Source organism: Salvelinus fontinalis, chromosome 37, assembly GCF_029448725.1.
Source record: "Salvelinus fontinalis isolate EN_2023a chromosome 37, ASM2944872v1, whole genome shotgun sequence".
Classification (NCBI taxonomy): Eukaryota; Metazoa; Chordata; class Actinopteri; order Salmoniformes; family Salmonidae; genus Salvelinus; species Salvelinus fontinalis.
The window spans coordinates 8,075,047-8,147,135 of record NC_074701.1 but is presented as its reverse complement, the minus strand read 5'-3'; the positions used below and the strand labels follow the sequence as shown (position 1 = coordinate 8,147,135).

At 42.2% G+C, this 72,089-nt stretch overlaps 1 protein-coding gene and 1 long non-coding RNA gene across 3 annotated transcripts; both read right to left on the bottom strand.

The window, feature by feature from the left end:
* Positions 1–24,180: 24,180 nt before the first annotated feature.
* cxcl12a (chemokine (C-X-C motif) ligand 12a (stromal cell-derived factor 1)) lies at positions 24,181–63,520 on the bottom strand. The gene is made up of 4 exons (XM_055901808.1): positions 63,369–63,520; positions 52,716–52,833; positions 46,680–46,763; positions 24,181–27,417 (listed from the first exon to the last, which is right to left on the bottom strand). Exons 1-4 carry the CDS (start codon positions 63,433–63,435, stop codon positions 27,390–27,392), a joined length of 297 nt encoding a protein of 98 aa, XP_055757783.1. The 5' UTR covers positions 63,436–63,520; the 3' UTR covers positions 24,181–27,389.
* LOC129836057 (uncharacterized) lies at positions 27,424–46,672 on the bottom strand. 2 transcript variants are annotated; one of them, XR_008756603.1, is made up of 6 exons: positions 34,385–46,672; positions 33,705–33,804; positions 33,486–33,547; positions 32,579–32,642; positions 32,313–32,441; positions 27,424–32,092 (listed from the first exon to the last, which is right to left on the bottom strand). It is a non-coding gene; the product is annotated as an uncharacterized LOC129836057 (long non-coding RNA). The 2 variants fall into 2 exon arrangements; XR_008756604.1 differs by having other exon boundaries at positions 33,714–33,804.
* Positions 63,521–72,089: the final 8,569 nt, after the last annotated feature.

Genomic DNA, 72,089 nt, shown 5'->3' with positions numbered 1-72,089 from the left:
AGCATTCTGCAGTGATACGTCATCCCATCTGGTTTGGGCTTAGTGGGACCATCATTTGTTTTTAACAGGACAATAACCCAACACACCTCCAGGCTGTGTATGGGCTATTTTACCAAGAAGGAGAGTGATGGAGTACTGCATCAGATGACCTGTCCTCCACAATCCCCCGACCAAATTGAGATATTTTGTGATGAGTTGGACCACAGAAAGCAGCCAACAAGTGCTCAGCATATGTAGGAACTCCTTCAAGATTCTTGGAAAAGCATTCCAGGTGAAGCTGGTTGAGAGAATGCCAAGAGTGTGCCAAGCTGTCATCAAGGCAAAGGGTGGCTATTTGAAGAATTTCAAATATAAAATATATTTTGATTTCTTTAACACTTTTTTGGTTACTACATGATTCCATATGTGTTATTTCATAGTTAATGTCTTCACTATTATTATACAATGTAGAAAGTAGTAAAAAATAAAGAAAAACCCTTGAATGAGTAGACGTTCTAAAACTTTTGACCGGTAGTGTAAATACTTTTTTAGTGGAGGTGGGAGAGGTGGGTGGGTAGAATCGAGTGGATTCTGGCCCTAAAATGACAGCTTTGGCTCAGTTCAGGCTGACAGATCTGGCCCAATTGACTTGGGCCTGGACTGTTAAGTCATTCATTTTGGACTCGGGCCGGATCCGGTTGCCAGATCTGCGGCAGCAGTTTTAGATCTGGCATTCCGCCAGACGTGTGTGCTACCTGGGTAGAGACTAACCCAGAAAGACTCACAGCTGTAAACGGTGCCAAAGCTGATTCTATCATGTATTGACTCAGGGGTGTGAATACTTATGTAAATGAGATATCTGTATTTCCTTTTCAATAACTTTGCAAACATTTCTAAAAACATGCTTTCACTTTGTCATTGTGGGATATTGTGTGTAGATAGGTGAGAGAAAAAAAATCATATTTAATCAATTTTAGAATTCAGATTGGAATGCAACAAAATGTGGAAGAAGTCAGGGGGGATAAATACTTTCTGAAGGCACTGTATATGCTTGTTTTACTCCTTTGTTTGTAAACAATGTACTTGTAAACAAACACTGTGTTGCGTCGAAACATGGTTAAAACAATAATTTGGAAATCTCATGGATGGTCAGTCATTGCATCCGTAGCCCTGTCTATGAATTTGGGAGTGGTTACATTTCTCCAGTCCCATCTCTAAGCTGTTTACCCACCCCTTACCTGTTTGACAGCTTTGTTATTGTTTGAAGTGCAGATTGCTCCTTTATATATGACATATCCACTTTACAGCAAACCTGATTTGCGGCGCAGAGAAACCTTTTAAAAACTTTTTTTTTTTTAAATGCACCCAACTGTGTATTAATGTATTACCTACTTCCATCTACTGACAAATCGCAGTGTTAGGGCTGAGCAAGTGTGCCTGACTCTAATCTGTAGATAATACCACATATAATAACAGCAAATATGACATCTAACAGTCTCCCTGTCTCTGAGTCGGAAGCAGGATACAGTAAATGCTGGATCATTATCGCGGGGTCACTCTGGTCTAGTGAGCAGGAATGTAACATTTCCAGCCCCCTCTCTGATATACTGGAATACTTCACTTTGGTACTACACTATAATCTGTGTTTACATTGGCTCATAGTCCTATAGTTATAGAGCTGTGAGAAGTGTGGCGAAATGTTTTGAAACTAATTCTAAGAAATCACACGATAGATGTGAGACAGCTGCAATAATAGTAGCTGTTTTTCTTTCATGAAACCTGTGAAATACAAATGACAGGAAAATGTGATACATCATGAAAATATAGATGTTTTTCAACAACACACATCTAGTATATGTATCAAGAAATATATTGATTGGCTCCACTGCTTTTTCTTGCAGATGCTGATAGATGTTTTGAATCTGTATCTAGAGTTGTTATTGCTTCTACGAAGTAAATAATGACATCCCTATAACTGTGATCTCTGTATGTGTGTGCATGCATGCGTGTGTGTATAGGCAAAACATGCATGTGCTTTGTATAACTGTGGTGAGGGAGTGAGATGGTCTTCGTCTTCTCTCGAAAACCCAACACTGAAGAGGAAAAATTCAGCTATATATAATCAGCGGATAAATACATTTTACAGTTGAAGTCGGAAGTTTACATACACTTATGTTGGAGTCATTAAAACTCGTTTTTCAACCACTCCACAAATTTCTTGTTAACAAACTATAATTTTGGCAAGGCGGTTAGGAAATCTACTTCGTGCATGACACAAGTAATTTTCCCAACAATTGTTTACAGACAGATTATTTCACTTATAATTCACTGTATCACAATTCCAGTGGGTCAGAAGTTTACATACACGAAGTTGGTTGTGGCTTTAAACAGCTTGAAAAATTCGAGAAAATGATGTCATCGTTTTAGCAGATTCTGATAATTGACATCATTTGAGTCAATTGGAGGTGTACCTCTGGATGTATTTCAAGGCCTACCTTCAAACTCAGTGCCTCGTTGCTTGACATCATGGGAAAATCAAAAGAAATCAACCAAGACTCAAGAAAAAAATTGTAGACCTCCACAAGTCTGGTTCATCATTGGGAGCAATTTACAAATGCCTGAAGGTACCGCATTCATCTCTCCAAACAATAGTACGCAAGTATAAACACCATGGGACCACGCAGCCATCATACCGCTCAGGAAGGAGTGTCAGGTTTTGGCCAGGACTGTTCTGGTTTTGGTCAGTAGATGTCCCCATTGCACCTTTTTTGAACCTTTTGTTTTTTCCTTGCTCTAATTATTGTTTGCACCTGTATGTTGTTCCCTTGTTAGTATTTAAACCCTGTGTGTTCCTCAGTTCTTTGCTCAGTGTTTGTATGTTAGCACCCAGCCCCAGCCTTGTTGTGAACATATATTTTCTCTTGTTGGATTTTCCAGAGGTTCTCTGGTTTTGTTCTTGTGTTTTTTGGATTAGTCTTTTGAGGTTTGTTTTTTCCCTTGCTGTTCTTACCACTTTGTGGATTTTCTTTGTATTTTGGAAGATATCAATTTTTTGCCTTTTGGCTTTATTTTGGACATTGTGGATTTATATTCTTTGCCTGAAGATCTTGTTCTTTTATTAAACCACCATCTTTAGTACTGCTGTGTCTGCCTCATCTTCTGGGTTCTGCTGATTATTAGTGACTGTTTCTCGCACCGGGTCTTGACAAGGAGATGCATTCTGTCTCCTAGAAATGAAGGTACTTTGGTGCGAAAAGTGAAAATCTTTCCCAGAACAACAGCAAAGGACCTTGTGAAGATGCTGGAGGAAACAGGTACAAAAGTATCTATATCCACAGTAAAACGAGTCCTATATCGACATAACCTTAAAGGCCGCTCAGCAAGGAAGAAGCCACTGCTCCAAAACCGCCATAAATAAGCCCGACTACGGTTTGCAACTGCACATGGGGACAAAGATCGTACTTTTTGGAGAAATGTCCTCTGGTCTGATGAAACAAAAATAGAACAGTTTGGCCATAATGACCATCGTTATATTTGGAGGAAAAAGGGGGATGCTTGCAAGCTGAAGAACACCATCCCAACCGTGAATCACGGGGGTGGCAGATTCATGTTGTGGGGGTGCTTTGCGGCAGGAGGGGCGCAAGTATAAACACCATGGGACCACGCATCCATCAAGTTTGTACTTCACAAAATAGATGGCATCATGAGGAAGTACAATTATGTGGATATATTGAAGCAACATCTCAAGACATCAGTCAGGAAGTTAAAGCTTGGTCGCAAATGGGACTTCCAAATGGACAATGACCCCAAGCATACTTCCAAAGTTGTGGCAAAATGGCTTAAGGACAACAAAGTCAAGGTATTGGCGTGGCCATCACAAAGCCCTGACCTAAATCCTGTAGAAAATGTGTGGGCAGAACTGAAAAAGTGTGTGCAAGCAAGGAGGCCTACAAACCTGACTCAGTTACACCAGCTCTGTCAGGAGGAATGGGCCAAATTTCACCCAACTTATTGTGGGAAGCTTGTGGAAGGCTACCCAAAACGTTTGACCCAAGTTAAACAATTTAAAGGCAATGCTACCAAATACTAATTGAGTGTATGTAAACCTCTGACCCACTGGGAATGTGATGAAATAAATAAAAGCAGAAATAAATCATTCTCTCTACTATTATTCTGACATTTCACATTCTTAAAATAAAGTGGTGATCTTAACCGACCTAAGACGGGGAATTATTACTTGGATTAAATGTCAGGAATTGTGAAAACTGAGTTTAACAGTATTTGGCTAAGGTGTATGTAAACTTCCGACTTCAACTGTATGTAAATAAGGTATTTCTGTCTTTTGTTTTGAATACATTTACACCAAATATTTTTGCTTTGTCATTATAGGGTATTGTCTGTAGATTGATGAGGAAAAACATGTATTTAATCAATTTTTGAAAAGGCTGCAATGTAACATGTGGAAAAATTCAAGGGGAGAACAAAAGTATTGGAACAAATTCCCTAACTAAAGTAGTCAAAAGTTAAGTATTTGGTCCCATATTCATCAAGCTTGTAACTCTACAAATTTGTTGGATGCATTTGCTGTTTGTTTTGGTTGTGTTTCTGATTATTTTGTGCCCAATAGTCACTATTATTGTAAATAACAAAAGAATATGTTTCTAACCACTTCTACATTAATGTGGATGCTAGCCTGATTGCGGATAATCCTGAATGTATCGTGAATAATGATGAGTGATAAAAGTTACAGACGCACAAATGTCATACACCCCCAAAAATGCTAACCTCCCCTGTTATTATAATGGTGAGAGGTTAGAATGTCTTGTGGGTATGATATTTGTGTTTCTATTTACATTTAAAGTGACTCCAAAATGACACAATACATTCTTTACCATTTATTTAAAATCCAAAGTGCAGGAGTAGAGAGACAAAACCACAAAAAATGTGTCACTGTTCCAATAATGTTGGAGCCTCAGAAACAAATTTCATGACATGAGTCTCATTTGCTAATCTTATAATATTAATCTACACTCCTCTGACCCGCTGTAACTCACACTGTACCGAACTACTGTATGCCTCTCTCTCTCTTTCTCTCTCACACTCTCTCTCTCTCTCTCACACACACACACACACACACACACACTCTCTCAATTCTCAACAGTTTCATTTTAAGAACATATCTAGACTATAGCATCTTTCCTTTCTATAGGCTATTGGCATTCTCTCTATTGGATCTGGTCAGGTGTCTGCTAGCTGTTGCTTCTATGTTGCCCTCAATGATAATTGTAGACTAGAGTAGACCCTCTGGGATAAGGACTGAGTGGGGAGTCTCTCCAATGGGAAACACATGGACCTACCGTAGTGTCATTCTAACGGGTTACAGTGGCTTACAGTGTGTTATCCTTTGATGTTGGACAGGTCATTAACAGAGTGGTGATGTATAGACCTGTGTGTGTGTGTGTGTGTGTGTGTGTGTGTGTGTGTGTGTGTGTGTGTGTGTGTGTGTGTGTGTGTGTGTGTGTGTGTGTGTGTGTGTGTGTGTGTGTGCAGGCATGCCTGTGTGTCCAGGCAAGTATGTATCATACCCCATCTGATCTCTGTGGTCCTAATGCAGCTCCCTCGCAAAGAACACAAATGAACACAAGCTGCCAGTGATCACTTCCCCATTTCCCAGAACAGAAATATAAATAGCTTTTCATCCCTCCGATCCTTCTTTCCCTCCTGTTACAATTCATTCACCTCTTCTGTTTTATTATTTTTTACAAATCACGTCTGTTGATGAATGTGTCCGTTTCTTTTATTTGATTCCGACGAGAAACCCTAAACCCAAAGTTAATATACATGGTATCACTGTTAGTGGGGTTCGAGTGTTGTTGAGTAGTCAGCGAATCTTGGTCAAAGTGAAAGCTTTTGAAAGGGAAAAAAAGCTGGCAGCCATTGAGCTATCCACACACTCAGCAGACTCTGTGTTGGAGTAACATTCCTTATGGTCCTAAAAGAACACAATCTCTTTCTGCGCTTCGACTCTCTTCAACCTCATGGTCTCAGTAGGAGTGTGTGGGTAGAAGATACACTTCCTGAGGTGGAAGATCTCTTTAGAATGGTTCCTGAAAGACTAGTTCGTTTGACAGAGTAACGGATAGGATTTATAGGTACAAAATTATGTTGGACCTGTGAACCATCATCAAGTCTTTTCTCATCATGTGAGTGTAGCTCTGCTTTTGTTTGATAGTCGTCACTCATCCCTTTTTTTGAAGGTTCTCCACCTATCAAAGTAGCCTCTGAACATTCGTGGTTTTCACAATGTTTGATGTGAATCGACTGCAGCAGAAAACAAATCTATGGATTGCTGAAATTAATGGAATTGTGTGTGTGTGTGTGTGTGTGTGTGTGTGTGTGCGTGCGTGCGTGCGTGCGTGCGTGCGTTCTAATAGAACTGTATGTCATACAAATGTTTATAATGTTTCTGTATGGTTCATTCATGGCTGTCAACTAAGGCAGATCCTCTTTCTCTCTATTTGGGTCTGTTTCAGAGACTCTCCGTTTGTTTATCTGATATCAGACAGTTTACAGAAACATAATCCACATCAGATGCAAATATTTGCACAATTATGTTTAGTCATTGAATAGGATCTGAGTTTTTGTATAGTAGACTACATTTTTGAAGTTTAATATGATCTGAATGTTTATGGAGTAGATTCAAATATCTGTGTTATTCACATCTTAGCTGGTGATATATGCTGATGATAAGCAGTTCTTCTCTTACACCGACATAATGTAGAATTACTAGTTAACTCTCAACGCAAACAGCTTTCGCAACAATTTCTGTAAATAATACCATACTTATCCCCTCTTGAAAAACACAGTGAAGCCTAACATTTTACAGTAATACATCTGCAATACTTTACTTTTGGCTTCCCTTTTACTACTACTGTGTTGCTGCCTTGGTAAGTGTACTATAACTATTCAACTGTAGGCCAACAAGGTCACTGTAGAAAAGAAATTGTAAACTAGAAAATAACATTCCCTGTGGAAAATGTGTGTGCTTGCTTGTCTTGAAGTATTTATGGTAGTGAAGGAAGTTGCAGTGGGGGTAAAAACGAGCATTTTAGTTTCGTTGATTATGTTTCCCATTAGCTTCTGCACATGCGGCGGTCCAAATAAAACGTACAATACATGACAAAGTAAAGAACAACATAAAATACTACATTGAATAAAAATAAACCATTTACACACTATACATTTTCTTATATACAGTACAGTTAAATCTTTAGAAAGAGGAGAACCAGAGTAACCTCTGGTGGCAGAGCATTCCACGATGACATGGCTCTATACATAACTGAGCGACACATTAAATCTATTTTTGGTTTGAGTACTGTGAAGAAACCCATAGATTCATGTCTGGTGGGGCATGTATGTCTGTTTTGAAGTGTATGCAAATGTTTTATACAAGTTGTTAGGCAATTTTCAACACACAAATGTTCCATAACAAGACTGGAAGAGAAGCAGTCAATTCTCCTCAACCCTCAACCGTGAAAGACTATCATGCATGTTGTTGATGTTAGTTCTGTGTGTGCAAATAAGGGCAACGCATGATGCTTTGTTTTGAGCCAGCTGCAGCTTTGCTAGGTCTTTCTTTGCTTCACTTGAACATATTACCGGACAGTAATCAAGAAGCCTGAACAACTGGTACAGTTGATCTTTGTGTCAAAAATGCAGATTTAAAAACAAATAACAGACATACCTTTCCTGATCTTCACACCAACTTTGTCAATATAACTTGACCATGATAACTGACCATCTAATTTTACTCCTAGGAATTTAGCTTCTTCAACTTGGTCACACCCTTTATGCACAACTGCAGTTGAGGTTTAGGTCTAAGAGAATGCTTCGAACCAAATACGATGCTTTTGGTTTTAGATGTATTCATGACCAGTTTATTGTTAATGACCTATTCTGACTGACTGTAACTCCTTGCTAAGAGTCTCAGTGAGCTCACTGCTATAGGTGTTAAGTGTGCAATCATCAGCGTACATAGTCATAGTCATAAAAATAAAGAAGAGTAACGGCCCAAGGCAACCACCCTGAGGGATACCGCACTGTACATACACTACATGGCCAAAAGTATGTGGATACCCTACTCGTCAAACATCTGATTCCAAAATCATTGGCATTAATATGGAGTTGGTCCTCCTTTTAGTGCTATAACAGCCTCCACTCTTCTGGGAAGGCTTTCCACTAGATGTTGTAACATTTCTGCAAGGACTTGCTTACATTCAGCCACAAGAGCAATAGTGAGGTCGGGCACTGACATTGGGTGATTAGGCCTGGCTCGCAGTCGGCGTTCCAAAGGTGTTTTGATGGGGTTGAGGTCAGGGCTCTGTGCAGGCCAGGCAAGTTCTTTACCCCAATCTCGACAAACCATTTCTGTATAGACCTCTCTATGTGCATGGGGATATTGTCATGATGAAACAGGAAAGGGCCCAAACTGGTGCCACAGAGTTGGAAGCACAGAATTGTCTAGAATGTCATTGTATACTGTAGCGTTAAGATTCACCTTCACTGGAACTAAGGGGCCTAGTACTAACCATGAATAACAGCCCCAGACCATTATTCATCATCCACCAAACTTTACAGTTGGCACTAAGCACTGGGGTATGTAGAGTTCTCCTAGCATCGCTCCATAGAATGCGTTTACACTGCTCCAGTCCAATGGTGGTGAGCTTTACACCACTCCAGCCGACACTTGCATTGCGCATGGTGATCTTAGGCTTGTGTGCGGCTGCTCAGCCATGGAAACCCATTTCATGAAGCTCCCGACTAACTGTTATTGTGCTGACATTGCTTCCAGAGGCAGTTTGGAACTTGGTAGTAAGTGTTGCAACCGAGGACAGACGATTTTTACATGCTACGCGCTTCAGCCCTCGGCAGTCACATTCTGTGAGCTTGTCCGACCTACCATTTCGCAACTGAGCGAGTTTCAGACTGATCCATTGAAGAATTACATTACAACACAATAGCTTGTATCAAGTCTGCCAGGTGTCCTTCACGAGTTTGCCCAAATGTGCCGAATTGGTCAGTTGATACATTTTCATGCACATAACTATAGAGAACATACAAAATACAATGATAATAAAAATGTAAGTTTACACACTCCCAGGAATGTCATACATGATGGATCATTAGCTTCTCTTAACTTTTTAAGGTTAAGGGGAAGAAGCTAGGATATGCATATGCATGGTAGTATTGGATAGAAAACACTCTAAAATTTCTAAAACTGCTAAAATAATGTCTGTGAGTCTAACAGAACTGATTTGGCAGGCGAAACCCCGAGGACAATCCATCCAGGAATTTTGTTTTTTGAGGTCATTAGACTTGTCAATGCTTTTCTATGGGAAAGTCTAATAATTAGGTCCCATAGGATTGCAGTTCCTATGGTTTCCACTAGATGTGAACAGTCTTTATAAATTGTTTCATGCTTGTTTTTTGAAAAATTAAGAAATATCCATATTCTTTTGAAGTATCCCTCAGAAGGACTCTAGTCTTTTGGCGCGCGCGTGAATGAGTGCGCGCTCCTCATTCTTTTTCTCCAGTATTGAACAGTTTATTCCATCTTAAATTGTATCATTTATTTACATATTAGGGTACCTGAGGATTGATTTGGAACGTAGTTTGACTTGTTTGGACAAAGTATATTGGTAACGTTTGGGATTCAATTTGTATGCATTTTGAACGAGGGCAAACCGGTGGATTATTGAATGAAGCGCACCAACTAAACTGGCTTTATCGAACAAAACTACCATTCATTGTGTAACTGGGATCCTTTGGATTGCAAAAAGATGACGATCTTCAAAGGTAAGGGATTTATTTTATCGCTGTTTTTGAGTTTTGTGACACTTGTGCAGGTTATGAATTCATGTTAATGCAGGAAGTGGGTGAGGTGCTGTCCTCAAACGATCAAATGCTATGCTTTCGCCGTAACGCCTGTCGAGGTGGGCGTCCCACTGATCCAAAATAAGTTCATCATCCTTGGAGAGAGAGGGAGAGTTAAGAATATTATTAATCTCTAGGCCATGGAGAAGGAGGATTTTTTTCAATTTTCGCCTAAAATCACATACCCAAATCTAACTACCTGTAGCTCAGGCCCTGAAGCAAGGATATGCATTTTCTTGGTACCATTTGAAAGGAAACACCTTGAAGTTTGTGGAAACGTGAAAGGAATGTGGGAGAATATAACACATTAGATCTGGAAAAAGATAATACAAAGAAAAAAACAACTGTTTTTTTTGTATTGTTTTTGGACCATCATCTTTGAAACGCAAGAGAAAGGCCACAATGTATTATTCCAGCACAGGTGCAATTTAGATATTGGCCACTAGATGGCAGCAGTGTATGTGCAAAGTTTTAGTCTGATCCAATGAACCATTGCATTTCTGTTCAAAATATTGTATCAAGACTGCCCAAATGTGCCTAATTTGTTTATTAATAACTTTTCACGTTCAAAACTGTGCACTCTCCTCAAACAATAGCATGGTATTCTTTCACTGTAATAACTACTGTAATTTGGAAGGTGCAGTTAGATTAACAAGAATTTAAGCTTTCTGACAATATCAGAAGTGTCTATGTCCTGGTTAATGTTCTTGTTACTTACAACCTCATGCCGATCGCATTAGCCTACATTAGCTCAACCATCCCACAGAGGACCCGCCAATCCTTTATTTTAAGTGATTACCAAAACAGACTTACCTGTTTGACTGTGAACATCAAAGTGATAGATGATTGTTATCTTAAAGCTGGTTACAGATTTTAATGTAAGACTAGGAAAGGCCTTGCAGATGAAACAACGATAAAAAGTCTGTAGCCCCAGAAGAAAAGCTCTACAGTGCTAAGTTATTTCAGTACAACTATTTACCTCTGTATCACTCGCTTACCTCCTTAAACAAGGGCAATAATTAAGTCAGAATTGTCAAAGTAGTCTCTAATACCATCACTGCTGTTAAAGCAACACTGAATACCTCTCCTGTCTGACTATTATCCATGGAAGTTAGGCATCGCATGACTAATAATTGCACAGTGTATTAAAATAACACAGAGCAGAAGCAATTAAAGGTTATCAGTAACCACACAGACACACACACACACACCTCTGGGCTGATCCCGAATGAATGGAAACAGGGAGGATGTATTGACGTCGACACCAACACTCCTAAATACTACCTTTCCCTGGACTGTCATATGGAAATTATGGCAAAAAGCCAGATGTGCTGGTCCGTCTTTCGTCCATGTGAACCTGTCTAAATTGGGTGTTTTGCGCTAAATTGATAGAGAATGTCTTTTCTGTGTCGGAGCCTAGATTAAAAACAATTATCCGGGCCAATTTCTGGTCTCAGTCTGTCCCGATTTATGGTTCCAGTCTATCACACAGCGACTCTACAGGTTGAATCAAGTCAATTGGGGAAAGGGAAAGGGGAATACCTAGTCAGTTGTACAAGTGAATGCCTTCAATTGAAATGTGTGCGGGGGGCTGCCTTAATCGACATCCACGTCTTGGCTTTTATTTGAAAGTAAAAACCTTACATAGTAGAACTGCAACATAGTAGAACTGCAACCCCTCTAAACCCTTTCTTCTGCCACAATGAGTGCTCTAAGTATCCAGACATGTCCTTTCAATGTATTATGGCCTACAGTAGAGACAGTGAGAGGCGATGGTGGAAACAATATATTTCTGTCTCTCTAAAGAGTAAATCTCCTTCAGGAGTGAAATGTGTTGCTATAAATAATACTTTTCTGATATATTTTTCTCTAATATGTTACTATATTTCTCTCAGAAAATGATGTGTCCACTTTATCTGTAGTGCTGGGAGTAGTAGCGGACCGTGTGAATTGCTTATCAGACGGAGGGGACGGGTTCAGTGTGGGTTTTTTAAGTGGTTTTAATATTCAAGTGGTTCACACATGCACTCACACACGCACACATACATGCAAACAGACACACTCACACAGAATGTACAGTTATGAATATAACTACTGTTCCCTGAAGGAGGGAACGAGGTATAACATACTATGGGGAGTCAACGACCGATCCTATTGACCTGAAGCAAACTGAAATCACACCCAACAGGCCAATGGATGCCGAGCCCGCCCTCGAAAGCCCAGCCTTTCTGGCTATAATACCCGTGCTGTCACAGCATTCATCGGAAGAAGAAGAGGAATCGTCAGATTCCAAAATGCAGCGGGGTGCGTGTTCATCTTTATTCGCTTAACTGACTGAACACTGAATACAAAATAACAAAAAGAATTGCCGAAACAGTTCTGCAAGGTGCAACCAACACTAAACAGAAAATAACCACCCACAACTAACAGTGGGAAAACAGGCTGCCTAAGTATGGTTCTCAATCAAAGACAACGAAAGACAACTGTCCCTGATTTAAGAACCATACCCGGCCAAAACATAGAAATACAAAACCTAGACATACAAACATAGAATGCCCACCCACATCACACCCTGACCTAACAAAAAATAGAAACATACAAAGCAATCTACGGTCAGGGCGTGACACAGGCTCGCATACATTTCCTCAATTCAGTACCGCTCTCTAGCGAGCCCAAACTCCCCGACAGAGCGGGGCCAAAATGTGTTATGCCTCGTTCCCTCCTTCAGGGAACAGTAGTTATATTCATAAATGTACGTTCCCTTTCAGTCGGTCACTCGGTGTAACATACTATGGGGATATACAATAATGCACCAAGCCGGCTCAGAGGGTACCAAACTAGGAGGCCCACGGCGGCCCAGGCCCACACAGGTTTCACCGGCTCCAAAAAGGGGTTACAGAAGCCACCTTTTTCCCGAGAAGCCTGAACTGTCAGAGCCCAATATAGGGAACCAGAACCTGCTGCAATTTGGAAATGTGTACTGACCCACTGCAGCCCAAGTCCATAGACCCCACGGTTCCAGGAACAATACTTATTTTGTGACATGTCAGAACTCATACAAGGAACCGCAAGTTCGATACAACAGAACACCTGTCGTAACTTGGTAAAGCGCACACTCGCACTGCGTAGCATTGTGCAGCCACAGCAGCCCAAGACTCAAAGTCACAGTGAACTGTGGTAACAATGATAAATGCGCACTCTGTGCGGTGCCGCCCATCAAGGCAGCCCAAGGCTCAAACCCACAGCGAAACTGTGGTAACACGGACAGAACGCTGCCTAACATCGCCCACAGCGGCCGAAGTCCATAGACCCTACTGGCTCCAAAAAGGCTCACACAGAGACCCAATGAGTCTGCAATGCCAGAATTCACCAGAACAGCAAGTCCAAAACAACAGGGCACAGGGAAACTGTGGTAACCCGGGATAAATGCGCTGGTACAGCCAAGCGATAAAACCTCTCAAAGGCCTGTGGGAAATCCCAACTCGCTGCAGCACAGATATCAAAGAATGCACACCGCTAGACAACCCTTCTCCTTTGCTGTCATACTCCAGGGAGATAGCCTCCACAATCCAACGAGAAAGACGCTGCTTAACAAAGTGCCCTACCCCGAGCTGGATTAGCGAAACAAGACAAATACATGGTCACAAACACAGATATGCTGGGTCCTATCCATTTACATGCGTAAAGGGCGCAGCAGATACAGGCCATGCGACCTCCATTGTTCACTGGAAGCATACAGAGGAGGAGAGAAAGGGAACAGCTCGGAAGCCAGGGACCTGTGAGACATTGGCATAACCTCGGGAGCAGAAGTATGAATTAGGACATAACATCACTTTGGAGTCGCCAGGCGCAAACTCCACACAGGAAGGATGTACTGATAGCGCGTGGAGATCCCCAACACGCTTGGCCCAACGCCAAGGCCACGAGCTGGGCAGTCTTGTAGGAAAGGACCTTCAGGTCCAAAGATTCCAAGCATCCAGGACCAAAACCAGGTCCCAGGTCAGTGCCATAGGCTTAGACACTGGTCTGAGCCTGCAGACTCCTATCAGGAATCGCACCACCAGAGAATAAGACCCCGGAGTAGAGCCATCGATCCCTACATGACACGCCGGGATGGCTGCCGTATAAACCTTCGATATGGAACAAGAAAGGCCCTGCTCAAAAGGCTCTTGCAAGAACCTCAACATATCCACCAAAGAGCTCTCAAACGCACCCCACTTATATGTATACAACCCTCTCGCATAGACTGTGTGGTCGTAATCACGTTCAAGGGTTTAGTTTATTAGGATACCCATTGGCTACTGCACATGCAGCAGCTACCCTGCCTGTGGTCCAAATAAAACGTGCAAATACATGACAAAGTACACGACAGTAATAGACAAGAACAACATGAGATAACACTGTAACGGTTCTCCTCTTCCTCTGCATCCGAAGAGGAGGAGCATGGATTGAACCAAGACGCAGCGTGATACTTTGACATGATGTTTAATAGACAAAACAGAAAACACGAACGAACACTTGAAGTTACAAAACAAATAAACGATGTAGACAAACCTGAACGACTAACTCACATGAAACAAGAAGAACGCATGAACACAAAAACTGCCTACATAAAACGAACAAACAAAACCGAAACAGTCCCATGTGGCGCAATGACATACACAGACACAGGAGACAACCACCCACAACAAACACTGTGAAAACACCTACCTTAATATGACTCTCAATTAGAGGAAACGCCAAACACCTCTCTAATTGAGAGCCATACCAGGCAACCCTTAAACAAACATAGAAACAGAAAACATAGACTGCCCACCCAAACTCACGTCCTGACCAACTAACACATACAAAACTAACAGAAACAGGTCAGGAACGTGACAAACACGTTAAATTCAAAATGAAAATTAAATAAGAGTTATGTATAGGAAAGACACCAAGAAACAAAACAAAAAACTATTTACACACTATTCATAAATACATATTAATATTCTTATATATAGTACAGTTCCATTTTATCTTTAGAAAGAGAGACGCTGTGAAGCTAAACTTACTTTTTGTTTGAGTAAACATAACTCTGACGTAACTCTGACATAAACATAACTTGTTTGAGCTCTGAACATAACTGACAACGCGCTACATCTGTTTTTGGTTTGGGTACCAGGAAGACGAAGCACGTGTGTGTTTTCCGCATCAGACTAGATGAATGGACACGTACTATAGCATTACAGCTTCCGTTCAGAAAGACAAGATTGGAGAGGGAGAGAGACAGAAAGAGAGAGAGACAGAAAGAGAGAGAGAGACAGAAAGAGAGAGAGAGACAGAAAGAGAGAGAGAGACAGAAAGAGAGAGAGAGACAGAAAGAGAGAGAGAGAGACAGAAAGAGAGAGAGACAGAAAGAGAGAGAGAGAGACAGAAAGAGAGAGAGACAGAAAGAGAGAGAGACAGAAAGAGAGAGAGAGAGACAGAAAGAGAGAGAGAGAGACAGAAAGAGAGAGAGAGAGACAGAAAGAGAGAGAGAGAGACAGAAAGAGAGAGAGAGAGACAGAAAGAGAGAGAGACAGAAAGAGAGAGAGACAGAAAGAGAGAGAGAGAGAAAGAGAGAGAGACAGAGACAGAGAGACAGAAAGAGAGAGACAGAGACAGAGAGACAGAAAGAGAGAGACAGATAGAGAGAGACAGAAAGACACAGAAAGAGAGACAGAAAGAGAGACAGAAAGAGAAACAGAAAGAGAGACAGAAATAGAGACAGAAAGACACAGAGAGAGACAGAAAGAGAGACAGAGAGAGAGTTATTGTTAGTTATTGTTGTTACTGTTGTCCCGTTGACCATTTTGATTCTCATTTTTATATTGTAAATAAGCTTTGGCAATATGTACATTGTTACGTCATGCCAATAAAGCAAATTGAATTGAATTGAATTGAGAGAGACAGAAAGAGAGACAGAAAGAGAAAAAGAGAGACAGAAAGAGAGACAGAAATAGAGACAGAAAGAGAGACAGAAAGAGAGAGACAGAAAGAGAGAGACAGAAAGAGAGAGACAGAAAGAGACAGAAAGAGAGAGACAGAAAGAGAGACAGAAAGAGAGAGACAGAAAGAGAGAGACAGAAAGAGAGAGACAGAAAGAGAGAGACAGAAAGAGAGAGACAGAAAGAGAAACAGAAAGACACAGAGAGAGACACAGAGAGAGACAGAAAGAGAGAGACAGAAAGAGAGAGACACAGAGAGAGACAGAAAGAGAGAGACAGAAAGAGAGAGACAGAAAGAGAGACACAGAAAGACACAGAGAGAAACGGAAAGAGAGACAGAAAGAGAGACAGAAAGAGAGTAAGAGCTGTCCTGGAGGGTAGCCAGGGGAGATGGAAAGTGGGAAGAAGGGAAGGACAGAAGCAGAGCAGCAGTAAGTTCGGACACATTTTTTATTTTATTGCACAACAGTTCACTGTCGTTTCATCTAAAGTGTTAAGAAACATTCTAATTGCAAAGAAAACAATCTCACACAACTGAAAATACTATGGAAGGACATTATGCACAATGTTCTTAGAGTTATGTCAGCAAAATTAGCACTTTAAACGCTCACAAACTCACCAGCAAATAACAGACGAGCAGAAAGAGAGGACAATATTAGAATGACAAAGGAGAAACTTAAATACTGAACACATCTGTGTCGTCTCTCGACACACCAGAGAATTGTCGGTGTAATATTTACACTCAGAAAATATTCTGCCTCCCAACAACAGATGCTCCCTGGTAAACCCGGTATTACTGCTGCTGTTGACCCGGCGTCCAACAGACATCTTCCCACCTGGAACCAAAGTGTTACCTCACACCGAGAAGAACAATTGAACTCGTCTAAGGGGGACATTGCTCTCTTAAAAACGGAGCGATGATCATTAGCAAAGGGATGGAATTCATTCAAACCCAGACTGTAGAAACCGTAACGACCCGGTTTAACATTGAACATTTCAAAAACAGTCAAAGCAACCTGTTTCTCACCTGTTCAAGTTATAACGAACATTAGCCTATTGGAAAAACTGCGAAGGTTAATGGAGATGAGTCTGTACGGGGTGGCTTTAGGACGTTTAGGAATCAACTGCTCTCCTTTTATTTCTAAAGGACTATTCGGAACTCTGGCCTCTGGCTCAGAATCATCTCGCAGCAGCCGTCTCACCTCCACAAAACCAGATGTGGGTTACAAGGGTGGTGGTAACAGTTGTGAAGACACCTGCTGGACTGTAGCAGGACAACAGTTACACTCTGTAAAGGATCTTATACGTTCCGCACAGCACATATCACCATGAGTTTAGATCCTGGATACTGTTCTACCCTGTAAAAAAAATAATAATAATTAAGTCCAATGTATTTCTTATACTTTTGCCTCTCACAGTGTGTAGGGTTTAAAAAAAACTCCCCTCGTCTCCAGGAAGCTACACACATAGGAACAGAATGAGAACAGCACCTCTATTGATGCACATATTTCACCAACTGGGGAAATCAAATTTTATATTACCTCAGAAATATGTCCTGCTGGACTGAGGAATAGCGTGTAGGATGACTTTCACTACACACCAGTATCTAACAAATGATGTGAGGTAATTATACAAACAGTGCTCTATGAAACATCAGATTCCCCCCCCCCCGTCCTGGTTGTTGCAATACGTACGTCAGTTTTTCACACAACCCCTCTCTGTGTCTGTGTGCTGGCTTGGAGCTGAATATACTTAGGGCAGTGGTTCCCAAACAAAAATGTCCCTATTCATTTATTTAGTGCTAATCAAATTGTATTTGTCACTTGCGCCGAATACAACAGGTGTAGTAGACCTTAGCGTTAAATGCTTACTTACAAGCCCGTAACCAACAATGCAGTTCAAAAAATAGGGTTATAAAAATATTTACTAAATAAACTGAAGTAAAAAAAATTAAATAAAAGTAACACAATAAAATTATAATAATGAAGCTATATACAGGGGCTATATCAATGTGCAGGGGTACAGGTTAGTAAAGGTCATTTTTAAAATGTAGGTAGGGGTAAAGTGACAATGCATAGATAATAAACATTGATAAGCAGTAGTGTAAATAGGGGGGGGGGGGGGGGGGGTTAATAAACCGGGCGGCCATTTGATTAATTGTTCAGCAGTCCTATTAAAATGGCACAAGGCGAGACCCATATGCAGATACAGGAGGCTGATGGTTAAAGTCCAAGATGTTTATTAGCAATACAAAAGGGGTAGGCAAGAGAACGGTCGAGGACAGGCAAAAGATCAAAACCAGTTCAGAGTCCCAGAGGTACAAAATGGCAGGCAGGCTCGAGGTCAGAGCAGGCAGAATAGTCAGGCAGGCGGGAACGGAGTCCAGAAAAACAAAGAAGGACAGAGGACTAGTAAAAGAGAATAGAAAAGCAGGAGCACGGGGAAAACACGCTGGTTGACTTGTACATACAAGACGAACTGGCGCAGAGAGACAGGAAACAACCGTGATAAATACACTGGGGAAAATAAGCGAAAATAACATTTTCTATAGGATTGAGGTCAGGGCTTAGTGATGGCCACTCCAATACCTTGACTTTGTTGTCCTTAAGCCACAACTTTGGAAGTATGCTTGGGGTCATTGTCTATTTGGAAGACCCATTTACGACCAAGATTTAACTTCCTGTCTGATGTCTTGAGATGTTGCTTCAGTATTCCACATAATTTTTCTTTCTCATGATGCAATCTATTTTGTGAAGTGCACCAGTCCCTCATGCAGCAAATCACCCCCACAACATGATGCTGCCACCCCCATGCTTCACTGTTGGGATGGTGATCCTCGGCTTGCAAGCCTCCCCCTTTTTCCTCCAAACATTACGATGGTCATTATGGCCAAACAGTTACATTTTTGTTTCATCAGACCAGAGGACATTTCTCCAAAAAGTACGATCTTTGTCCCCATGTGCAGTTGCAAACCGTAGTCTGGCTTTTTTATATGCGGTTTTGGAGCAGTGGCATCTTCCTTGCTGAGCGGCCTTTCAGGTTATGTTGATGTAGGACTCGTTTTACTGTGGATATAGATACTTTTGTACCTGTTTTCTCCAGCATCTTCACAAGGTCCTTTGTGTTGTTCTGGGATTGATTTGCAATTTTCGCACCAAAGTACGTTCATCTCTAGGAGACTGAACGTGTCTACTTCCTGAGCGGTATGATGGCTGTGTGGTCCCATGGTGTTTATACTTGCGTACTATTGTTTGTACAGATGAACATGGTACCTTCAGGCATTTGGAAATTGCTCCCAAGGATGAACCAGACTTGTGGAGGTCTACAAATGCTTTTTCTGAGGTCTTGGCTGATTTCTTTTGATTTTCCCATGATGTCAAGCAAAGAGGCAATGAGTTTGAAGGTAGGCCTTGAAATACATCCACAGGTACACCTCCAATTTACTCAAATGATGTCAATTAGCCTATCAGAAGCTGCTAAAGCCATCACATCATTTTCTGGAATTTTCCAAGCTGTTTAAAGGCACATCCAACTTAGTGTATGTAAACTTCTGACCCACTGGAATTGTGAAACAGTGAATTATAAGTGAAATAATCTGTAAACAATTGTTGGAAAAATGACTTGTGTCATGCACAAAGTAGATGTGCTAACAGACTTGCCAAAACTATAGTTTGTTAAAATCTCTCTAGGATATGTGGGACGTCCCAACTGGCCAACATACAGTGAAAATGCAGAGCGCCAAATTCAAATAAATTACTATAAAAATTAAACTTTGATGAAATCACACATTCAATATACCAAATTAAAGCTACACTTGTTGTGAATCCAGCCAACGTGTCAGATTTAAAAAATGGTTTACGGCGATAGCAAACGATGCTATTATCTGAGCATAGCACCCAAGCAAACAAACACAGACCATCATATTTCAACCTTCCAGGCGTGACACAAAACGCAGAAATAAAGATATAATTCATGCCTTACTTTTGACGAGCTTCTTCTGTTGGCACTCCAATATGTTCCATAAACATCACAAATGGTCCTTTTATTCGATTAATTCCGTCGATATATATCCAAAATGTCCATTTATTTGGCGCGTTTGATCCAGAAAAACACTGGTTCCAACTTGCGCAACATGACTACAAAATATCTCAAAAGTTACCTGTAAGCTTTGTCCAAACATTTCAAACTACTTTTGTAATACAACTTTAGGTATTTTTTTACGTAAATAATCGATAAAATTGAAGACGGGATGATCTGTGTTCAATACCGGAGGAAAACAACGTGTAGCGAGCCTCTGTTTAACGCGTCTCTAACAAAGAGTAAACTTCCCTCGAGCCTCATTCTGAACAGTGTTACTTCTTCCTTTCTCAAAGGAAAAACCTCAACCAATTTCTAAAGACTGTTGACATCCAGTGGAAGCGATAGGAACTGCAAGAAGGTCCCTTAGAAATCTGGATTCCCAATTAAATCCCATTGAAAAGAGAGTGACCTCAAAAAACAAAATCTGAATGGTTTGTCCTCTGCGTTTCACCTGCCAAATAAGTTATGTTATAGTCACAGACATGATTCAAACAGTTTTAGAAGCTTCAGAGTGTTTTCTAGCCAAATCTACTAATAATATGCATATCTTAGTTTCTGGGCATGAGTAGCAGGCAGTTTAATTTGGGCACGCTTTTCATCCAAAATTACGTATGCTGCCCCCTATCCTAGAGAAGTTTTAACAAGAAATTTGTGGAGTGGTTGAAAAACTAAATATGAAGTGAATAGAAGAAAAAGCCTGGAAGGAGGAGAGATGACTGGTAACGATTCGGTTGACCGTTTTATGTGTGGATTAATTGGTGGAGCAGAGGACCTTGTGCATTTCAGGTACAATAACAACTCAATGTTTATATCCCAGTACAAATTAGCTAGCATCAACAAGCTAGCTAAATAGGACAAATTAGCTAGCAAGTGCTAGCTAGCTAGCTAAATTGCCATAAATGTTTAATGCTTTTCGACCTGTCCCCAAATTAATATAATTGGTTCAGAGTTTGTTTTGATATTTTAACCTGCGTGTCGTGATCACGTTTGGTGTGGGGGGACAAAATACATTTATGCGCGATGGCGCACGATGGTGCACTATGGCGCACGCACGTAGCCGGTTTGGGTTCCGTGTTACGGTCGGATGCAGAGCAATTGCCATTCCAGGCGGTGATGCAATCGGTCAGGATGCTCTTGATAGTGCAGCTGTTGAACTTATTGAGAATCTGGGGACCCATGTCCAATGTTTTCAGTGTCCTGAGGGGGAAAAGGTGTTGTTGTACCCTCTTTACGACTGTCTTGGTGTGTTTCGGCCATGATAGTTTGTTGGTGGTGTGGACACCAAGGAACTTGACACACTCTACCAACTCCACTACAGCACCGCCGATGTGAAAGGGGGCGTGTCCGGCTCTCTTTTTCCTGTAGTCCACGATCAGCTCCTTTGTCTTGCTCACATTGAGGGAGAGGTTGTTGTCCTGGAACCACACGGCCAGGTTCCTGACCTCCTCCCTATAGGCTGTCTCATCGTTGTCGGTGATCAGGCCTACCACTGTTGTGTCGTCAGCAAACTTAATGATGGTGTTGGAGTCGTGCTCGGCCACGCAGTCGTGGGTGAACAAGGAGTACAGGAAGGGACTAAGCACGCACCCTTGAGAGGCCCCCTTGTTGAGGATCAGCGTGGCAGATTTGTTGCTGCCTACCGTTAACCCCTGGGGCGGCCCGTCAGGAAGTCCAGGATCCAGTTGCAGAGGGAGGTGTTTAGTCCCAGGGTCTTTAGCTTGGTGATGGGCTTTGTGGGCACTATGGTGTAGAATGCTGAGCTGTAGTCAATGAACAGCATTCTCACGTAAGTGTTCCTTTTGACCTTATAGACAGGTGTGTTTCTTTCTAAACCATGTCCAAACAATTGAATTGGCCACAGGTGGACTCCAATCAAGTTGTAGTGACATCTCAAGGATGATCAAAGGAAATTGGATGCACCTGAGCTCAATTTGGAATGTCATAGCAAATGGGTGTCAATATTTATGTAAGTGAGATATTTATGTACTTCATTTTCAATAAATTTGCAAACATTTCTAAAAACATGTTTCTTACTTTGTCCTTATGGGGTATTGTGTGTAGGTGACAATTTAATCAATGTTGAATTCAGGCTGTAACACAACAAAATGTGGAATAAATCAAGGGGTATGAATACTTTATGAAGGCACTGCAAGACCCTTTGACTGAGTAATGATTAAAAACACACCATTATTTAATGTTACTTCACCGGTTAACACTTCCAGCACTAAGCAGGGAGTTCTATTTTATTGTCTTTGGCCTCTGTGTTGAGTCATGACAAATAATTGGTAGTGACAGTTTTATGAAATAGAACTGACCCCTTTGCTTCTCAAACATCACACACAAAAAAAACATACAAAATAAGGTATCTTTCGTCTCTCTGTTTCATAAATTTCCTTCCATTCGCATGAGGCTGAATGTATCTCACCAGAGAAATCATCTGAGCGAACGAAACAGCGCCCCTCAGTCTCGGTATATGTTGCACATCTATATGATGATGTCTGGTCACAAAGAGTATGACATTTATGCTTCCCATAGCATCAACTGCAAGGGAAGCCAGCTAGCATTTGGCCTCCCTTGATAAAAAATTAAATAAATGATCAGCTAAACGGAGTGAGCTCAGCAGTGAATGGTTCTGGCACATCCCCAAAAAGTGTCAAGAGAAGCCAGTTTGGATTTTGCTTCACACCAATCACATCAGAAGCCAAACGTCATTGAAAGAAAAAACTTAAACTGTTGCATATTTCATAAACTTCCCATGGATGGTGAAAGAGATTTGGACTTGTGGTTTTACTTAATTCTCCATACTGGCCAATGATTATAATGGCGATTCTGTTCCAACCATAAATTCATTCATTCTGCCCCTGCCCTGAGAGGATGGAAGTTCAACATGTAGCTAGATGTAATAGGTTAATGCATGCATGCATGCAGGAGTACCTGCCTGTGTGTCATCTAAGGTTGTGAAATGCCTGTGTGTTTTACCTGCGAATGGACCTACAAAGCTGGTTTGTTGAAGATCGAAACGGAGTGAATTGAACAGCTTCTGATAGGCCTTAATCTTCTGATAGGTCTTACTTCTTCCATCAATAATCTGTCTCATCAAAGAGACTATAGTTCTGCATCAGTTCCCCCATACAGCAAAGTTCATAGGTCAAACCTGTTTACTGTAATGTGTTCCTATAATGACCAGTGGTTCAGTTAATGGCTAAATAACTACAACCATTCTCTCCTTTAATCTCTACTGTGTGTGTGTGTGTGTGTGTGTGTGTGTGTGTGTGTGTGTGTGTGTGTGTGTGTGTGTGTGTGTGTGTGTGTGTGTGTGTGTGTGTGTGTGTGTGAGAGAGAGACATCAAACACAGACTGACCCAAAGGCTGTATGTATATTGTTAAAGTATGGGAGCTACAGTAAGGGAGAACAATTAACCACACGCACACACACACACTGGAAACCAGGTATGTAATTTGAATGACTAATTCTAACTGTATGGGGACTGGTTTTCCATTGACCCTGTGTGAGACCACAAGTTCTTCTTTTCATAGTTCTGAGTGGTTCATCTGAGCCATTCTGTGTGCTAATTCATAGCATGGTTTGTTACTGCAGGGGTCTGTATGTACAGACATTAATAGACTGTCTGTTAGCAGCTCTGAGACAGACCCTCTCTGTTTCCCCTTTGTAATGCCTGAGGGAGGCATGAGAAAAGAGAGGCCTGCTTGGCGCAGTGTGTATGTGTGTGTTCGCGTGTGTGTGTATTTGTGTGTGTGCGTGCATGCACATGTGCATGTGTGTGTGTTAATTGTCCCATATTAAAACAGTAGATTTGGCAGGGGTTAGGGCCCATGCACACGCTACGCTAGTTTCCTGTAATGGGGTTTGTGGGGTCTGATCTGCAATAGCTATAGCTGTAGATTAACCATGACATAAAGGCAACTTAACCTGAGTGAATATTTTTATTTATTTAACCAGGCAAGTCAGTTAAGAACTCTTATTTACAATGACGGCCTACCGGGAAACAGTGGGTTAACTGCCTTGTTCAGGGGCAGAACGACAGCTTTTTACTTTATCAGCTCAGGGATTCGATCCAGCAACTTTTCGGTTACAGGCCCAACCCTCTAACCAGGGGATACCTGTCGCCCCTGTGTTGTGTTGATGTGCTGATGTAGTGATGTAGTGTTGCCAATAGTTTCTGTTATTACTTTTTACAGTATTGAAAAAAGTACGCAAACATAAAAATGAATACTTTTTATTTAAAGATGACATTTTACTCAACAATCTAGTTGAACATTGAAATGACGTTACATCAGAGGAAATGGCTCATGTGAAAAGATCTGGAGACATTATACGTTCGAGCTCCTTCATATGAACGTGTGCTTGACGTATAAAACTACAAAAATATAATATTTCTTACAATGTTTGTTTTTACTCAAAATGAAAATGTGATGCATCTCATGCTTAAGGTTGTTATATGAAAAAGTAAAGTGAAAGTAAAGTATTATACCACTAAAGACAACAGAAAAACAACAGTTGACTAACTGTAGTAGACCAACGGTGTGGATCATATTCTTGTTCTCATTATAACATTCTAAACGTACGTATTGTTAAAGAATGAATATGTTGGATGTAAAGTGCATATCGGTATCCAAAATAACATACAGTATATGACATTAATAGGTAGTCAAGCCAATCTATCTACTATTGCCATTTCTACTATTACTATTACTATACTGCTACTAACACTAGCACACTAAAACTGCTGATAGATTGGCTTTCATAGTGTCTGGTTTGCTAAATATGAAACTTTATAATTTCCATAATGTTTCATGACCCATTGACGTGGTAGTCTGTCTGACAACAATTTAGTTTGGTTAACCCACTGCATGTGTTGTCTGGGATTTTAGTTCATACGGTACGGGACTAGTCAATGTCGGAATTAAAGGGAAACCTGAACTACGAAGTTGGCAAGCCGTGGGTTGTTAGTTATCTGACTGAACGTTCCCTTTATGGTAGTCTGGATTAACTGTTCCTTTCATAAAATCTGGACGTACTACCTTTAATGTTTCCATAACCATGACGCGGCTACGGACGACTACTTTTCATCGGTCGCTCAATAAGCAGAGTTCTGACTCGAAATGTTCTAGAATACTCAGAAAGACCGAAATACAACAACATACCGTTCAACATTTTCCGTCAATGACCGTGTTCCCCTGACAGCTAACAGCTATCACACGCACGCACGCATCCACAAACACAGTTCTTAAAATACCTAATAGACTGGAAGGGTTGTACAGGGTCTCACTACCAGTCACAGTTCTACAGAGATAAACCAACTGTTGGCACCAAACTGGCAGCCACCGTTCCATGACAACAACATTGGAATTAGCATTTTAACTTGAGAGTCAATATCTTGGAACCTTCGTGCCAACGTGGCGCCGACTGAAATTCTAAATCTCCAACTAACTTTTCCAAACTGTGTATATCTATGTCTTTGCTAATTACCAAAGCTGCTCAGAGAATAAAATCACAGACTATGTTTCACATTAATAAGACTCTTTATATAAAATACTTCAACATCCAGCATGGCTGGATACAAAACAAAAAAATATTGGTTGAGTCGGTACTAGACAGGGATGTCCATTCACTCCGGTGTGTTCTAGTGGCGCTGCCCTGCACACGTGAACACCCCCATGCCTCTTGGATCTTTTTTTGCATTGCTGAACCTTGTACACTCTCCAGGACAAGCTGATAGAGTTGGATTGTGAGTTGTGAATTCTGTCATGAATCCTCCCTCATTATCTCTTCCTTTCCTTCCTCTCCCTATCTCAGCCCCATCAATACCTACCTAAAGCACAGTTCTAATTCCTAAATGACAGAGAAGCCAGGGGCCAAAACAACTCCAAAAATCTTTACCGATCAAATAGGATAGTAAAAAAACAGTATATACATCATATATAAAAACATACATGCACAGATATAATTTCACTTGGCGCTAATAGGGGTGGATTCTATAAGGGGTACAAGTGGTTATGGTAACATAGGTAACAGAGGTGGTGGTTTTGGCAAGCCATGGGTTGGATGGTTCCGTGATGGACAGGATAAGTGCTGTTCAGCGTGCGTGCCAGGTGAGTAGATGTTACACGCTATACTCCTCACATTACATACAGCCGCTAGTGAAAGTGTACATACCCCTTCACAATTTGCCTTAAAATTACATCTAAAAAGGGATTACATTAGATTTGTTTCCTACTGATCTACACAACCTAATCCACATTTGATATAAACATTTTCAAATGACTGAAAAACACAAAATGAGGATGTATTGATTGCGTGTTTTCCCACCCCAAAGTAAATACTTGGTGGAAGCACCTTTGACAGCGATTACAGATGTGAATATTTTGAATGAGATTCTACCAACCTTTCACAACTCTTAGGGCAACATATATCCATTGTTCTTGTCAAAATTGCTTAAGCTCAGTGCATTTGGATGGGAATCATTGATGGACAGCAATATTCCAACCTTGTCTCAGAATTTTAAAGCACATTTAAGTCAGGACAGAGAATGGACCATTCAACACATCTTAGAAAGCCATTATAGTGTGTGTTTGGCATAAAAATGGTTTAATTGTACCACAGAAAAATAAAACTATCCAAGGATTGGGTTTTCAGAAGACCGATTCGGGTTTTCCTCTAACATTTTACCTGGGCTTTGCTCCTTTCATATTTATTTTGATCCTGACAAACTCCCCAGTACTTGCCGATGACAAGCATACCCATAACATGATGCTGCCACCACAATACTAAAAAAAGAAAGGGATCAACAACAGTGCATTCCCTTCACATTACTGCCCTGTATGACAAAGTGAAAAGAAGGAATCAAAGTCAAAACAAATATGAAAGGAGCAAACCCCAGGTAAAAAGTTCAAGGAAAACCCACCTCTGTATTTTTCAGAAAGACAATTACACAATGTTTTATGTCAAAGACACCAGAATTGCTTTCCAAGAGGTGTTGAGTGTTCCTGAGTGTTCTAGACCTGACTTACGTTTTCTTGAATATCAGAGACAATGTTTGAATATTTCTGTCCATAAATGATTCGCAACCAAATTTATTGACTTAGAGCTATTTTGACAAAAACAATGGTCATACAAGTATGTTGTCCTACGAGTTGTGCAAAGTTGGTAGAATATTATCCTAAATTATTCACAGCTGTAATAGCTGACAAAGGAGCTTCCACCAAGTACTATCTCTGGGGTGTGAAGACATCTTCGCTTTTTTTTAATAACTTTCTTTCACTTTGAAAATGTAGGTTGTGTAGATCTGTAGGAAAAAAATTGAATATGATCCCTTTTTAGAAAAAAATTTAAGGTAGTAAAATGTGAAGAATGTGCAAGAGGAGAGTAGACCTTCACTTGGCACTGTTTCTGTTGGGTGGTCTTCCTCTCTAGTTGATCTGCTTAGCTTTCTTCATCCTGAAACAGAGAAACACCCAGTATGAATATACAATAGTTAACAAAGACATATGGATTCGTCCTTGTGTGTTCAGGTCAACCACTTGACTGTTCCGCCAGCAAAAACACTTTGATTAAACACCATATTTAGATAAATGACTATTTGTTTTAGTCTGAGTCTCTGCTGCCCAGTGTTAGAGAAACTGGAATGTACTACCTCGCTCTGCCAAACCTCCCCTGTGATAACTACTGCTACTGGGGTCCACAGCGAAACACTCCTCCTGTGTGTGTGTGTCCCCTGTATTAATACTCTCTGTATTTTCCAGACAGTTGTAGCTGTTAGTAACACATGGGTCAATTAGACTAATGGTACGAAACACATTCAACACAATGATTATCCAGCTTAAGTCTCTCTACCAGGACCAGTGGCAGCGTATTCAGGGGTTTCAAGGGAAGCCAGGTGTCCCCAAAAAATGTACCAAGAAAAAAACATATACAATTATTTATCTTTTGCCTGTCTGTGTTTCATAATTTTCCTTCAACTCGCAAGAGGCTGAATGTATCTCACTGGAGAAAGCATCCGAGCGAGCAAAACAGCGCCCCTCTGTCTCTGTATGTGAAGCCCATCTATTTCATGCTGTCCTGTCAAAAAAGAGTATGATCATTTTGCCATCCGTAGCATTGAATGCAGGGGAAGCTAGCGAGTATTTGGCCTCCCTTGATAATAAAAATAAATAAATAAATAGCTAAACAGTGTTGAGCGAAACTGAGTGAGCGAAACTGTGAATGGTCCTGGCGTACCCAAAAAAGTGTGAAGGGAAGCCAGTTTGGATTTGGCTTCACTCCAATCACATCAAAAGCCAAACGTCATTGACAGAAAAAACAAATTGTTGCATCTCGTTATGTTGTTGTCCTAAGGGGGCTAGCTAGCTAGCTAAAAATGTCCCTTTCATAAATTAGCCATGGATGGAGATAGGGATTTTGACTTGTGGTTTTACTTAATTCTCCATACTGGCCAATGATTATAATGGTGATTCTGATCCAACCATTAATTCATACATTGTGCTCCTTGCCTGAGAGGATGGAAGTTCAATATGTAGCTAGATGTACTAGGCTAGTGTTAACCAGCTGGCTCATCGTTGCCCATGAAAGGAAGTTAGGCCTAGGACAACAAAAACTAAAAGTGTGTACGGTATGGCAGACTCATAGATAGTTTTGGTAACATGAGAGAAAGGTGGATGGTATTAGCGTTTCTCTACAAGTAGGGTGAGTGAACATGTTTTTCTACTTGAACGTGCGTGCGCACACACAGAAATCAGTACCATGGACTGCTACTTAATATTTAGCTTATGTTGATTGGACTAAATTGTTTTTGGTATATTTTAGTTGTCGCTGCATTAGACTAAGCAAAGATAATATGATGATGTTGAAATGTTAAAGTTGAAATTGGTGCTGGAATAGTGGAGGCAGCTCCTGTTTTCTTTGCTACTTGCGGTAACTCTGTTTTAAATCAATAGTTGTTTAGTAGTCCGAAAATGTCGGAAACATTAACTTACTTGACCATGCTGTAGGTCATGTAACATGTTACATGCAATGTGCTTTCTAGACTTCAACGGACAGATGTTGCTCTCTGGTTTTGTGAGGAAACATAGGTGTGGTTGAATTGTATCTTGTTTTTGGCTATCATGGTGGCAAGGCATATGAACTAACAGGTTATAGAGCCAAAAATGCAATTATCACCACATAGGATGTAGTATGGCAATTCTTCCTGGTTTGGCTTTCCAGTGATTTTATCAACGTACCATTACTGCTCAGGACCCAGTTAAATATCTCTCTCTGTAGCCAGTTAACTCTATAGAATCACTAGATACTCTGGCTGGACATATACGTTGCTTTGACTGGCGTACCCACTACAAGTAGCTCTTCACACTTGGCCAAGAGCGCACCCACGCACCAGAAGCAGGGGAGAAAATAGTCTATCTAACCTCTGTCATTTCCTTTTTTCAATACCCACACAACAGATAAACACCTGCAGAGTTCATTCGATTCTTAGTGATCCAATTCTTCTCGAACGAAGGCATTCGTTGAGCAGTGCAGCTCTCCAGCACGCCCACAACGGTGTGTAAGAGCTGTACACTGTCTGCCTCTATGTTTGTACAGTACAGTAGTCTGCATGCTGATCTGTGTCTGGCAGCTACAGTGCCTTCAGAAAGGATTCACACCCCTTGACATATTTCACATTTTGTTGCGTTACAGCCTGAATTCAAAATGTATTAAATATATTTTTCTCTCACCCATCGACACACAATACCCCATAATGACAATATGAAAAGCATGTTTTTAGAAATGTTTGCACATTTATTGAAAATGAACTACAGAAATATCTCATTTACACAGGTATTCACACCGCTGACTAAAATACTTTATAGAAGCAACTTTGGCAGCGATTACAGCTGTGAGTCTTTCTGGGTAAGTCTCTAAGAGCTTTCCACACCTGGATTTTGCCACACTTGCCCATTATTATTTTCAAAATGCATCAAGCTCTGTTAAATTGGTTGTTGATCATTGCTAGACAACTATTTGCATGTATTGCCATAGGTTTTCAAGTAGACTTAAGTCAAACATTTAACTCGGCCACTCAGGAACTTTCACTGTCTTCTTGGTAAGCAACTCCAGTGTACATTTGGCCTTGTGTTTTAGGTTATTGTCATGCTGAAAGGTGAATTCATCTCCCAGTGTCTGGTGGAAAGCAGACCGGTTTTCCTCTAGGATTTTGTCTGGGCTTAGCTCCAATCTGTTTCTTTTTTATCCTGAAAAACTCCCTATCCCTTACCGATTACAAGCATACACATAACATGATGCAGCCACCACTATGCTTGACAATATGGAGAGTGGTACTCAGTAATGTGGTGTAATGGATTTGCCCCAAACATTACACTTTATATTCAGGACAAAAAGTTAATTGCTTTGCCACATTTTTTGCAATATTACTTTGTTGCCTTATTGCAAACAGGATGCATGCTTTGGAATAGTTTTATTATGTACAGGCTTTCAGACCGTTTTTTAAAACTGTATCCAGTTCAGTACGAACGATTGCTGTATGCTTTGCGAGTTCATTCTTGACTGCTTGTAACTCCGACTTAATAAAATGAAAGTCCTCATTGAGCGCCTCCTTGAGTTCCGACTTGAGTATAGATGAAATATCCGCTCTGAGGGCAGCAAGAATCTCGGCCTTCAAATCCTTGGTGTTCATTTTTTCACAGACCCGAGGAGCCGCTGCTCCCACTTGTTGAAGAGCTCCTCGTCTTGGGGCTAGTGTTTTCTCTTTTGTCAGTGACTCAGCTGAACTTGAACTTTTGCCGGTTATGCGCCATTTATACATTAAAACTCAAATAAAAGTTGAACAAAGTAACGCACGTCATTCAAAGGCTGTGTTTCCTAGTTCTTTAGCGGGTCAAAGCACAAAGAAACTATTAAATAAATGCAATTGGTCTACCCCATGGGTTGCTCACTAGCGCCCCCCAAAACATACTTTGGACTTTACAATCTATTTTACCATGTATGGATATGTTATTGAATGTGTTTCTATGGGCTAATGGCAGTAAGGACAAAGTCATTGTTTTATTAAATAATTCCTCTTCACAGGAAGAGAACATAAAATACTATTACTAGAGAGGCTGAAAGCTTGAAGCGGATTGGGTTACATTTACTCCGCTCTTCTCCAATCCGAAGGCAGAGTAACACGGGAAACAGGAAATAGCAGGGTGGCTTAGGTCACAAGGCTAGCTGAATAAGAGGGTAATGTCTGGAAAGTACCTAGAAAAAACAATGAAATAAGATGGCAACAACCAGGCATGAACACCAATTATCTTCATATTTTGTTTGTAGCTGCTGATGTAAAGAATTATCCTGGTTGTTATGTAGGAACAACTATTCCTTACTGAAGAACTACCAATAATAGAGGGTATACTTATTAAGAATGTACTTGGAACTTATTTCAGCACTGTACTTAAGTACCTTACCTGTTACTTTGTGCGTAGTCTCACCGTATTGTTTCAGTGTACCTATGGGGCTGTATTCTAAAGCAACGCTCTGTTCCCATTACCGTGTAAATTACTAGGACCATTGTTTCAGTGTAGCTTACTGTTACTTCCTGGATAGTTTCACCATAGTTTCAGTGTAGCTTACTGTTACTTCCTGGATAGTTTCACCATAGTATCAGTGTACCTACGGGGCCTTGGCACTGTATTCTAAAGCAATGCTCTGTTTCCCTGTTATTGTGTAAATTACTATTACTTTCACCTTAGTTTCTGTTTTCTTCAGATTTTCAGATAGTTTAACACTACAATAGTAAATATGATTTATTTAGCTTCTTGTAGCAAACAATATGTCATCAGTCCTCATATCAAGAAAATAGCATTACCATAGAACTGAATGTGGCAATTTTGTGAATGAAACCAACAACTTTTTTGTTGGCAGTCTATGGCACACCAAGACTGCCAGACTGTGGTTGGCGTTTCGGGCAGCGTCCAGTTTGTCCTTGTAGTTCTGGTTGATGTGAGGCCTCAGCATGTTTATCTACTGTGTGGTGGAAGGAGGCAGAGAAACTTGGTCTTCTAGACAGGTTGAATTTACCACCCTGGCTCCTATGGTGGGCCATAGACTTCACCAAGGCTTCTACGGAGTACAACGAGCACTGCAACATACAGGGACAACATACTTTACACATTAACTTATACACACTCACATAAGGAACAAAGGCAGCAATGATTTACTGTAATCAAATCAAGTTGATCAAATCCAATTTTATTGGTCACATACACATATTTAGCAGATGATATTGCGGGTGTAGAGAAATGCTTGTAATTTGCATAATCAAAAATAATACTAGAAAGAAAGTAAACAGAGTTCCTTACGCAGTTTGTTGCTGGTGAGGAAGTGAGTGGAGGGTTTGAGGTTGGCTGTCATGGCTTTAGCCAGCTCCTCATGGACACTCTTAGGGTTAGGGACAGGCTGGCTGAGTTCGGCTCTGGCTTGAACACAAACTGGAGAGAGACACCAGGGGCAGAGAGCGCCACAGTCACTTAAAAGCTCTCAATGATAAATATGAGATCAGCACGAGTGGTGAGGTGGTATACGTCTATAGGTGTAAGGCTAGTTTAGTGTAGAGATTGTACTGTACCTTCACATAGGACCTGAGGTGGTGTTCCAGTCCCTACGCGTGAGCTACAATATGAACCATCACTCTGGAAACAGAGGAACAGTATTAGTCTTAGCTTACAACCTCGTTAAAATATCAAGAAAGTGTACAGTATTATATAGAGCCATTATTGCATGGAACTCTCTTCCGTCTCATATTGCTCAAGTGAACAGCAAACCTGGTTAATAAAAAAACAGATAAAGGAATACCTCATGGCACAGTGCTTCTCCCCTATTTGATCTAGATATTGTATTGATATGTAGGCTACGTGTGCCATTTTTACATTTATGTACCTTATCCTTGAGCTGTTTTTGTCTGTTAATGTTCTGTAATATGTCATGTTTCATGTGGACCCCAGAAAGAGTAGATGCTGCTTTCACAACAGCTAATGGGGGTCCTAATAAAACACCAAAACATTTTGTTGCCGTGTTATTATAATATCTTGCCGATGCCACTGTGTGCAGAATGCTTACTGGCATTTGAATATAGCACGGAAAGAAGGAATCCGGACACAATGTGGACACGGTAAATGTAGGCGTCGACACGTGATGTGTTTGAAATTCCATGATCAGAACTACATGATCAGAATACAAAAACTGCATTAACTGTCAAGTCACAAAATGCTTTGAAAGCCTGGTCATGGCTGACACAACAGTGGTGGGCCTGATCACTGACAACGATGAGACAGCCTATAGGGAGGAGGTCAGAGAGCTCAGAAACATAGTATCTAAGGAACCCGGAAAATAGCTAAAACTTTATTGAGACTGAGTAGAGACCATTACTGGTCGGAGGCAGTGGGTTACAGGGATTACATTTAAATGTTAATCACTCAGAATTCTATTATTTTCCCTTCCCGTCCCTGTCCTACCTTCCCCTCTCCTACCCTTACCATGATGATGCCCTCATGGATGCTGAGGTATCCATGCGGCAGGTTGGAAGCACAATCTTAATCTGAGTGGGGGGGGAGAAATACACTCTCTTATAATATATTAGAGATTCATATGTTTTAATAATACTTACTATGATTCTATTCATGTGCAACACATTCTTCATGCAGTAATGATACAGTAATGACCCAATCATTGAATACCCAGTGCTTTGTCCTTACATAAAGTACCTCATCATAGACCTTTGGGTTCTGCTGGTGACGTAAGACTGCAGCGAAGGCCTGCTTGGTGAAGAGGTCCACCTGGTCACCTGTAGATAGACTGGAACCATGACGCAGAGAAGACAGGGTTAATATAGATACACGGGAACAGAGACAGAGAGTGGGGTAGTGTTCATGTACATATAGAAAAGGGGACCGTGTTTGCAGAGAGCAGCCAAACCCTTGTTAGGCTACCTGACCAGTCTCAGCTGGGGCTCGTTACCCTGACTTGTTAACCCCTAATTTCATACTTCAAAACATATTCTTCAAAACAATGCCATACCTTAGATATCCCGTATAGCTTACAACTTGGTTTACCATTCATTATTTTGAACCATGATCCTAACGTAGCCTGTGCGTTAATTGATCATTTGTACAGATCAAAGTCTTAACAGTATGATTACAATTTGCCTTTTATTTAACTTGTAACATTGCCTTTAACCCCAAAGGTGGAACACAAGACAGAGGGAGGAAACTGACAAGAGGAAGTAAACAGACACGGCATGCATGATCATTGACTAGAAAACAACACATCAATCAAACAACGCACGACAAAGGATTTGGCTAGCTAGCACGTAAGCAGAACACAGCTAAAAGCATTTCTTGCTTATTTTTTATCAGATAATGTTCCAATTTCTTACCTTCAAACCAGTCGGGAAAGAGTTTTGTCCTGCCAATGCATTGTCCTCTTTCGTCCCTGAATGAAAACAGTTTGAAATATATGATTTGTCATTAGCTGGCCAGCAAGATCACCAATTCAGGATTTGAAAACTGTGCATTCCTACATCATTGACACATTCCTGAATATACAATTAGCTGTTCATAGCGTAAAAACGACAAGATCACCTGGTAGCTAGCTTGGCTAGAGACCTGCCTCTGCATTGTGTCCTAATGATTGAATTTAACCTTCATATGAAAGTATGTTGATGAACATTTTAACGTCATTTGTTGAATAAATAAACATAATACTCACATTTCACGATGTTAATGTTTATTCTTCTCAAAACGTTTCTTCTTCTTCTATGGTATATTGGCGATCGCACAATTTAATGTGCAACCCACCGACTACTGTGCAGGATGGAAACAGGATTCCCAAAAATGCAACAAACTAGCAAAAAAACGACCAAACTACCAAAATAAATAAATAAACTAAACTAAACTGTCCATCTGCACACACTTGAAACATGGCCAAATCCTTCACAATTCTTATACTGCAGTGGTTTTGGGGATGAAAGCTCTTACAGTGAGTGTATCTTACATAACCAAGCTTCACATATGTAGGTATTTGCTCTTTATCAAAAAACAACAGGACCGACAGACTTTCTTCTTTTTCTCCATTCAGCCAGCAGGTCAGACCCCGGGCCCCAACCACACCAGGAATTCTCTTCAGGTATTCAACCTGAACATCTGTCATCACCCCTGAGATGACTCCTTTGACGGGTGCTCTACTCCGAATTTTAAAACACAAAACTTCTGTTGTCCGGATGTTATATATATATATATATTTATATATATATTTTTAAAACTTATTACCTGTTTATCTCCCCAATTTCGTGATATCCAATTGCTAGTGACAGTCTTGTACCATCGCTGAAACTCCCGTACGGACTCGGGAGAGGCGAAGGTCGAGAGCCATGTGTCCTCTGAAACATGTGGCAAGCCACACTGCTTCTTGACACACTGCTCGCTTAACCCGGAAGCCAGTCGCACCAATGTGACGAAGGAAACACCGTACAACTGGCGACTGAAGTCAGCGTGCATGCGTCCGGCCCGCAAGCGGGGGGGACAAGGACAACCCGGACGGCCGGCCAAACCCTCCCCTAACCCGGATGACGCTGGGCCAATTGTGCGCCGCCTCATGGGTCTCCCGGTCGTCTCCCGACACAGAACCCGGGTCTGTAGTGACGCCTTTAGCACTGCCTTACATGCTGACCAGACCGGACAGGTCGCAAAATAAATTAAAAAACCTATGTTATTCAATTATTGCACCCACACTGCTTGCGTGTGCCAAGGAGCGTCTGCGACACCAAGGGCTAAAATAGCTGCCGTTCCTATTTCTGACGCAGATCGCGATGCAAGTCCTGCCTCTCCCATCTCCTCATTGGTTTATAGAAGCAGGTATCCACGTGCCATCTCATTAGTTTATAGAAGCAGGTACCCACGTGCCATGTCCTCATTGGTTATACCCACGTGGGTGATAGAAAGACGAAAACTGTTTTGCCGGTAGTCGTGGTAATAGAATGAAAGTTTAGATGCGATCACCATATAATTTAAACGATGAAAAAGCCTGGCAGGAGGAGAGATGACTAGAAACGATTCGGTTGGCCGTTTTATGTGTGGATTAATTGTGGATTAATTAATAGAGATCCTTGTCCATTTCAGGTAAAATAACAATTCAAGGTTAATATCCCAGGACAAATTAGCTAGCAACAGCAAGCTAGCTAAACAGGACAAATTAACGTTAGCTAGCAAGTGCAAGCTAACTAGCTAAAACACCATACATGTTTAATGCTTTTCGACCTGTCCCCAAATGAATGTCATTGGTTCAGAGTTTGTTTTGATATTTTAACCTGCGTGTCGTGATCGCGTTTGGTGTGGAGGGGCAAAATAAATGTATGCACGATAGCGCACGATGGCTCCCGCGCGCAGCCGGTTTGGGCAAGGTGTTAGACCGCTGCGCCACTCGGGAGGCCCTGTCCAGATTCTTTTAAGGCTCACTGCAATCTTCCTCTGTTCTTCAGAAATACAATTAATCAAAATAAAACAATTCCTCATCACTCTGACAAACTCCACTTTCCCCAGTGCATACTTAACCATTTTCGACACCTCAAACGAGTCTCCCACATATGCATCCTTACTCAACAAATGCATCCCAACAAGAAGCGATTCATACACGTATCCTCCACTCCAATTTTAGAGTCCATTCAGATCATTCGTCTTCAACAACTTTGCCCGACGCGCTGCTTGATTCGAACTCAGCATCCACTTCCACCATCTTTCCCTCCTTCTACAGCTCGATGTAAACCTCAAAACATTTCTCCCATGAACTGGCAAGTTTGACGTCGCCAAAACACCTTGTCATGATGTCATCACAATGCGTTACCTGACTTAAGCCGTGTTCAAGACAACTGGGAACTCGGAAATCTCCGACCTCCGACTTGCTTTATGCTGCTTTCATAACCATGTGGGAATGTGGTATGTACCACATACGACTGGGAAAAATACACTCAAATGCCCCTCCAACTAGTAATTACTAGTGGGAAACTCGTCAATCATCCATGAACTCCGATTTCTCCCACATGCTGACCTCTGATGTCACCTAATAAGGAAATTACCTCGATAACAGCATTTTCAGCAGTTAAATGCAACAACAAAACATTGTTTATAAATAACTGTCTATTACTATGTTTTTTTAACACTCTAATTTGTTTACAAACATGATAGCTGTACTTTGGGTTTATGGTTGATGCAGTTTGTTGGCAGTTTGTTGGCAGTTTGTTGGCAGTTTGTTGGCAGTTTGTTGGCAGTTTGTTGGCAGTTTGTTGGCAGTTTGTTGGCAGTTTGTTGGCCATTAGCCAATCAAAGCATGTGAATGGATCACACGGGTATTTACGACTTCCCAGATGGTAATTTCCCCCTTCCCACCTAGGTTATGAACGCAGCTTTCAAGACAACTGGGAAATCTGAAGAAAACAAAATAGCTCCGACTGGGAAATAACGTTTTAAAAGGTCATCCAACTCGGAATTCTAAGTCGGAAACTCTGGAATCATGGTGCTTTCAAGACAACTGGGAACTCTGAAAAAAACTATCAGTGTTCTTCAGGTCAAAAAGTCAGAGCTCTAAGAGTTGATGAACCTAAAAAATATTTTTTCCAGTTGAAGCTAGTTTTTTTCAGAGTTTTTCAGAGACGTTCTTGTCGGGACTAGGACATGCTTGTCGGGACTAGGAAACTCTGAAATTACGACTTACTCATTTGTTGAACGCATAGACATTAAAACCAGTAGATAGTGATAGTGCATCATCCACGTATTTCTATGGAAAACTTTCTATGCATGAAGCCAGAAGTATTTGACTTTGTGACGCACCATATTGCTGAAGCGGCTGAATTGCACCAAAAAATCACTAAGGATCACGGTGAAAGTGGCCATAACTAGCAAAGGATCATTGTCGATGTAGTTGTTTTCATGGGGGGCCTGGCTGGTTGAACGCGACACTTGATTAACTACAACCAAGTCATACATTTCAGAGTTTCCTAGTTCCGGCTAGCACGTGAACGCAGCAAAAACACTGAACAAGGGGGTCGGAGATTTCCAAGTTCCAAGTTGTCTTCTAACGTGGCATCATCCTAGAGCTCCGACTTTGGGAAATTGTATACTGTCTAGCCATGACCGGATCCTAGGGATGTCACAACTCTGACGCCACCCTCGCCAGAGCAGAGGAAGGTGAACCATGCTACTAACCAAGCGGTAGCAGTGAGTGTGTGAGAGGAGTTAGTAAACTGGGACGAATATTCACCAAAGCACCCCTTTTTCCTCATTTGTTATCGGTTGAATCTCCTCCTGGCATTTCTTTGGAGCACGGTGCAATAGAGCAATAGTAATGGCGTCTTTTTGAAGTTCACTATATACTTCTATTGGTCCATATTTAAGCTAGGACTCCGGTACAAGGTGGGATGCTTTCCTGTAGTTCTGTTAACGGCGGCTAGGGCAGGTGTTCAGCAGACGGAGGTGAAGTTCCAACTCAAGGTGTCATTCAAAAAATGCGCCCCCCTCCCCAGAGTTAAACATATTACGCCATATTTATGATTATATAAAATATAAGCAACAAATTTCCCACCAAAAGGTTTCTGTGCCAATGCACCACACAACCAATAAAGAAAGCATACTGACTTCGGGGACTTCAATATCATGGCTTGCGTTTTCAACACCACAATAAATAGACTATTGTAACCTGCCTAAATTACCTGCCTAAATAACTACCGACCCGTAGCACTCACGTTTGTAGCCATGAAGTGCTTTGAAAGCCTGGTCATGGCTCACTCCAATTCGCATACCGCCCCAACAGATCCACAGATGACGCAATCTCCATTGCACTCCACACTGCCCTCTCCAACCTGGACAAGAGGAACACCTACGTAAGAATGTTGTTCATTGACCACAGCTCAGCGTTCAACATCATAGTGCCCTCAAAGATCAGCACTAAGCTAAGGACGCTGGGACTAAACATCTCACTCTACAACTGGATCCTGGACTTCCTGACGGGCCACCCCCAGGTGGTAAGGGTAGGCAACAACACATGATGTTAAAAATATTTGTTGGTTTGATGGGATTAATGAGGAGCATCCAGACGCTGCACTTGATGAACGTATGAAATTGCTTTATCCAATTATTGACAAACATGCACCTGTTAATAAACTAACTGTTAGAACTGTTAAGGCTCCATAGATTGATGAGGAATTGAACAACTGTATGGTTGAAAGAGATGGGGAAAAAGGAGTGGCTAATAAGTCTGGCTGCACATCTGACTGGCTTACTTCCTGCAAATTGAGAAATGATGTGACTAAACTCAATAAAAAGAAAAATAAACTGTATTATGAAGCCAAGATCAATGATATAATTATTATAAAAATGAAAAAACAAATACCTTTATTTAACTTGGCAATTCAGTTAAGAACAAATTCTTATTTACAATGACAGCCTAGTAACAATGGGTTAACTGCCTTGTTCAGGGGTAGAATGACAGATTTTTACCTTGTCAGCTCAGGGATTCAATTTAGCAACCTTTCAGTTACTGTCCCAATGCACTAACCACTAGGTTACCTGCCAGTAGTCGTAAAGAATGCTGGAATTTTGATGTTGCCAATTATTTTAATGATTATTTAATTGGCAAAGTGGGCAAATTTAGGCACGAAAGGGCCAACAACGAACAGTGAGCAATTGTATTCATGCATAAAAAAAACAAATAATGAAAGAAAAACATTGCAAGTTTTGTAAAAATTGTGTGGGAGAGGTGGGAAAATTATTGTTATCGATCAGTAATGACAAACCTCCTGGCATTAACAACTTAGATGGGAAGCTACTGAGGATGGTAGCTGACTCTATAGCCACTCCTATATGTCATATCTTTAATCTGAGACTAGAGGAAAGTCTTTGTCCTCAGGCCTGTAGGGAAGCCAAAGTAATTCCGCTATCCAAGAGCGGTAAAGCGTTCTAAAGTTCTAACAGCAGACCTATAAGCTTGCTGCCAGCTCTTAGCAAACTGTTGGGAAAAATGGTGTTTGACCAAATACAATGTTATTTCTCTGTAAACAAATTAACAACAGACTTTCAGCATGCTTATAGAGAAGGGTACTCAACATGTACTGCACTGACACAAATGAGAAATTGATAATTAGTAAAATTGTGGAAGCTGTATTGTTAGATTTCAGTGCAGCCGTTGATATTATTGACCATAACCTGTTGTTGAAAAAAACGTATGTGTTGTTGCTTGTCAACCTCTGCCATATCGTAGATTCAGAGCTATCTAACTAATATAACTCAAAGGGTTTTCTTTAATGCAATCTTCTCTAATGTCAAATATGTGTGTGGTGTACCGCAGGGCAGCTCTCTACTCTTTTCTATTTTTACCAATGACCTGCCACTGGCATTAAACAAAGCATGTGTGTCCATGTATGCTGATGATTCAACCATATACGCATCAGCAACCACAGCTAAAGAAGTCACTGAAACCCTTAACAAAGTGTTGCAGTCTGTTTTGGAATGGGTGGCCAGTAATAAACTGGTCCAGAACATCTCTAAAACTATGAGCATAATTCCCTAAATTCTCAACCTCAGCTGAATCTGGTAATGAATGGTGTGGCTGTTGAACAAGTTGAGGAGACTAAATTACTTGGCGTTACCTTAGATTGTAAACTATCATGGTCAAAACATATAGATTCAATGGTTGTAAAGATGGGGAGAGGACTGGCCGTAATAAAGAGATGCTGTGCTTTTTTGACACCACACTCCAAAAAGCAAGTTCGGCAGGCTCTAGTTTTGTCTAATCTTGATTATTGTCTAGTCGTGGGGTCCAGTGCTGCAAGCAAAGACCTAGTTAAGCTGCAGCTGGCCCAGAACAGAGGAGCGCGTTTTGCTCTTAATTGTAATCAGAGGGCTGATATAAATACAATGCATGCCAGTCTCTCTTGGCTAAGAGTTGAGGAGAGACTGACTGCATCACTTTTTCTTTTTATAAGAATCATTAATGTGTTGAAAATCCCAAATTGTTTACATAGTCAACTTACACATAGCTCTGACACACACTTATCCCACCAGACATGCCAGCAGGGGTCTTTTTCACAGCCCCCAAATCAAGAACAAATTCAAGAAAGCGTACAGTATTATATAGAGCCCTAATTGCATGGAACTTCCTTCTATCTCATATTGCTCAAATAAAGAGCAAACCTGGTTTCAAAAAACAGATAAAGTAACACCTCGTGGCACAACGCTTCTCCCCTATTTGACCTAGATAGTTTGTGGGTATGCATTGATATGTAGGCTACGTGTGTCTTTGAGCTGTTCTTGTCTATTGATGTTCTGTCTTATGTCATTCTGTATTATGTTTCATGTTTTGTGTGGACCCCAAGAAGAGTAGCTGCTGCTTTTGCAACAGCTCATGGGGATCCTAATAAAATACCAAATACATCTGCCATGCTGATCCTCAACACGGGTACTCGCTGTACTCCAAGCACATGGCCAAGCACAACCTATCGTTACATTTGCCGACAACACAAAGGTGGTAGGCCTGATCACCGACAACGATGAGACAGGCTATAGGGAGGAGGTCAGAAACCTGGCCGTGTGGTGACATGACAACAATCCTTCCCCCAACGTGATCAAGATAGACCGCTGCGCCACTCAGGAGGCCCTAAGGCACTGCATTGCATTGCTTGAGGCGTCACTACAGCCCTGGGTTTGATTCCAGGTTGTGTCACAGCCGGACCGTGACGGTGAAACCCATGAGGCAGCGCACAATTGGCCCAGCGCTGTTCGGTTTAGGGGAGGGTTTTGCTGATTTTCTTGTCCCATCACGCTCTAGCGACTCCTTATGGTGGGCCGGGCAATGGGACAGGAATGTAACTACCAATTGTATATCATGACATTGGGGAGGAAAAAGGGGTAAAAGTACCACAATTTTTTTACAAGCTGACTCGGTTGCAAGTTGTACTGTGTTTTCTCCGACACATTGGTGTGGCTGGATTCCGGGTTAAGTGAGCAGTGTGTCAAGAAGCAGTGCGGCTTGGCAGGGTTGTGTTTCGGAGGACACATGACTCTCGATCATCGCCTCTCCCAAGTCCGTACGGGAGTTGCAGCAATGGGACAGGAATGTAACTACCAATTGTATATCATGACATTGGGGAAGAAAAAGGGGTAAAAGTACCACAATTTTTTTACATTTTAAATAAATATGATCAAGACAAAGGAGCTGATCGTAGACTACAGGAAAAGGAGGGTTGAGCATGCCCCCATTCATATCAACGGGGCTATTGTATAGCAGGTCGAGCACTTCAAGTTCCTCGGTGTCCACGTCACCATCAAACTATTGTCATGACTTTCCCTCCTGGGTGAGGATCAAAGAGAGCCCACTCTTTCTCACACCAGAGGAAGTGGGGGAAGTGGGCCGGTCTTATGACTTTAACGACTGGTTGTAAACTCTCTCTCTGGACCTGCAGTATTGCACAAAGGATATCTGCACAAAGGATAAACTTCAAACATCAACGGATTGGATATTGGAACATTAGTTTTCAAACCCAAACATCTGGAATGGTTGGTGGGTGTCCAAACAACAAATCCTGTCAAAGGTTTATTGTTTTGTGATATCATTAAGGATGGTATAACTAAATAACTGTAATTCTACAAATGTATACGTCCCAGTTATCAGATTTACATCTAAATGTTATTTGATTAAATATGAAACTATTTGTGAAAAGATTAAATGTGATTTGTGGCAACATTGTGGCAACATGATGGAACCACCCTCCAAGGCGAGTGCTTAAAAGGACTTGCTGAGGAATTAACATACAGACCAGAAAGCATGGAGCGGTGGCTACATGTTGAAATGGTTTACAATTACAAGACCAGTATATATGCAGCGCGAGCTGAAACCGTTGAAATGGTTGCAATTTAAATATAGACCAGCGTGACCGACAGCGTGTGCTGAACGTTACGAAATGTTTAGAAGAAGATAAAGACTACATCGGAACATTCAGTCTACAGCTGTTTAAGAACTCTTAGTCTAGTAAACTCGACCCAAAGACCACCGCGTGTGTATATCTGAAGGATCCAGTCAAACGAACACTAAGAGACAAAGAAAGCCTACTACAACCACAAAATACATTGTTACCCAAACTAGAGACTTCTGTCGAACGACTCCCCATAGACGGACCGGGCGATTTCAACAGAGAGCGACGACAAAAACATACAAGCATAAATATATACATTGCAATTATTTTCAAATGAGCAGTCACTCATGTGAAATGTATTCACATTCCCATGAGCATATTTTTCCAACTGTATGTACGATGGGTCCCCTCTCTGTCTCTCCCACTCTTTCTTTCTCCACCCCTTTCCCTGTGTAACAAGCCGTCATATCGAGTTAGTCCACTAGGCACTTTTCATTGCATTATGTTAGAAATCAATTCAACCTATACTGTTTATGTATGTCTGTGTGATTATTTAGTTAGTAAATAAATAAATAAGCCAATTTGTGTATCGCTAAATCATTATTTAGACTAGGGTTCTTGCAGATATCCAAGAATTATGCGATGTTAGAATGAGACTGATATGAGGAAATAATGATTAATGGATGACTGGTATGATAATGATATATTCTGATATATTCTTGAGTTAATTCGGGAAACAGTAACTCATAAAACAAACTTTTTCCATGGTGCCCCGATGTTACTAATGAGTTCATTGTTACATGATTAATTTAATCACGTATTAATTCAATATAGTTAATTGATTTGATAAAATAGCCGTCATCACATTAATGGTAGTCATGTCACGACACTATCATGGTCCATACACACCAAGACAGTCGTGAAGAGGGCACGGCAATGCCTATTACCCCTCAGGAGACTGAAAATGATTTGGCATGGGTCCTCAGATCCTCAAAACGTTCTACAGCTGCACCATCGAGAGCATCCTGACCGGTTGCATCACCGCCTGGTATGGCAACTGCTCGGCAGCAGACCACAAGGCGCGTACGGCCCAGTACATCACTGGGGCCAAGCTTCCTGCAATCCAGGACCTCTATACCAGGAGGTGTCAAAAGAAGGCACTAAAAATTGTCAGACTCCAGCCACCCTAGTTATAGACTGTTCTCTCTGTTATCGCATGGCAATGCAGTACCGGAGCGCCAAGTCTAGCTCCAAAAGGTTCCTTAACAGCTTCTACCCCCAAGCCATAAGACTGCTGAACAGTTAAACAAATGTTTACCCGGACTATTTGCATTGACCTAGACTTTTTTTCCCGCTGCTGCTACTCACTGTTTATTATCTATGCATAGTAACTTTTCCCCTACCTACAGTGCAAAGTATTCAGACCCCTTGACTTTTTCTACATTTTGTTACATTACAGCCTGATTCTCAAATAGATGTATTTATTTATTCCCCCCTCATCAATGTACACACAATACCCCATAATGAGAAAGTGAAAACAGGTTTTTTAAATGTTGGAACATTTATAAAAAAACTAAAACAGAAATACCTTATTTACAAAGTATTCAGGCCCTTTGTTATGAGACTCGGAATTGAGCTCAGGTGCATCCTGTTTCCATTGGTCATCCTTAAGATGTTTCTACAACTTGGGTCCACCCGTGGTAAACTCAATTGATTGGGCATGACTTGGAAAGGCACATACCTGTCTATTTAAGGTCCCACAGTTGGCAGTGCACGTCAAAGCAAAAACCAAGCCATGAGGTCGAAGGAATTGTCTATAGAGCGCCAAGATAAGATTGTGTCGAAGCACAGATCTGGGGAAGAGTACCAAAAAATGTCTGCAGCCTTGAAGTTCCCCAGGAACACAGTGGCCTCCATCTCTCTTAAATGTAAGAAGTTTGGAACCACCAAGACTCTTCCTAGAGCTGGTATGACTGAGCAATCCGGGGAGCAGGGCCTTGGTCAGGGAGTTGACCAAGAACCCGATGGTCACTCTGACAGCGCTCCCATGTGGAGATGGGAGAAGCTTCCAGAAGGACAACCATCTCTGCAGCACTGCACCAATCAGGCTTTTACGGTAGAGTGGCCAGACGGAAGCCACTCCTCAGTAAAAGGAACATGACAGCCCGCTTGAAGTTTGCCAAAAGGCACCTCAAGGACTCAGACCATGAGAAACAAGATTCTCTGGTCTGATGGAACCAATATTGAACTCTTTGGCCTGAATGGCAAGCGTCACATCTGAAGGAAACCTGGCACCATCCCTACGGTAAAGCATGGTGGTGGCAGCGTCATGCTGTGGGGATGTTTTTCAGCTGCAGGGACTGGGGGACTAGTCAGGATCGAGGGAAAGATGAACAGAGCAAAGAACAGAGTGATCTTTGATGAAAACCTGCTCCAGATCTCTCAGGACCTCAGACTGGGGCGAAGGTTCACCTTCCAACAGGACAATGACCCTCAGCACACAGCCAAGACAACACAGGAGTGGCTTCGGGACAAGTCTCTGAATGTCCTTGAGTGGCCCAGCCAGAACCCGGACTTGAATCCGATCGAACATCTCTGGAGAGACCTGAAAATACCTGTGCAGCGACGCCCCCTATCCAAACTGACAGAGCTTGAGAGACTCTGCAGAGAAGAACGGGAGAAACTGCCCAAATGCATGTGTGCCGTGGTTGTAGCTTCATACCCAAGAAGACTTGAGGCTATAATTGCAGCCAAAGGTGCTTCAACAAAGTACTGAGTAAAGGGTCTGAATACTTATGTAAATAGTTATTTACAGTGTTTTTTTCTATACATTTGAAAACATTTCTAAAAATCAGTTTTGCTTTGTCATTATGGCTATTGTGCGTAGAGGGGGGAAAAAATATTTAATCAATTTTAGAATAAGGCTCTGACGTAACAAAATGTGGAAAAAGACAAGGGGCCTGAATGCTTTCCGAATGCACTGTACACGTACATATTACCTCAATTACCTTGACTAACCTGTACCTCCACATATTGACTCGGTACCGGTACCCCCTGGATATAGCCTCGTTATTGTTATTTGTTGTGTAACTTTTTATTTATTTATTTTTACTTTAGTTTATTTAGTTAATATTTTCTTAACTCTTATTTTTCTTAACTGCATTGTTGGTTAACGACTTGTAAGTTCTACACCTGTTGTATTCGCCGCATGTGACAAACACAAATTTATTCATCACTCTTTATGTCAATATTTAGCAGCTACAAACTAACTATTAATGAGTAATTACCGTGTTCTTACCTGGTTGTTTCCGACTTACTTCGCTGTTGTTTCCTGGTACTTTCCGGACATTAAACTCTTATTTCAGCACCGTAAACTGAAGTGCTACCCATAGATGCTATGTTGCATCTGTGTTCAGGCTATCCTGAACATGCCCAGTCCATCTGATTTAGTTAAATAAAAATGTATAACTGTTTTTGTAGAGCAATCCAGGCTTAGAGCCCAATCCTTATCATTTCATTTCTGCACGCATAACCTTGACTTTCCCCTAAATCATGTAGCCTAGGAATGTCACTGGCAGGCGTGCATGAAAAGTTATGCACACATGCAGATCAAGTTCCGATTCGTCCCTGAGAGTGTTCTACTTTACTACTGTACTGTATGTCCTGATGAAGTGGAGAATAGAGAAAATGGCATTTTCGGAGGAGAATGATACCATGTTTCTGTGTAGACATGAATGTGTTTTAAGGTTGTAGATTCTCTTAAAGGGTCCCTTACTTGTTGAGGGCGTTCTTCAGGTACTGCTGCAGCCACTTGGTCTCGGGGTTGATACACACCTCCTTGTTGTTCTTCAGCTTGGCACTGCAAAGAGAGAAAAGAGAGGGATAAGATTCATTGAGAAAGAAGAAAGAATGAGCTTCTGGTGCCCTGTTCCATTCCAGCACAGACGGCCTAATTTTAATTTATGTGCATTAATATGGACAGCTATGTACAGCATATGCACTGTTGAGGAGAGCTTGCAAGTAAGCATTTCACTGTACCGTTTACACCCTGTGCACATGATCAATTAACTTTGATTTGATATCTATCTTGGTGCTTATCTCTTAAACCAACCCTTGCTAAACTGAGCCCCATTCAGAGTTGGGGTTCTCCTCTAGTAACAACACAGGAGAAGCTCTCTGTACAATATCTCACTCAGGCAGCTCATTAAGGCTGCTCTGGGGGGGGGGGGGTGTCACTCTAAAATTAGCCAATATTCTCTAACTCTATTTACAGTCGCAGCCTCAGTCAAGTGTTACATAACTTTCCCGAACTCTACATCGTCTCTGTATATTTACAGGCTAAAGCTGTGCTGCTCTTGCTGTTATATGTGCTACTAACTGCTATCCTCGCCCACTGTAATCATACTGTTATCACCTTGAGATCTGCCCTAGGCTAGCAGATGTAATGACCACCATCTTGTCCGGTTGACAACTGTGCATTTGGCTGCTTGGATTAAGAGATCCAGTCACTTCTGTCTGTCACTTATAAAGCTATCCACTTGTTCATTCCTCATCCCGAGCGCAGTTTCCATTTTCCCAGTAAAGTTGACTGAGAACACATTCTCATTTACAGTAATGGCCCTGGGAATAGTTACAGGGGAGAGGAGGGGGGCTGAATGAGGCAATTGGAAGCTGGGGATGATTAGGTGGCCATGATGGTATGATGCCAGATTGGGTATTTAACCAGGACACCAGGGTTAACATTCCTGCTCTTAAAATAAGTATCATTGGATCTTTTAGGGACCACAGAGAGTCAGGACGCCCGCTTAACATCTCATCCAAACGATGAGACCCTACAAAGGGCAACGTCCCCAATCCCAGTCCTGGGATATGTTTTTACACCAGAGGTAAGAATGCCTCCTACTGGCCCTCCAACACCACTATCAGCAGCATCTGGTCTCACATCCAGGGACCGACCAGGACCGACACTGCTTAGCTTCAGTGGCAAGCCAGCAGTTAGTTGCAGGGTCGTATGTTGCTGGCATGTTAAATAGTCCCCTTGCAGGTGATATGTTTCCGATGTAGCCAGGTTATCTGCAGATACACACATTAGCGAAGATTTCAAAGTGTCACCGATTGGAATTCCTGGAAAGGTTGAAGCATTTAGCTGTGTTGGTTTTAATGATAGACAGTTGAAGATTGGTGAGTAGGGGGATCCATGATCCATACCCCTTTTGCCTTTTGATGGAATAACCCTAACCATGTAGCTATAGGCTTAGTCCAGAATAACCCTAACCATGTAGCTATAGGCTTAGTCCAGAATAACCCTAACCATGTAGCTATAGGCTTAGTCCAGAATAACCCTAACCATGTATCTATAGGCTTATTCCAGAATAACCCTAACCATGTAGCTATAGGCTCAGTCCAGAATAACCCTAACCATGTAGCTATAGGCTCAGTCCAGAATAACCCTAACCATGTATCTATAGGCTTAGTCCAGAATAACCCTAACCATGTAGCTATAGGCTTAGTCCAGAATAACCCTAACCATGTAGCTATAGGCTTAGTCCAGAATAACCCTAACCATGTATCTATAGGCTTATTCCAGAATAACCCTAACCATGTAGCTATAGGCTCAGTCCAGAATAACCCTAACCATGTAGCTATAGGCTCAGTCCAGAATAACCCTAACCATGTATCTATAGGCTTAGTCCAGAATAACCCTAACCATGTAGCTATAGGCTTAGTCCAGAATAACCCTAACCATGTAGCTATAGGCTTAGTCCAGAATAACCCTAACCGTGTAGCTATAGGCTTAGTCCAGAATAACCCTAACCATGTAGCTATAGGCTTAGTCCAGAATAACCCTAACCATGTAGCTATAGGCTTAGTCCAGAATAACCCTAACCATGTAGCTATAGGCTTAGTCCAGAATAACCCTAACCATGTAGCTATAGGCTCAGTCCAGAATAACCCTAACCATGTAGCTATAGGCTCAGTCCAGAATAACCCTAACCATGTAGCTATAGGCTTAGTCCAGAATAACCCTAACCATGTAGCTATAGGCTTAGTCCAGAATAACCCTAACTGTGTAGCTATAGGCTTAGTCCAGAATAACCCTAACCATGTAGCTATAGGCTTAGTCCAGAATAACCCTAACCATGTAGCTATAGGCTTAGTCCAGAATAACCCTAACCATGTATCTATAGGCTCAGTCCAGAATAACCCTAACCATGTAGCTATAGGCTTAGTCCAGAATAACCCTAACCATGTAGCTATAGGCTTAGTCCAGAATAACCCTAACCATGTAGCTATAGGCTCAGTCCAGAATAACCCTAACCATGTAGCTATAGGCTTAGTCCAGAATAACCCTAACCATGTAGCTATAGGCTTAGTCCAGAATAACCCTAACCATGTAGCTATAGGCTTAGTCCAGAATAACCCTAACCATGTAGCTATAGGCTTAGTCCAGAATAACCCTAACCATGTAGCTATAGGCTTAGTCCAGAATAACCCTAACCATGTAGCTATAGGCTCAGTCCAGAATAACCCTAACCATGTAGCTATAGGCTTAGTCCAGAATAACCCTAACCATGTAGCTATAGCCTTAGTCCAGAATAACCCTAACCATGTAGCTATAGGCTTAGTCCAGAATAACCCTAACCATGTAGCTATAGGCTCAGTCCAGAATAACCCTAACCATGTATCTATAGGCTCAGTCCAGAATAACCCTAACCATGTAGCTATAGGCTCAGTCCAGAATAACCCTAACCATGTAGCTATAGGCTCAGTCCAGAATAACCCTAACCATGTAGCTATAGGCTCAGTCCAGAATAACCCTAACCATGTAGCTATAGGCTCAGTCCAGAATAACCCTAACCATGTAGCTATAGGCTCAGTCCAGAATAACCCTAACCATGTAGCTATAGGCTCAGTCCAGAATAACCCTAACCATGTAGCTATAGGCTCAGTCCAGAATAACCCTAACCATGTAGCTATAGGCTCAGTCCAGAATAACCCTAACCATGTAGCTATAGGCTCAGTCCAGAATAACCCTAACCATGTATCTATAGGCTCAGTCCAGAATAACCCTAACCATGTAGCTATAGGCTCAGTCCAGAATAACCCTAACCATGTAGCTATAGGCTCAGTCCAGAATAACCCTAACCATGTAGCTATAGGCTCAGTCCAGAATAACCCTAACCATGTAGCTATAGGCTCAGTCCAGAATAACCCTAACCATGTAGCTATAGGCTCAGTCCAGAATAACCCTAACCATGTAGCTATAGGCTCAGTCCAGAATAACCCTAACCATGTATCTATAGGCTTAGTCCAGAATAACCCTAACCATGTAGCTATAGGCTCAGTCCAGAATAACCCTAACCATGTAGCTATAGGCTCAGTCCAGAATAACCCTAACCATGTAGCTATAGGCTCAGTCCAGAATAACCCTAACCATGTAGCTATAGGCTCAGTCCAGAATAACCCTAACCATGTAGCTATAGGCTCAGTCCAGAATAACCCTAACCATGTAGCTATAGGCTTAGTCCAGAATAACCCTAACCATGTAGCTATAGGCTCAGTCCAGAATAACCCTAACCATGTAGCTATAGGCTCAGTCCAGAATAACCCTAACCATGTATCTATAGGCTCAGTCCAGAATAACCCTAACCATGTAGCTATAGGCTTAGTCCAGAATAACCCTAACCATGTAGCTATAGGCTTAGTCCAGAATAACCCTAACCATGTAGCTATAGGCTCAGTCCAGAATAACCCTAACCATGTAGCTATAGGCTCAGTCCAGAATAACCCTAACCATGTAGCTATAGGCTTAGTCCAGAATAACCCTAACCATGTAGCTGTAGGCTCAGTCCAGAATAACCCTAACCATGTATCTATAGGCTCAGTCCACAATAACCCTAACCATGTAGCTATAGGCTTAGTCCAGAATAACCCTAACCATGTAGCTATAGGCTCAGTCCAGAATAACCCTAACCATGTATCTATAGGCTCAGTCCACAATAACCCTAACCATGTAGCTATAGGCTTAGTCCAGAATAACCCTAACCATGTAGCTATAGGCTCAGTCCACAATAACCCTAACCATGTAGCTATAGGCTTAGTCCAGAATAACCCTAACCATGTAGCTATAGGCTCAGTCCACAATAACCCTAACCATGTATCTATAGGCTCAGTCCACAATAACCCTAACCTATTTGTAGACGGGTCATGGGTTAGATCACATGTCTCTATGTGGGGGGGGGTCACTGCTTGAAGTGAGTAGTACACATGTTATAAACATAACATGTTTAGCCTGTTAGTATACAGTGTATGTCAGCGCTTTGTCCCGATAACCATATCACAGCTGTGCTAAAATCACAATGAAGCACACCAAGCTCTCATCTATTATGCTTAACATACACACACCACCTCTCTCCACACACACACACGCACGCACACACACACACCGACCTCATAATGTTGAGCAGTATCAGACCCTATCAGTTAGGAGTAAGAGGAAAGACAGGCCAATTATTTAGAGCTGCTATTAATGTTTTCCTGTTGAAAACAAAACGGCATCCAATTCCCAGCCCCCTCACACACACTATTTTTCACGATACACTGTGAGTCTCATTATGTGTGCATGGCTTACAGAATGGACAATGAGAGGGGCATCAGAAGTGTGTGTGTGTGTGTGTGTGTGTGTGTGTGTGTGTGTGTGTGTGTGTGTGTGTGTGTGTGTGTGTGTGTGTGTGTGTGTGTGTGTGTGTGTGTGTGTGTGTGTGTGTGTGTGTGTGTGTGTGTGTGTGTGTGTGTGGACGTGTTTAACTATTATTGTGGGGACCAGCAGTCCCTACAAGAATAGTAAACGAACAAAAAGTTGACCAGCTGGGGACATTTTGTTAGTCCCCACAAGGTCAAATGCTATTTCTAGGGGGTTTAGGGTTAAGGTTAGAATTAGTGTTAGGGTTAGAATTAAGTTAAATATTAAGGTTAGGAGCTAGGGTTAGTTGTAGGGTTAGGGTTAGGAGCTAGGGTTAGGTTTAGGGTTAGGATAAAGTTTAGGTTTTTGGGTTAGGGTTAAGGTTAGGGTTAGGGTAAGAGTACGGGTTAGGATTAGGGTTAGGTTTAGGGTTAGGGGTTAGGGAAAATAGGATTTTGAATGGGACTGAATTGTATGTCCCCACAAGGTTAGCTGTACAAGACTGTGTGTGTGTGTGTGTGTGTGTGTGTGTGCGAGAGAGCGAGTGTGTGCATGTGTGTGTGTGAGATAGCGAAGAGAGCAAGAGCGTGTGTGTGTGTGTGTGTGTGTGTGTGTGTGTGTGTGTGTGTGTGTGTGTGTGTGTGTGTGTGTGTGTGTGTGTGTGTGTGTGCGCGCCTCAGGGGCTCCGTTCACTGGCCGTCAGCTCCATGGGATTGATGGTGTGAAATGTCCAAAAAAGAAGGAGAGACATGTCACCACTTTCAAAGGTCCTGGGAGTGTGTGTGCATGAGCTTGCCTGTAACCTGTGTGTGTGTGTGTGTGTGTGTGTGTGTGTGTGTGTGTGTGTGTGTGTGTGTGTGTGTGTGTGTGTGTGTGTGTGTGTGTGTGTGTGTGTGTGTGTGTGTGTGTGTGAGAGAGAGAGAGAGAAGAGCAAGAAAGAAAGAGAGAGCGAGAGAGAGTGTGTGTGTGTGCGTGCGTGCGTGCGCGCCTCAGGAGCTCCTTTCACTGGCTGTCAGCTCCATAAGATTGATGGTGTGAAAAGTCCGACCAGAAGGAGAGACCTGTCACCCCTTTCAGTGCATGATCTTGCCTATAACCTGTGCATGTTTGTGTTGGCGAGGTACTCACATCACTTGGAAGGGGCAGTTGGGTGTGTGTAGGAACTTCAGTTCTCGGATGTTGCGCTGGGGGACGGTGTTAACTGTAGAACGACACCAGCACCTCTCCATCATACTGATGGGCTTAGCTGAAGAGGGGGTAGAACAGAGAACATGAATACAATATACAGTAATCATTAAGAGATAAGTGGAGAACATGAAAACACCATCTTATTTAGTCAGAAACCAGGAGAGAACACAAGGCCAAGTGAAAAATACTGTCAGAGAGGAGCAAGGCCCCCACTCTCAAGTAGAACAGGAACAACAAGGATATTTTCCTACACTGTAAGACTTTTCAGTCATTTCAACAGTAAAACACTGTAGAATGCACTGTAAAATACCTTAAATGTGTTTTACAGATTGATGCTATATATTGCACTGCATTTCACAGCATTATACAATCAAACTAAAAGCAACATATTGTATTATTTATTTATAGTAAATTCAATACAGTACCCTACAGTATTTTTGGAGCTCCTAAAACCTTTTAACCACGACTGGCCGCACGGTATTGTTGTTTCTGGCTCATTAACCTATTCTGAAATGTGCCTGGTAAGAGGCTCAATTTGTTGCGCCCGTGAGTGAGAGTGCTGTACCAATTTCACTGACGAGTGGTAGTAGTGTCCCCACAATTAAATGTTTACAGGGGACAGATCGGAGTGGCAGCAAGTCTCAAACCTTTAATGGTTGAGTATTTGACATGTCCTTTGGTCTGTTTTGGCTTGTGTTCACTGCAAGTTTGGAAGCCTTTTAAACTCAGCTACAGCTCTGGTTAATCGCTGGGCATCATTTGAGTTCAATATCATTACATTATATATATTTGTTTTTACATTTTCAATTTGACTTTGTTTTTACCAATCTAACCGCATTATAACAATGGTAAGCGTTTATTAGAATAGTAAATCTCTATGATAAACTGGGCAAATCAAGATGTAGCCTAGGCCTATTCACAATACAGGTGATTGTATAATCAATAGGAGTGTGTGCATGCATTGAGTTATTGAGCTTATTTTTGGCTGATTTCATTGGGCTACAGATGACAAACAATGCGTTTCCTTTCCATTTGGGACTCATTCTATTATAATGATCAACAACATTTGCGTAGAAGTAGAATATTTTATAAAAGTGTTTGCTGTCTCTTTAACCAGTAATGATGTCATTCAAGAGGGGTTTGCTGAAACAATAGCAAGACCGATTAAGGGAATTAATAAAGTAAATCCGTTTGAAATCAGCATATTTGCGTTATGGTTTGCATATTATCACAAACAAAGTACTAGGGTAGTGAATTGATGTTGGCTTCAGCTGTAAGGTAATAAAAGAATGTTAGCAAACCAAGCTGGAAGCTACCGGTATCTTCTTGCAATGTAGTGTTCTAGCCTGTATGGATTTTTTGGGTTGCAAACTGCAATTAACAGTTTAAACATTTCTACATGCTGTGTCACATCCGAGTGTGTTAACTTCTGTGCAGGTGGGGAGCTGACATGATGCAGCACAGACACCCGGTACAGGCTAAGTGGAGCAGTCACGGTGCGCTCCCGCTACAAGGGGGACATAGGCCGCGCTGATAATCTTGATCCGTGAGAGAGATTCTAGCACCGTACCGTTTTACATGTTCTTTTTTTTACCCAATTTCATGGTATCCAATTGGTAGTTACAGTCTTGTCTCATCGCTGCAACTCCCGTGCGGACTCGGGGAAGAGGCGAAGGTTGCGAGCCATGCGTTCTACGAAACGCAACCAGGCCAAGCCAAACTGCTTCTTGACACAAGGACCGCTTAACCCGGAAGCCAGCTGCACCAATGTGTCGGAGGAAACACCGTACACCTGGTGGCCGTGTCAGTGTGCATGCGCCCGGCCTGCCACAGGAGTTGCTAGTGCGCGATGGGACAAGGACATCCCTGTCCACCAAACACTCCCCTTTCCCAGACGATGCTGGGACAATTGTGCACTGCCCCATGGGGTCGCAGCCGGCTGCGATAGAGCCTTGACTCAAACCAGGATCTCTAGTGGAACAGCTAGCACTGCGACAAAGTGTCTTAGACCACTGCGCCCCTCGGGATGCCTGTTTTACATGTTCTAGTATCAAAAAAGTATAGAAGTTTTGGTTTACCCTGCAAGACTTTTTTGTTAAAGGAACGTTCCGGACATTTTTTTACCTCAAAATCGTTGTCCAGATCATTGTTACGAACATGTAGGTCTGTGAAAACAGCTTAAAAATGAGTTCTGAAGAACAAAAGCTAGGTATAGATATTTTCCCGATTTGACCCTCGGTGACTACAACGAGCTTTAGGAAGGAGTGAGGTTGATTTTCTGGTCTCCGCTTGCCCCATCCCTGAACACTGGGAATTGAAATTGTGGCCGTTTCATAGCTAAACTGCCATGAAACTGTAGTTCTGTGTGAGTCAGTAAGCTCCTATCATTACTACTGTCCGAGAACCTATTGCGTGTAGAACAGCTGCAGCAAACGATGACCCCCCCTATGATTATAACTTTAATCAAGTGGTGTTGAATGATAATGTCCAACCGTATATGAACCAGGATACACTGAGGAATAAATAAGATGACGGCGAATCTGTAGCCGCTGATGAAGCTGGGGAGTCTCGCACGAACACTGACTGGTGGTGCCTATGTGGAAACTGCCCAGTAGTGGCTCGAGACAGAGAGTGTTTGTTGTAACGACTTGGACCGGTCATAGTTTTGTTGTCCACAATTGCCACCTCCAGCCAAGGTGACAACTTTCTGTGAACGATTAGGAAATAAGAAAGGAAGAAAAGAAACCGGAGAGTGTAAGCTACAGAGCATTCGGAAAGTATTCAGACCCCTTGACTTTTTCCACATTTTGTTAAGTTACTGCCTTATTAAAAAAATATATATATATATATTATAAAATCCTCATCAATCTACACCCCAAAATGACAAAGCAAAAACAGGTTTTTAGAAATGTTTGCACGTTTATTAAACATAAAAAACAGAAATACCTTATTTACACAAGTATACTTTGCTATGAGACTCGAAATTGAGATCGGGTGCATCCTGTTTCCATTGATTATCTTTGATGTTTCCGCAACTTGATTGGAGTCCACCTGTGGTGAATTCAATAGATTACAAATGATTTGTAAAGGCACACTCCTGTCTATATAAGGTCCCACAGTTGGCAGTGCATGTCAGAGCAAAATACAAGGCATGAGGTCAAAGGAATTGTCCGTAGAGCTCAGAGACACAGATCTGGGGAAGGGTACAAAACATTTCTGCAGCATTGATGATGCCCAAGAACACAGTGGCCTCCATTATTCTTAAATGGGAGAAGTTTGGAACTATCAAGGCTCTTCCTAGAGCTGGCAGCCCGGCCAAACTGAGCAATCAGGGGAGAAGGGCCTTGGTCAGGGAGGTGACCAAGAACCCAATGGTCACTCTGACAGAGCTCCAGAGTTCCCCTGTGGAGATGGGAGAACCTACCAGAAGGACAACCATCTTTGCAGCACTCTACCAATCAGACCTTTATGGTAGAGTGGCCAGATGGATGTGGCCAAAGACAGCCCGCTTGGAGCTTGCCAAAAGGCACCTAAAGGTCTCTCAGACCATCCAAAACAAGACTCTCTGATGAAACCAAGATTGAACTCTTTGGCCTGAATACCAAGCTTCACGTCTGGAGGAAACTTGGCACCATCTCTACAGTGAAGCATGCTGGTGGCAGCATCATGCTGTTGGGATGTATTTCAGCGGCAGGGACTAGGAGACTAGTAAGGGTCGAGGGAAAGATGAACGGAGCAAAGTACAGAGAGATCCTTGATGAAAACCTGCTCCAGAGCGCTCAGGACCTCAGACTGGGGCGAAGGTTCACCTTCCAACAGGACAACGACCCTAAGCACACAGCCAAGAACGCAGGAGTGTTTTCGGGACAAGTCTCTGAATGTCCTTGAGTGGCCCAGCCAGAACCTGGACTTGAACCCGATCAAACATCTCTGGAAAGACCTGAAAATATCTGTGCAGCGACACTCCCCATCCAACCTGACAGAGCTTGAGAGGATCTGCAGAGAAGAACGGGAGACACTACCCAAATACAGGTGTGCCAAGCTTGTAGCGTCATACCCAAGAAGACTCGAGGCTGTAATCGCTGCCAAAGGTGATTCAACAAAGTACTGAGTAAAGGGTCTGAATACTTACATACATAACGGGGGGGGGGGCAAACATTTCTACAAACCTGTTTTTGTTTTGTCTTTATGGGCTATTGTGTGTATATTGATGCGGGGGTGGAAAAACAATTTAATCCATTTTAGAATAAGGTTGTAAGAATAAGGCTGTAATGTAACAAAATGTGGAAAAGTCAAGGGGTTTGAATACTTTCCAAATGCATACCCCGTTCAAAGGCACTTCAATATTTTGTCTTGACCATTTACACTCTGAATGGCACACATACACAATCCATGCCTCAATTGTCTCAAGGCATCCTTCTTTAACCTGTCTCTACACTGATTGAAGTGGATTTAACAGGTGACATCAATAAGGGATCATAGCTTTCACCTGGATTCACTTGGTCAGTCTATGTCATGGAAAGAGAACGTGTTCCTAATGTTTAGTACATTCAGTGTATATATATTCTGGACTCTGACATTACTCGTTTAAAAAATGTCAATATTTCTTCATTATTTTCTTTTTCTTTTTTGGATTTGTGTGTATTGTTAGGTATTACTGCACTGTTGGACTGAGGAATTTGCTCATTTTTACCGTCTCCACTGCGGCCCTGTAGGCCGCCATTGTTGGTAATCAGGCCTACCACTGTTGTGTCGTCTGGAAACTTGATGATTGAGTTGGAGACGTGCGTGGCCATGCAGTCATGGGTGAACAGGGTGTACAAGAGGGGCCTGAGCACGTGTTGAGGACCAGCATAGAGAAGGTGTTGGTGCATACCTTCACCACCTGGGGTCGGCCCGTCAGGAAGTTCAGGACCCAGTTGCACAGGGCGGGCTCAGACCCAGGGCCCCGAGCTTAGTGATGAGCTTGAAAGGCACTATGGAGAAGGTTAAGGTGTAGTCAATGAACAGCATTCTTACATCGGTATTCCTCTTGTCCAGATGGTATAGGGCAGTGTGCAGTGCGATGGCGATTTAGTCATCCGTGGATCTGTTGAGGCGGTATGCAGATTGAAGTGGGTCTAGGGTATTGTGTAAGGTGGAGGTGATATGAGCCTTAACTAGCCTCTCAAAGCACTTTATGATGACAGACATTTAGTTCAATTACCTTCGATTTCTTGGGTACAGGAGCAATGGTGGACATCTTGAAGAAAGTTGGGACAACAGACTGGGATAGGGAGAGACAGAATATGTACGTAAACAATACAGCCAGCTGATCTGCACACGATACGAGGAAGCGGCCAGGGATGTCGGGATGCGAGGGTTAACACGCTTAAATATCTTACTCAGGTTGGCCACGGAGAACGAGAGCTCACAGGCCTCGTGAGCGGCGGTGGACTGCTTCGGAGGTACTGTGTTTTCCTCAAAATGGGTGAAGGTGTTTAGCTTGTCTGGGAGCAAGGCATCAGTGTTCGCAACGTTTAGAATCTGTTATTGTCTGGAATCCCTGCCACATACTCTTGTGTCTGAGCTTTTGAAATGTGACTCCACTGTCTCTCTACTGACGTTTTGCCTGCTTGATTGCCTTACGGAGGGCATAGCTGGACTGTTTGTACTCGTCCATGTTCCCAGTCAACTTGCTGTAGTTCACTCATTCCTTTTTGTGAGAATGTTGTCATCTATATATGGTTTTCTGTTAGGATAAGTTATAATCATCACAGTGGGAACAACATCCTCTATGCACTTTCTAAATGAACTCAGTCACTGAGGCAGTGTATACGTACATTTTATTCTCAGAGGCAACCAGGAACATCATAGCGTCATAGATTTCGATTGGTCAGACCAACGTTGAATAGTCCTTACCTCGGGTACTTCCTGGTCAGGTTTTCTTCCTATACGAAGGGAGGAGCCGAATGGAGGCGTGATCTGATTTGCCGAATGGGGAGCGGGGGAGGGCCTTGTAGCCATCCCGAAAGGGGGAGTAGCAATGGTCAAGAATTGTTGATGAGGGCCTCCCGAGTGGCGCAGCGTTCAAAGGCACTGCATCGCAATGCATGAGGCGTCACTACAGGCCGGGTTCATTTCTGGCCTGTGTCGCAGCCGGCCACACCCGGGAGACCCATGAGGAGGCGCACAACTGTCCCAGTCTCGTCCGGGTTAGGGGAGGGTTTGGCCGGCTGAGATGTCCTTGTCCCATTGCGCTCTAGCGATTCCTGTGTCGGGCTGGGCGCATGCACGCTGACACGGTCAGCAGTTGTACGGTGTTTACTCCAACACATTGGTGCGGCTGGCTTACGGGTTAAGCGAGCAGGGAGTCAAGACGCAGTGCGGCTTGGCAGGGTCGTGTTTCAGAGGACGCGTGGCACTTGACATTCGCCTCTCTCGAGTCTGTATGGGAGTTGCAGCGATGGGGCAAAACTGTAACTACCAATTGGGGGAAAAAAGGTGTAAAAAGTATGGGAGGCGATGTGTTGATAAAACTTTGGTAGCGATTTCCTTTATTAAAGTTCCCAGCTACAATAAATGCGGCCTCCGGATATGCGGTTTCCAGGTTGCACAAAGTCCAGTGTAGTTCCTTGAGAGACGTGACGGTGTCAGCATGAAACATTCACCTCCACATTCATTTTCCCCGGAGAGTTCTTTCTTTCTGTCCGCGGGATAGATGGAGAACCCCGCTGGCCGAATGGATGGGGAGAGTATCTCCGGAGAGCCATGAGTCCATAAAACAGAGTATGTTACAATCCCTCTGGAAGGAGATCCTCGCCCTGAATTTGCCTACTTTTTTATCCTGGGACTAAACGTTAACGAGTAATATACTCGGAAGCGGTGGATGGTATGCACGCCTCCTGAGTCTGACGAAGAGCCCACTCCTTGTTCCTTTTTTCTTGCGAAGGAGACTTGGAGTAGCCCCCGGAATGAATGGAATTGCATCGGGGAGTTCAAACAAAGGATACAATTTAGGGAAATCAAATTTCTGGTCGAAATGCTGGTGACTGATTGACTGATCTAATATCCCAAAGTTATTTTTGTCTGTAGGTAATAATGTAATACATGTCCTGAGCAAATAATGTAAGAAATAACAAAACATTATAATAATATTCGCAAGGGATATTAAATCCAACGTGGATCCAGGCACAACTGTCTTCACCGGCGTAGCTAATGAGACACCAAAATATTCCGGACATTCCTTGAGAACACCTTTTTTCCAGCACTTGGGCTGTAATGCATCGCATGCGCTATCACAACAGCTGTTCGTCACTTGACTGACATTCAGCCTTCCTCGATCAGATAATGATGTGTGAAAATATCACGGCGTAACTACTCACCTGGACACCAAATGCACATCCAACAAGTTTTATGCTAATTATTGAAGAACCACGTTAAGAACAGTATTTATTTAGGTTTTAAGCATCAAGGTGAAGTGACTCTTTTGGGTTTTAAGCATTCAATTTTGAATTTGCATTTATTAGGGTTGTTTTCCCCCCATAACATAAGGAGACATGAAATGTTACGTAATTACACTGCATTTCTGAGAGCGCTATACAAAAAACCCTCCGACAGCTAGATCTAGGATTCTTACAGGGTTCAAGTTCAATGTCAAATATAACCGATTAATGCTTAATATATGATATAACGACAACGTACACTTTTTATGCCACACGATTTTAGACAAATCCGTCAAAACACCAACCATAATAAAGGGTTAAACATAGGTTTTTAATCACCTTGTGAATTTGTATGACTTTAGCTTATATCATAATGTAATTACATGAAAAAAAATTGTTGATTTATTAGTGGTCCAGTGTAGGAAATCCTCACTGGAAACCTAGTTTATAAAAAGACCCACATGCACGCACTGCTGGAGTTGTCGTGCCCTGGTGGTGTTGCTTTACGCACAACGAGTAGACTATAAATGCTTTATAAATGCCTAGGCTACTTGTTATTACTGCTCATGGGGAATATGACACTAAAAATAAATTCAAAAGGGCCATTCATTTGAACAGTTTATTTGAAAATAAAATGATTTCCATATGCTATTTGAAAGTGAATGTGGAACTAGTCAATGAGTCATCCAAATAAAGCATGTTTAACCCGGAGCACTTTTTCAAGGATTCAAACTAGATGTAATAAATAAGATAAAATAGTTGACATTCTATTATTAATTGCACCATGTGATCAGAAAAAAAAAATTGTGCTTGGTCCACTACAAATCAAATACATGCTAGGGTGTCTAATCAACAATGCATATTTTGACCAATTGATAAATCATGTTAATTGTGTATATAAAAGTTATTTGAGTTTTTGCAATTGCATTTATTATTGGCGCACGCGTGTGTGTCTGTATGCGCCATCGCGCGCATGTTCATTTTGTTCACCCACAACAGACGCGACCAGGACACGCAGGTTGAAATATCAAAACGAACTCTGAACCAACTATATTCATTTGGGGACAGGTCGAAAAGCATTAAACATGTATGGCACAATTTAGCTAGCTAGCTTGCTGTTGTTAGCTAATTTCTCCAGGGATATAAACATTGGGTTGTTATTTTACCTGAAATGCACAAGGTCCTCTACTCCGACAATTAATCCACAGATAAATGGGTAAACCGAGTTTGTTTCTAGTAATCTCTCCTCCTTCATGCTTCTTCTTCTTCTTTGGACTTTATATGGCGGTTGGCAACCAACTTTAAAAGGTGCATTACCACCACCGACTGGAGTGTGGACCTCAGTTCATCTTTCAATTACCTACTTGGGTATATGCTCCTAAAAACCAACGAGGAGATTGGAGAGGCAGGACTTGAGGCACATCGAGCATCACAAATAGTTATATTTTAGAGCATGGCCACGCTAACGCGTGGGAGCAGTGTGGGTGCAATGACTGAATAACATGTATGTACATTTATTTTGCAACGCTCGCGCTGGTCAGCGTGCAATTTGTGGTAGCAACAAGAGGCAACAAGAAAAATGCATTCAATCATTTGAAGACGAATAACCATCCCCTACATTAAGAAGATTGCATGGTAAAAAAAAAATCGCCAGACAGCAGCAAAGTCCCTCTGCCACAACCAACCATCTACCTTAAACAGGCATCGGTTGCCGATGCGTTTTCAAGTGTAAGGTACGGAAAAACATCCCACAGACATTTAGAAATCACAGAGGTTAATACCTATCACATAGCCAAAGACATAGTCCTTATTACACAGTCTGCAAAGAGGGCGTCAAAAGGATGATCAATAAGCTGGGCAGGAGATATTAGTTTATATATTTCTCCCAAGTAGCTATCCCAACACTGTGCAACAAAATCAAGGGTGAAGTTGAAACATGTCCCGTTAAATAACTGGACCAGATTCCAATGTTTTGGACACAGGCTGCACCTTGAAACTGGTAGGCTACGTCTTACATGTTTTAAAGGCACTTTGACTTAAAACTTCAATTATAATAACGATTGAAATGACATAATTACACAATCATAAGCTTCCTATTACATCTGCAGCCTATGGCTGCCTGAATAAATAATTCACTTAGGTTATTTAATAACTCATCATGGTAAAATAGGAAATAGGAACTAATGATAATAATGTTATTCATTCATTAATGAATAACTGCTGCGCTTATAGCACTATATTTTGATGATCAAGTTAAAAATGTATGTAGGTGTAATAATCCTATATATTATCATATGTAGCCTATAACAATGTTAGAAATGATTTGTTTCATTTGGTTGTGTATTCAGTTAGCACAGTATGTATTCATTCATTTGATTTTATTTTAGAAGTGATGTTCTCTACCCTGACACTTGTCTGAAGGAATTACACATTTTCACCCGAGAATAAAGGCTACTTGGCAGGCTTACTTTCCTGTTCAATTTGTCCTTTTTTTCTAGAATCCGCAGGACATAAAACAATATAGAGGTAAGATAGATATCGATTTTGAGACATGCCATGTAGTATTTTCATATTTTAGTATATGCATTTGATATTAATGCGAGATTCCTGTTCTTTTTTGAAGATCTCCCACAAAAACAATCATAACTCTGTGAAATGTCAACCGAGCATTGAGCGTACAGCAAGCTCTTTATTTTCAAAGACTTATACATTTAGTTCAGCTCATGTCATGCTACTTTAGATTTTTGCGACACGTGAAGCTTTGAAGACAACCACCACGACATGTAAAAAGTTGCACGGTTGTATTAGGTTACGAAGTCCGACTTTTGGGATATACTGTTAATGAAATGTTAGAGAAAGACCCCACTGAACTATTCAGAACATCCCCATAGCGCGTTTGTGGACACACCATAACATGCATAATCGAATTCGATGTAGCTCAAGCATGGTGTAAACTAGGCAGACCGAATGAATAACGTATTATTATTATTATGAGTGACCATTTTAGCAGAAATCAGCAGCTACACGTCTCACTAAAACAGCCGCAGAACATGCAGCGCCTCGGACACACACAGAACCGCCCCGCGGGGGTATAGAAAACCTCCACACAATGCTTGATTTGAATAACAAATAACAGATATAATAGCTAAACTCATCCAAAGTAGCCTACCTTGTGAGAAAGGAACGTATGTCGCCACAGCAAGCACAGACATAACCGCCAAGAGTTTCAAATCCATGATGAACGATAACGATACCGGTAATCCGTTCAGTGTAGAGTCCAGAGCACACTGTGACAGTGGGCGAGTGTGTCGGATTGTTGAAGTTATGTATGGCGCAATGGGGAGAACGGGAAAGTGGGAGTGTCTGACGATGAACAAATTAAGTGGGAGTGTATGTGGATTTGATATATGACCCCCTGAAAACCGAGTATCCGCTAGATCTCTGGATCTAAATCAAAGTGGTACGAAAATCTGTGCAAACGTCCCCTGCTTTAACCTCAGGCTGGTGTCATAATGGCAAATTCGGTATCTTTGGCTTTGGGAACTGGAATTGATAGCGTTTAGTGGGACAGTGCATTTGTTAAGCCTAGTGTGATACGGAGAATAAAAAAAGTGACTCATAAATTAGCTATGCATTCTGCTCGGACTTTAATATGGTCGCTGCGTTCAGAGCAAAGGCAGGATTCATTTGAACACGTTTATATTTGGTCACGGTGTGTTAACTTCTCCCAGAAGCCTGCATCACCCCAATTTCACTAACAGACAAAACATGGAGATGGAAAACACACCATGCCCCAGACTTATGTTACAACACGTGTGCCAGTGAATAGACAGAGAAGATATATTAACCACAGAAAGAACATATGGTCCTGTTAGAAAGGAAATATCTGGTCTATTCTCAGCTTAAGTGAATCCCTAAACAATTGTCTTTACCTCGGCCTGGAACTAGTTCCAGTTAGGATTGAGGTGAGAATGTGTGTGTGTTTCTACTGTTGTGTTTGGAGGTGTTTTATTAGTGAGTTTAACAGGATGCAGATGTGAAGTCCACTTCCAGACATTTGGCTTTAGCCCACCAGAGCAACTGTGTGTGTGTGTGTGTGTGTGTGTGTGTGTGTGTGTGTGTGTGCGTGCGTGCGTGCGTGCGTGCGTGCGTGCGTGCGTGCGTGCGTGCGCATGTGTTTGTGTGTTTGAGTTCCCTCAACCCCAGAACTCTCAGTGGTACCATGGAGACAACAGTATGTATGTGTGTGTGATCTGTGTGAGAGAGTGTGTGTGAGTGTGGAGGTTCAGACAGGAAACACCATGTATTAGTTTCACCATTTATTAGAAAATGGTGGCATTAGGCTCTGCATCATAACTACAGGCAGTGAGCAAGGCACGCTGTACAAATCCCCCTGACCGAAACAAAAGCAGAGGTCAAACAGGTGAAGGCTGGGGTGGCTGGTGGGAAAGCAGAAAACAGACATGCATGATGAGTAGCGCATGTTACAGCAATATCATGTCACCAGGAACGGTAGCACGGTAGCCATTAGAGAATGTGTGTGCAGAACCCGATTGACTAAATAGACTGCCATAGTGATGAATGATGATGGTGATGAAGAGTGATGATGAGTGGTAGAGTGATTAATCTAATTGGTCCAAAATCAGCTGATGCCAATACTCAGGTTTCCTGTCTTGATTCTTTTGGGCTGTGAAATTGAACCAGGGAGGCCACGGAGTGCTGTGTACACTGAGATCTGAATACAGAGAGAGGAATATCACGCATTTTCATGTTGACTTATCTCACACAGATGGACACTGAGCGAGAGAGAGAATGGGAGAGAGAGAGAGGGAGAGAGTATGTCTATTTGATGTGGGTTGTCTGTGAGTTTTGAGTGGAGAAGGAAAGGAAAGAGCTGAGCAAGAGGGACTGTAATATGTGTGAAAGCCAGCGGGTGCAGTGTGTGTGTGAGGTGTAAAGTGTGAAGATGCTGTGTGTGCAGTTAGTGTGATGTGTGTGTGATGTCTTTGTGGTTTGACCACTTTCTAGTTTTTTATATGTCTGACCACTGATGAAACAGTCATTGGAGGAACACTTGATGCCTTCTAACTAGACCTGAACACTTCTGTGATGTCTGACAGGGGCTTGCCATTATCTGTCCTGAGTCCGTGGGCTGTTGCTGCGTCTCTTTGTAGTGACTGTGTTTATCATATGATGACTAGTGTCTGTTAGTGACCTAACGTCTCTCTCTGAATACATTCAAATGTATTGTCATTCTAAGCAAGTACATACATTTACACACACACGTTTACGCACACACACACACACACACACACACACACACACACACACACACACACACACACACACACACACACACACACACACACACACACACACTAAGCTAGGCTAACACATGCCACTCAACCCAATGCTGCTGGTTCTGAACTCTAAAACCTTGACATGTTCATTAAATTATGAGGAGGAAATATGAAAACATTTTCCAATGGCGCATCTAAATCTTTCGCAATCTTCCAAGCAATTAGAATTTAGTGAAATCCTAAAGGTGTATGGACTTCTGTTTAAATATATTTGGTGTAGGTTACATTATCAACTTTGCCACTGTCTCCTGACTCAAATGTTACAGAGCATTCTTTCTGTGCTGTAACTAGAGGTATAACACTTCCCAAAACAAAACATTCAGTGGGGTGTCTATACCAAATGCATATTTTGACCAATGGGTGTTGATAATCCTCTACGAAAACCAATGGTCCAATACCTCATGTCTCTATCATAATCCGTTCAAAAGTGATTGGAGTTTTTACACTTGAAGGATGGCCAAAATTAGGGTGACTTAAACAGAGAAAGGGCCAGAGAATTCTTTTGTAAAAAATCTGGAAAATAGCATTACGTCAGCTTCAGCTTGGATTCTGTGCGAGAATAAAGGCTAACTGACATGCTCACCGTTGAACTCATCTTTCACCGTGTCTGGTGGAAATACCAAGTTTTACCCAAGTGTTTGAAAATCAATATCTGGACAAACATTCGCAATTAGATATTTTTTCCAAATATCTGGAGGACGTAAGACAATATAGAGGTAAGATATATATCGATTTTGAGATGTAGTATTTCCATATTTTAGTATACTCTATTCATAGTAATGCGGAAGTCCTGTCCTTTTTCGAAGATTGTTCAACAAATACAAGTGCATCTATGTGAAATGTCAACGAAGCACTGAGCATATTTTTATTTTCAAAGTCTTTTAAAGTTAATTCAGCTCGTGTCATTTTAGTTTGGGATTTTTGCGACCCGCGGAAACAACTTTGCAGAAGGCCGCTACAACATGTAAAATCCTCAAAAGTCGTGCGAGAAAGCGGCACCGCTCTGTCAACTAAACTCTGTAATTATTATTGGATGTATTAGATTACGAAATTACGGATTTTTGGATATACTGTTAATGATATGTTACAGTAGATAAAGACCCGACTGACCGATTCAGAACTTAAAGAATCATATTTGTCTTGGTAAAAATGTATTTTATAGCATAAGGAAGTGAAATGTCATCGCCAAAGCTCATTTTCACCCAATGCCAAGATATCACACTGGCATTGTCTAATGTGACACACGTGTCACACACACACCCTAATGTGAGACTAGTGCCCTAAGGTTCTGTGGGAATGTTGATAGAGGTATGCAAATTATGCGTTCACACAGGTTACATTTACATTTACATTTACATTTAAGTCATTTAGCAGACGCTCTTATCCAGAGCGACTTACAAATTGGTGCATTCACCTTATGATATCCAGTGGAACAACCACTTTACAATAGTGCATCTAACTCTTTTAAGGGGGGGGGCGGGGTTAGAAGGATTACTTTATCCTATCCTAGGTATTCCTTAAAGAGGTGGGGTTTCAGGTGTCTCCGGAAGGTGGTGATTGACTCCGCTGACCTGGCGTCGTGAGGGAGTTTGTTCCACCATTGGGGTGCCAGAGCAGCGAACAGTTTTGACTGGGCTGAGCGGGAACTGTACTTCCTCAGAGGTAGGGAGGCGAGCAGGCCAGAGGTGGATGAACGCAGTGCCCTTGTTTGGGTGTAGGGCCTGATCAGAGCCTGAAGGTACGGAGGTGCCGTTCCCCTCACAGCTCCGTAGGCAAGCACCATGGTCTTGTAGCGGATGCGAGCTTCAACTGGAAGCCAGTGGAGAGAGCGGAGGAGCGGGGTGACGTGAGAGAACTTGGGAAAGTTGAACACCAGACGGGCTGCGGCGTTCTGGATGAGTTGTAGGGGTTTAATGGCACAGGCAGGGAGCCCAGCCAACAGCGAGTTGCAGTAATCCAGACGGGAGATGACAAGTGCCTGGATTAGGACCTGCGCCGCTTCCTGCGTGAGGCAGGGTCGTACTCTGCGAATGTTGTAGAGCATGAACCTACAGGAACGGGTCACCGCCTTGATGTTAGTTGAGAACGACAGGGTGTTGTCCAGGATCACGCCAAGGTTCTTAGCACTCTGGGAGGAGGACACAATGGAGTTGTCAACCGTGATGGCGAGATCATGGAACGGGCAGTCCTTCCCCGGGAGGAAGAGCAGCTCCGTCTTGCCGAGGTTCAGCTTGAGGTGGTGATCCGTCATCCACACTGATATGTCTGCCAGACATGCAGAGATGCGATTCACCACCTGGTTATCAGAGGGGGGAAAGGAGAAGATTAATTGTGTGTCGTCTGCATAGCAATGATAGGAGAGACCATGTGAGGATATGACAGAGCCAAGTGACTTGGTGTATAGCGAGAATAGGAGAGGGCCTAGAACAGAGCCCTGGGGGACACCAGTGGTGAGAGCACGTGGTGCAGAGACAGATTCTCGCCACGCCACCTGGTAGGAGCGACCTGTCAGGTAGGACGCAATCCAAGCGTGGGCCGCGCCGGAGATGCCCAGCTCGGAGAGGGTGGAGAGGAGGATCTGATGGTTCACAGTATCAAAGGCAGCCGATAGGTCTAGAAGGATGAGAGCAGAGGAGAGAGAGTTAGCTTTAGCTTTAGGTTGGCACAAGATGTGTACATCAGTCAGTGCCGTGCCTCTGATAGTTAGCCAGGTTCACCAGAAGCTTACAGACAACAAGCTTTTCGGAACAGAAGAAGGGAGAGATGAACAGATGACGGGAGAAGAGGAAAAGGAGAGAGTGATGAAAGCTGGAACAAGAGCTCACCATTAAACTTGTAAACTCATGGACAGGATATATTTGTATGTATTTGTATTACTAGCGAGGACAGATGTTTCAATGAGGTGTGTGCGTGGGTATGCGTGTGCGTATCTGCACGTGTTTGCCACACTGTGCTTAACTCTGAGCAGATGAGTAACGCTACAGGTCTGTGTTTCATCTGCACCGGGTGTCACTGTCTAGAGATCAGGGTGTGTGTTTGATGGCGTGTCAGTGTGTCTTGCGGTCGGCATGTGTGTCCTGTGGTATTTCTCACTCCAGGGGTCCAACTCTTCCTCATAGTGTGAGTCGTTATTTACGGTGCTTTCAAATTACATGACGGACGCATCTCCTTTGAGTGTGTGTGTGTGTGTCTGGATTGTTTAACTATACTTGTGGGGACCAGAACAAAAATTTGACCAACTGGGGACATTTTGTTAGTTCCCATGTAACAGTTTTTGCTTCTGTCCCTCTCCTCGCCCATACCTGGGCTCGAACCAGGGACCCTCTGCACACATCGACAACAGTCACCCTCGAAGCACTGTTACCCATCGCTCCACAAAAGCCACAGCTCTTGCAGAGCAAGGGGAACAACTACTTCAAGGTCTCAGAGCAAGTGACGTCACCGATTAAAACGCTATTAGCGCGCACCCCGCTAACTAGCAAGCCATTTCACACCGGTTACACCCATAAGGTCAAATGCTATTTCTAGGGGGTTTAGGGTTAAGATCAGAATTAGGTTTAGGGATAGGAGCTAGGGTTAGGTTTAGGGTTATGGCTAAGGTTAGGTTTTGGGGTTAAGGTTAGGGTAAGGGCTAGAGTTAGGGTTAGGGAAAATAGGATTTTGAATGGGACTGAATTATGTGTCCCCACAAGGTTAGGTATACAAGACTGTGTGTGTGTGTGTGTGTGTGTGTGTGTGTGTGTGTGTGTGTGTGTGTGTGTGTGTGTGTGTGTGTGTGTGTGTGTGTGTGTGTGTGTGTGTGTGTGTGTGTGTGTGTGTGTGTGAGCGTGTGCGCATCAGATGGAAGTAAATCTCTGTATGTTTGACAGCGGGGCAGAGGTACAGCGTCTGTCATGTCTTTGAAGAAAACTGTAACAAATGACTTAGCAGACACACAAACACACAGATTTACTGCCCTCTTGTAGCTTAAACACTGCCGACCAATCGTTAATCGACAGACAAATGACACACACACAGACACACACACACACACACACACACACACACACACACACACACACACACACACACACACACACACACATCAAACAGACATATGGATTCCTTGTATTTCATCTCAGAAATGACTACTTCCCTAAATATTTGAAACATCCATTGAGGTGAATCTTACCACATGCACTTCATATCACATCAAAACTTTCTGTATTTCCTGACAAATAAAGAGAGAATGTTTCATGCTTAACTATTCCAAACCATTCCTTATCATTCCTTTCTGTATTTTCTTAATTAAAGTGCCCATGTGATTCAGATGACTGATTTATGGATGACTGCACATATTGTAGCAGGGAGGCCAGTTTCCATAGAGCAGCCCTGTGTTAGGGAGCACTCAGGCAACTGGCCCAGTGGGGGCTCTACAGGGCTCCATAGTGGCTCTGCTGTATTGAGGTCCTGCTAGCTGTGTCTTTGTCTCTCTTCCTCTCTGCATCCTCTTGGAAAGTAATGCGACCTAACCTTACAGAACAGTACACAAACACACGCACCACCATATGGACCACCACTACAGTGGTCAAAGGCATTGTTTAGGCTCAGTAAGTGTTGCAGTGGTTTGACAGGACCCTCGTGTTCTGGTGTTTAATGTGGTACGGGAACACAACCCTGTGTTTATCAGCAGTTGCGCTGATGTGACTGTAGAAGACACCGAAAATTAATCTGGTCAGTCATGACGCATTAGTTAAACTGGTATACAGTGTTTTCTCAAGCTCCGTTGAAAGAAAGTTCATGTCTAAACAACGATGCAAATGTTGAAATGTGTGTCCTTTCATTTTCCGATGTTTCACAGCTACTCTGCCTTTTGGCTAAATGTTACTCAGCCTGTGTGGGTTGTTTGCCTGTCTCTTGTTGTGTTGTTGAACTCTATCTGGTAGAGATTGATTTATATGTGCAGTAAAGGAGTCTGGCAGAGAGCGACGGTAGTGTTCTTCTCAGGAAGACCATCGTGTGTGAGAGTTTTTCTTTTTCATGATTCTTTGCATCTGGAAGAATGGAGAGTTCTATGGTGAACTTTAGAGTGAACTTCCAATACATTTGTAATAACAGAAGTAGGGTCTTTACAAACACACACTTGCATGCATCCACACACACACACACACACACACACACACACACACACACACACACACACACACACACACACACACACACACACACACACACACACACACACACACACACACACACACACACACACACACACACACATTCTCCCAAGCATGAATAAACAACAAACTGCTAAGACAGAAGTTTATATTGTCACTGAAACTTAAAACCTCGACACAAACAATAACAAACAATCGCTCTCTCTCGCTCTCTCTCGCTCTCTCAATCTTTCTCAGGTCAGCTCTAGCAGACAGAAAGTGAGTGGAGGTAGATTCCCTCCTCATGACTCCTAGCTGGTCTGAGATCAGCAGTAACCAGCTCCCTCCTCCGGCTTATTGGGAGGTTTAATCTGATTGACATGTTCATGTTTTGGGATTTGATCAGAGAACTCAGAAAGACAAACTAGCTGTGCAGACTATATTGCTGAGTCTGACATATTATTTTTACGAATCTATTCATAAGATGGCGTGTAATAGTGTATAATAAGGCCAGCCGACGACTGGTGTATTGTGTAACCAAATCTGTTGTATATTTTTTCCAACTTCCTCATGATTTGTCATATTCAGATATGCCAGATATTCTTGGTTTTTCTCCACAATGTAGAAATGGGGGAGTAACCTACTGTAACCAAACTCTACACTGTATTATCCTCTATTCGTTATATCGCGTTGCGTTGCCTATGAGTGTACATAGATACTGTATTGGATAGTTATTGAGCTTTACATCCCTATTGCCCATCTTTGTCCCCTATCTGACGCTCAGCTCTTCCCTACATCCATAACAACATCACAGCTGCCTTTGCTTTACTGCGTGAACAGGGTTCAAGTCACCATTAAACACTTAAAGAGCCTTTAAACTGAACCACATAAGCCCAGAGTGACAGGTGCTTCATACTCAGGACAGCAGCTGTCAGTCGTTCCCACAGCTGTTAGGACTGGGGTTGAGGATGCATGTTGTCATTTTTAGTGTATCAAACCTGAATCATAGGCACGATTTGGAACAGTGTTAAGCCATTGAGCTAAAACCTTGGCATGGAAGCTAACACAAGTCTTGAGGTCTCAGGCAAGGTTACTTCACCACATGGATTTGTTATTTTTTTTACACTGATCGTCACTGTTTCTTTACATAATGTCTCCGCCATCATTTCCTATGACGGAAAACAGCTTCTGGACATCAGAACAGCTATCACTAACCTCGATTTGGATGAAAATGTCTACGTCAAAGAGTTGGGAGCTCTGGATGTTATCCTTACTCTGGACCCGGCCCGAGTCCCCGCGACTCAAAAGAGGAAGCGGCGGCGAAAGAGGCAGGTGAGCCGGCATCCTGACGACACTACGTCGGCAAGCAAATAGACCGCCATTGCCCTCTGTTCT

Coding starts and splice junctions, on each gene's coding strand:
- cxcl12a (XM_055901808.1), bottom strand. CDS start 63,435: ATGGATTTGAAACTCTTGGCGGTTATGTCTGTGCTTGCTGTGGCGACA. Junction 46,764..52,715: donor AACTGCCCCTTCCAAGTGAT/GTGAGTACCTCG, acceptor CTCTCTTTGCAG/TGCCAAGCTGAAGAACAACA. Junction 27,418..46,679: donor CTGAAGAACGCCCTCAACAA/GTAAGGGACCCT, acceptor TCTCTGTTTCAG/GATGAAGAAAGCTAAGCAGA.